General features: G+C 43.6%; 1 protein-coding gene and 1 pseudogene across 2 annotated transcripts; one reads left to right on the top strand and one right to left on the bottom strand.

Annotated features, from left to right (window-relative positions):
- Positions 1-242: 242 nt before the first annotated feature.
- LOC135536567 (protein transport protein Sec23A-like) lies at positions 243-12351 on the bottom strand (annotated as a pseudogene).
- A 329-nt stretch (positions 12352-12680) lies between these two features.
- On the top strand, positions 12681-48923 carry LOC135536577 (coiled-coil domain-containing protein 85A-like). Of its 2 annotated transcripts, XM_064962873.1 has the most exons (4): positions 12681-13410; positions 14575-15739; positions 46479-46536; positions 47593-48923. In XM_064962873.1, the coding sequence occupies exons 1-4, from the start codon at positions 13174-13176 to the stop codon at positions 47609-47611; spliced, it is 1479 nt and encodes a 492-aa protein (XP_064818945.1). In that variant the 5' UTR covers positions 12681-13173; the 3' UTR covers positions 47612-48923. The 2 variants fall into 2 exon arrangements, with proteins under 2 accessions (XP_064818945.1, XP_064818950.1); XM_064962878.1 differs by lacking the exon at positions 46479-46536.
- Positions 48924-72089: the final 23166 nt, after the last annotated feature.

Genomic DNA, 72089 nt, shown 5'->3' on the forward strand with positions numbered 1-72089 from the left:
TTATCTGTGTGAATGAGTATATTCTCACCATAGAGGGGCCATGTTATAAACCCTCGAAGTTCCAGAATGCTACTATTCTAATTCTAAAGTCATACTTTTTTTTTTTTGAATATGGTGTCCGTCTACACAGACCAGAGAAATGGAAGGATGAATGATTGTCTGGTATTGCTGATCTATTTGACACATTTATATGACAGAAACCCATACAAAAACAATAATGAGGGAAACATAAAATACATAGCTGGTGAATAAGGTTGTCTTGGCACTTTATATGCATAGCATTACGAAACAAATCAGTCAGACAAAATCAATCAATTACGTTCCCTTTTTTTACAGTAAGTACAAGTGTTAACATCAGGAAGACTAGAGTAGGCGAGTGAAAGAACAGTGATGAGGGGTTTCGGGGTAAGTAGTACAAAATGCCAGATGGTGCGAAAACGGATATGTGGAAAACGTAGTCAGTTGACTAGACTATGTAAAGGATGTGTTAGAAAATAGGTTTTGTTTAATACAATAACAACATTTTATTGAACTTCCAGTCTTTCTGTATTCAAAAGGAAAACAGTAGCACTATGAGGATAGATTAAACTGTCAATCAGAACATTATTTAAATGAATCATTATTTAGGGGAAATTTAATAGAAAAAAATAAACTATAGGACGTTATCAAGAACATAAAAATATTTAAAGCGTCTCGAGCAGCAATCATTTACCAAACTACTACAGTAGCTTCATGTCTTACCACAGACAGACAAACAAACAAGTGAACCAATTCTAAATCATTAGCCAAATTATTATTATAAAAGGTGAGATGGAATGTAAGAACTGTGATAAATATCTGAGGATGCCTGGTCCCAGATCTGTTTGTGCTGTATAAGCCAACTCCTACGGTCATTGTCAAGGCATGAAAAACTGATCTGGGACCAGGCTACAACTGAGGTGCAGTAAGGCTTTTCCAGTGTGGGGGAGAAGTTCATGTCAATCAGAATTTTAGGGAAGAAAAATTCCGGAAACTTAAAGCAGGAATGATAATAACTTAGAGGATTTGAAATCGTCATAGGTGGGGAAAGGAAAGGTTACCAGGTCCCTGTATTCATACAGGAACGTCTCTCTTTCCTTCTCATCCCTCTCTCCTTTCACGTCCTTCACTTTGGAAGCCTCGTAAACCAGACTTATCGTGAAGTGAAATAGAACGGTGGGCATATCGGTCTGGTCACGAGGCGATCACTTGGGTCCCGGGACTGGGAATTTAAGTGGCGCTCGACACGGCCAGCTTCTTCAAGTGGTCCATGAACACCTGTAGACTGACGTCGTCTGTGAGGATGGGGGCTCCGGTCTCCTATGAGAAGAGACAGAAATGTGATGAGTATGGTGAAAACACTAGAGTAAAGCTTCCGTCAGTTGGATCAGATACAAAATGGCCAGCAGAATGGAGAGAGACGGTGGTACATGAAGCTCTACCACTTGTAAGACTAGAATTCTTTTAAGAAAAATACAATTGACTATCCATGATGAAACCTATTTCCAAATCAAGTCCACAGCTGTTATTGTACATAAAAACTGGTTCTCAGTTTACGTTTTGAAGAATGAATGAACATTGTATTACCTGTCCCCAGGAGTAGAGGTTGTTGTGTGTCTGGGAGGGGTTGACCTTGGACAGGAGGAAGCGGGCCTGGGAGCCTCCGTGCTCGGTGTCGATGTACCGGGGCATGGGGAAGCGGGTCTGCAGGATCTCCTGGGCGTCATCCACAGGTGCTACCAGTAGATGCTTGAAGTTCTCGTACTCCGGCTGCTCCTGGTAACCCGCCTTACGCCACTGGGCGATGGTCTGGTGGAGAGAGAGAGATACATCAGGGTTATAGTCATGGTAGGATGTTGTGTGTTGGTGTTAGTTGTATAGGCCAGGGTTATTGTCATGGTAGGATGTTGTGTGTTTGTGTTAGTTGTGCCAGCTAATCTCTTTTTTGTCGTTTGTGAGAAATCTCTAACATGTTGAGACTAGAAAATTATAGGACATAGTGAATCTACTAATATGTATCCCATTTCTTCAAACCCATCACATCAGGCAGGTACACACACATCTTGTTTCTTGTTGTAATATTGATAGAGATTTACATTGTTGTTTATGCTCTACATGATGATGTTCAGTTTGAGATGCTAGGAAATAATAATAATTATTATTACAGCACAGTAATGGTGTTCCAGCTACTAATAACTAGCATTAGATCACAGCGTGACCTCTCACCTCTCCGTGGTAGATGACCAGCTGGAAGAAGGTGTCCATGAGGAGGATCCTGTCTGGGAGAATACTGCCACTGTCCAGGAGAACAGGCTGTAGAACAGACAGACGGGACAGGATAAGTCTCACATCCATTTTTAGTTTTATTTTACAGAGAAAGGTAGTGTGGAACTCATTGAGCATGTGAATATTTGACTAAACTAATTTGCCCTTAGGGAAATGTGACCTAATTATCTAATATATAGACTGGTTTTATAACATCAGAGTAGATTGGAAAACAAATAACTAAGAAAGTTGATTAGAATTAAATTCAATATTTGATTGGCCGCATACACATTTTGCAGATGTTACTGCAGGTGCAGCGAAATGCTTATGTTTCTTGCTCCAACAGTGCAGTAATACCTAACAATACACACGAATGCTGAAAATTAAAATTAAGAAATGTCAGTAAGAAATAACATTTTTTAAATATTTATATTTTTTAAATAATGCAAAGTTTCCTAGGAGCCGACCATGTCTTTTGGCGCCATCTAGTACACTATATAGAGAGTGTGTCCATAGTATTTGGTAGGAGTCTGACCTCTGGTGGTCCATGGAACGAGTAAGAGTACAGGATAGGCTGGATCATGATGAGAGACTGGGTCAGGTTCTGGCAGACAAAGTGGTGTCTGTAGTAGGAACACTCATCTGGGCTGTTGTTGAACACCTGCAGGAACGGCGACCGCCGCAGGTGGAACATAAACTAGAGGGAGGACAGAGACATTATTCTAACGATTATAATGAAATATGCTTAAAAAAACATTTTTTTATATATATATATATATATTTTTTTTATATTTGGGATATTGCTTCGAGCATCATCAAATGTTCCTGTACATATCCCACCGAGGTCAACTAATCTAAGTGGAAGTTATGAGTTGTGATTATCTGTGCAATGGGAATATTCAAGATGAATAAAGTTAATGTTCAGTTTAGAGTGATTAACACAATGTTTAGAATATTTATATTTTTTCCATTTCTGTAATAAACATGATTTTTCAGTGTTCTGTTTGTGACACTCAGGTTGATGGCCACTAGACACAGTGCTGTGTGTTATGGATTAAACTCCTGTCTGTTGACAATGATTGACTCCAGACTGGAGGTACAAGGACACACTATTGTGTGATTCTGTAGCAACTGACAAAGTCACTGCCTTTTGTTTCAACGTCATACAAGCCTCTGGCTGGTGTTAAGTTGTCAGACAAGGCCAATTACACCGATTTCTCTGCTTCTGTGCTGGGTGGTGTTAGGATACAGCCGTTGACTACTTGTTCATGTACATATATCCCATTTGACATAAATATTATTTTTTGCTAAAGTTAGAGGTAAGCATGTATATACTCAAAGTAATAATTCAGATCTCGACGAGCTAGTCAAATCTATTCCAGTTCTACTCTATTAGAAGGACTTGTAATTGAAGGGCTCTCATTAAATAGCTCATAGTTCCAGAGTGTACCACTAGGTGTCAGTCTTACCTGTGGGTAGAGTGAGAGGGACTCCTGAGAGCTTGAAGGAGGTGGGGTCATCTTTGTTGAACTGACCGAATTTCTGACACTGTAACCAAGGAGACAAGACAAACGTCAGTGTCTTGAACTAAGGCATCAACACATACCTTAGGACTTCAGTCAAGTGCTGTTACTTTAGTTTAGGTATACATCACAACTTCCGAAACGTCAGAGGGATTTAAACTGTCAACGAATTAGTATTCGCGTCATACTGCTTCACATTCCAGACAACTCCTTTCTACATTCTTCTACAATGAATAAGAACAAGGAGACACAAGAATACAAGGATTCTTCTATCCACAATCACCCACAATTCCTACATACATTCAGCTATGTGAAGAACAACAGGCTACTCTCTTGGAATAGCCAAGGTGGGACCAATGCCCAATGACATTACAAAGCCTGTCACACATTGGTCAGCCTAGCTGTCACTCACCAGGCGAATGAGCTGTCTGTCCAGCCAGCGCAGGACGTCCGGCCCCTCTTCCGACTCGGCCCTGAACACGCCCAGCCTGGCCATGATGACTGCCGACGCCTCCTGGTCGAAGGACGACTCGATGTGCTGGATCTGGGACTGGGCGTCGGCCCAACTGGATGGAGGGAGAGAGAGGGAGTGGACAGGTTAGGGGCAGGGCGAGACTGACGCACGTGTGCGTAAGCACAAATGTAGGCTGCACGTCCACTTCCAGTCATTTAACAGGATAGGGCGAATGTCAACATCCTCATTTGTACAGCCAATATTGACTTTGTGGTAACTCACTGCTTAAAGACAATGTGAGAAATGCGACGTGGCCAAAATGCAGTCTTGCATATATATACTGTACGGGCTGTCAGTTCAGTCACACTTCAGTCAAGAACGATGTAGCAGTTCTGCAAACCCACTTCCTGTTTCCTGTTTCAAAGCGAGAGAGAAGACTTACTTCCTGGCGACGGTGGTAACCCTGATCCTCCTCTGGGTGTTGGAGTGTTGGTACTGGGTGACAAACTGGACCGCTCCTCTACCACCCTGAGGGATTGGGGCGTTGTGCTGCACAGAGAAAAATAACTACAATAGTTAGGATAGGAGTACATTTAATATTGCTAAACATCCTGTTGTTTGAATACTAAAAAACACGTCCTAAGTAACCACTGAGGTGTTTGATCAAAGGGAAGTGTGTTCACCTGATTGACGACCTCGAAGTATAAGACCAACGTAGTGGAGGGACTGAGACTGCAGATTTTCCACTGCGTTGTTCCTCCAACACCGACCTCCTGTAACAGAGACAAAGGGCCATTGAAGTCAATGAAAAACAGCTTCCCAATTCACTTCCAGAGGGGAAAATGCTATTAGAATAAAAGGTTGAACAATTCCGCAAAACATTCCTGAAAATCTGGGAATTTTGGGACCGTTTCTGGATTTTTAAAATATTTTTTAAACCCTATTTGGATTCTGTATGGGCCTGAAAGACTCACGTTCTCTGATATACACGGTCCCTTAGCGTTGAGGGAGACACAGGGCCCGATGGCCCCCGATACCTTCAGCTCCCTGGACGTGCTGACTTCCAGCGTGCCTCCGAAGGCCATGCGGAACTCTCCGTTGTGGTCCTTACTGAACACCCTCTGGAAGGTCTGCTTGAACAGAGAGGTGTTGAAGGAGTCGCCCATCGCTATGTGACCTCTGACAGGACGGAAACCGGGAGGAAAAAAAACATGAATATTCAGCAGCATAATTCGAATACAAATACAAAACGAAAAGTCAATGAGCTAGTGAGGATGAAGTCTCTGGAAAAGTCATTCTATCGAATGTAGAGGAATTGTACAAAAGGTATTTCTTATTCAGATCAAATAAAAGCTTCAGTAGACAGTTCTCAAATCCCCAGGGACATATGAGGTATTCAGCACAACTAGGGGAATCAGGTGAAGACAGGATACAAGTCAGTTGTAGGTCGTCTGAGACTGGTACTAACCCAGTGAGGTTGGATAAACATTTCATCTCTAGAAGTCCGGTCTGATCCAAGGCACAGGCGTAGATGTCAATACTGTGGCCGTTCACTGCCGCACGGTTCGCCAAGGCGTCGTAGTACTGAATAAAACAAAACAAGGGAACCGTTTGCAACATATACAAACAGTGCTGGGAAGCACCTTGAGAACTCTTTGGAGCATCGGTGTCCATGAACATACCTCAACAGAAGAGGTATGGAGAGAGAAGAGAGCGCAAACTTGAGCGAAATATTTGACACACAGTGAGAGCTTGACATGAGTGAAAGAAAATAATTAAGCTAAACTACATTAAGACAAAAATCTCTTAAGTTGTTTCAGCCATCTTAGCTCTAAAAACTAGCGTAGTCTTAAAGATGGAATCCGCAGTGGAGGGAAACAGTGCCACTAGCCACCCCAACACCATTGTTATTAGTTTTTGCAAAATTGCACCAGTGGAGGCTGCAAAGGGGAGGACGGCTCATAATAATGTCTGGAATAGAGAGAAGGGAAGAGCATCAAACACATGGAAACCATTTGTTGATGTATCTGATACCATTCTACCTATAAAGTTCCAGCCATTACCACGAGCCTGTCCTCCCCAATTAAGGTGCCACCAACCTCCTGTGAACGTATTGTGTTCTATCGTGCGTGCAATGACATCCGAGAAAAATATGCGTTTGTTTCCAGTAACAACTGTTGTTGTTGTAATATCGCAAAAGGACGCGGCATTTCCACCAATTAAGGATTCCAGCTTTAACTCTAAAAACTAGCCCACTAAGGACAAACAGCGACAAAACAACTTTTACAAGATAACCAACCCACATACAAGCTCTCTTTTTCACAGTGTCCATATACAACATGGACAATAAAACTTCCATTCTGCGCTATCCGTTCTGCGCTATCCGTTCTGCGCTATCCGTTCTGCGCTATCCGTTCTGCGCTATCCGTTCTGCGCTATCCATTCTGCGCTATCCATTCTGCGCTATCCATTCTGCGCTATCCATTCTGCGCTTCTTGGACTGACCTTGGTGGCTTTCTTCAGATGCCGTGCGTTGTCCTTGGTGATGTCATGCCAGGAGCGGATGGGGGTCTTGAGTTCGTCTCCCACCACCATTCCAGGGCCCTGGGTGGGGGGTCCGCCCATGAACATCATCACACGGGCCCCTGTGTTGGGAAACGTACCCTGGGGGTGGAAAGACGGTGGCTATGGTCAAGATTTGATTTATTTATTTGATTAATTCAACCATAAATATGCCATTTCTGACAGACTGCCAACACAGAAGCTGCCATTAGGTTATTGGAGTCTGATTTAACTGTAGTATGATATAACTGAATGTATTGGGAATCTCCAGGTGAACAATAACGGCAGCAATGTAAATCCCATCGGTTTTATAAGATGGAACAGGGAGACACCTCCAGAACAGAAGCAGAGAAATTGTCTTTCTGTAACCCATTTCACAGCACCAATGTTCTGTAAAAACCCGCTGAGAGGCTTGGAGGAAGTCACAACCTCAGCCGCTACAGAATCACAGTGTCACAGAACACATTAACAATCAGTGTCCTGTGTCCTTGTACCTCCAGTCTGGCATCACCATCAACAGATATGACAACGATCCAGAACATTCACTATCAAGTCTATTGACCGCCAACCCGTACACAAATGACTGTCCCAAACAGAAACACTACATGAAGGGAAAACATACGCTAAGCATTGTGTTATTTACTCTTCACTAAATTATTTCCCCATTACAGTGTCATCCCAAGTGATTTGACTGTGAAATTGTATGCAAATGCACCCTCAGGCACCGTAAGGATTCACCAAACTACCTATATTCCTTCAAGAAACTCATTCCTATTAAGTAACCATACAGACCAGGACCCGGTTTCCAAACAGCACCTCAAGGGGAAGTTCATCGTTAGAACCATCAGAATGGATGAAGTTAAGACTTCAGATGTTTCTCTCTAATCATGACATTATCAGTAGACATCAGCACCAGAGGACCGGACAGCAGGGAACACAGCTGTTCTAACATGTACCTACAGCATGTTAGTTGTGTTACTGAAGAGAGTATAGTGGAGAGAGAGAGAGAAATAAGGCAAAAAGAAAGAAGCTGACCTTTGACCTCAGAAAGTACGAGTGGTACTATTGGCAGACCTAACTGAAGAGATAGTGTCAGTTTGTGTGAGAGAGAGAGAGAGAGGAAGTTTGTCAAAAGTTAGTTGAAACCTGTGATATGTCAGAGAGGGTAAGGTTCAGTTTAGTTTTGAAGGGTAGTTGTCTAGGTTGACGACATAGAATCAGGTTATTGGTACACCGCACAAAATGTGTACATAGTGTGTGTGTGTGTAAGTGTGTGTGTGTGTATGTGTGTATGCACGCTTATGTAACTGTTATTACCTCCAGCAGGCCCACGGCGATTGACAGTGCTATTCCAGTAGACCGCAGTGGTCTCTTCCCCTGTGGTACAGGCCAGGGATCTCTCTGCAACTCTCCCAACAGGTCTGTCAGGTTCATGTCTACCTTATGGACCGGCTGCAGGAACCGACAGGTGACGGCTGGATCCTGAGGGGCCACGGGACGACCCTGAGGCCCAGATGCCGATGGGTTCATCAGGCCTAGCATCTCCTGAAAGAGAGAAAGAGAGCTATGAGTTCTCATGGACTTTCAACAATGGTATTGTGGAATATTGCATGGCAGCCTAAGAGTTTATCTTGGCCTGACCAGTCTCTTGACTGTATTCTATATAGGCTTAACGCTCTGACTGTACACAATATCATATACATCACTGTATTTCAAAGTACCTCTGACAATGTTTTTGAATATTACATGACAGACTAAGGGGAATGTTCCCTGTCGGCTGTATAGGACTAACACTGTTTCTGGGTGGTAGGACCCTAGGGCTTTTAATCTGTATGAAACACTACCCCTGCAGTGGCATAGACCCATTATTAGTCATTCAGAACCATCCCAAAGAGCCAATCATATCTTCTTATTCTATCCTGTGACACCTGGCTGTCTTTGACCTGTATCCTGTCCCCATTCTACTGTTTTATTGTCATTTAATTTCCAATTGATACCTAGACATGATCATATGACAAACGACCACAACAAAGATCCTATTCTAGCAGACTTTGACCTAGATCAGAGGCCTCAAACATACGGCCCTCGGGCCAAACGCGGTCCGTGAAAGATTTAATGCGGCCCGCGGTTGTCGTCATATTACAGTAATCTTAGTACAACTAATCCAGATCTTTTCCCAAAACTAATGAATACATTTTCAAGACTTACTTGCCTTCCCGTATGTAACAGTTACTGACTGACCTGGATCTGTTTGGAGGAAAGCTCCTTGGTTCCTCTGAACACGTAGCTCTTTGCAATGCCCTCGCAGCTCAGCTCGTGGACCTGCACCATGCGTCCGAAGGTGATGAGGCCGACCAGGGCGTTGGGGGGCAGCAGGGACAGGGACATCTGCAGGGACTCCTTCAGGGCCTGCAGGTCCTCCTCCTCCAGACACGTGTCCACCACGTACAGGAAGATGAGGGGGTTCGGGGGGCCGCGCTATATTGGTGGCAGAGACGGGATTGGAGATGTTATTTCACAGAAACAAAGTGCTGGGGTCTTTAGTTGAGTTGACATGGTTTTTCTATGTTGCAGTATTTTGAGTTCTTGGGATGGTGTCACATGACGTGATACACTTTGCGGTCAGGTGACTTTTGTAACCCGATGTCACTTTGTAAATTGACAACGTCCATTACAATAAACAGCAAAGACAAAGAATGTCTAAAGAAATGATCAACTTAAAAGTGATGGTAATGTCATGTGGTGTGCACATTTTCCAGTACATTCTTTGTGGCTGGTAACTCAACTTGAGGATTAAAGAAACATTCATATTTGATGAAGCAATTCTGTGGGTTGAGACGTACAACTACAAAGCCAGGCGCGTGTACAGAACATAGCGTCTACGTGCAAAGTTCAGAGTTCAGTGATCTCCATGTAGAACTGTATGTGTTTACCTGCACTATGTACTCAATGGTTGAGAACTGTGGCATGAGCTCAGCCGGCTGGTTTACGTCCGATATGCCGGCGTATGACGGGGGGAACTGCGAAGGACAAGTGGTTAGCTTCAACTGCTAAAGGAATGTAGACAGGCCACTTTAAAGATATTCCTACTACCACCAGCTGTGTTCTTTTGTGGAATATGACTAGTATAAACACAGGAATGTATGTAGTCCGCCTACAGATATGACTACTATTATTATTATTATTATTATTATTATTATTATTGGTCTAAATGGTACATTATGCGCCTCGAATATTCTATGGTGGAATAGTGTTTGGTCCGACAGCTCAGTTTAGACCATTGTGGTGTACTCACTGGGTTTCTTTGGAAGCAGAAGTTGCACGCCCATATTTTGGCTCTGTAGTCAACTTGGCTACAAAGGGGAAGGGAAAGACATAGCTACTTGGATACAGTGTACAGCAGTCAAACAAACCTGTCACCTAGCCTGAGGCTTTCCCTGAGTGATATAGCTACACCTAAGCATTCCTAAAGATATTAAAAACTTAGTTGATGATCTCTTTCTTCTCCTACTCTTCCCTTCACCCGAGACGTAAGTTCTCAGAAGAATAAAATGCTGAAGTTGAAAACAAAGAGATGCCATGTAAGTCGTTGGACATAGTTTAGCTTTTAGCTAAGTGCTTGTAAAAACGTCAACAAGCAACAATTAAAAACACTCAGCCTAAAACAACAACATTCACCTCCACTCCTCAAATACTCACCATAGTGGGTTTAGTACAGCCTTGCAGTTGGCCCTGCTACAGAGGACTGGTTCGTACTGCACCGGTGGCAGGTCTGGCCTCTCCTTGAGTGGGGTGAAGAGGCAGGAGACAGGCACTACCAGCCGGGTAGCTTCCAGCCTGCTCGAGGGCCACAGGTTCCAGCTAAAACGCACGCCGTCCCGATCCTCATTCTGCTGGATAAACTCCTGGTATGTCGCCATGGCAACTTCAATGGGAAAGAAAGTGAAGAGATTCTTAATAAACTTGTCTGGTTAAATAAAGGTTAAATAAATAAATATGGAGAGAAGTTAGTCCGATAGCTAAACTAGCTCTTGCTAAGGGCAGGTAGTCGGTCTTAGCTTCTCCGAGAGCTGTTTGAGTCTGGAGTTCTGTGTGAACTACACTCACTTTTCAATCTTTCCATGGCTTTGTTCCAAGTTCATAGGTGGAGGCCTATGTGGAATATGGATGACGATGATGTTCGTCATCAAAACCTGCTTGGCACGTTTTGATACTTAAGAATCCCTGGGCTAATTTTGAATCCTACATAAATGTTGGTCACACCTATTTCAACTACGTAACATTTCAGTGACGAGTGAGACTTGGGCTTATATGCCTCGGTAGGTATGAACGGCAGTAACCAGATGTCTTAGATTTCTATAGCTTTGGAAGTCCTGTATATATTGTTTTATCTGATCTAGATTGTCTGATGATGGCATTGGAACGTCTGACATGAAAAGAAAAGGGGACATTTTGAGTTCAATGGAAAAGCATTAAAGCTGCAATTTGGTTAAAAAAACAGGCATGTCACATGATTGCACAAAACACAGGGTTATGGAATGTTATGGAACATTTCCTTGTAATGTAACTCCATGTAATGTTATGGAACAGACCACCACCACTTGAAGGTCTTCTAACACACTTATCAAGACAGAACTGTCTGTTCCAAACAATAGTTCACTTCAGCTATCTAATTCAGATATGAACCAAAATGAACGAGCACCTCTCCACTCTCTCATTCAGGGGAACCCTCTGCATCAAACAGCTCTACCAGGTGATTGACAGCTGGCCTAAGGGGCCCTTCACTCGAAGTAGCATCGATCCATTGATTACAGAACGGAGTGCTTACATGGACAGACTAAAAACGGTATCTTCTAGCTATGCTATATACTGGCACATCTTAGCTATTACTGGCCATTACTAGGAACCAAATGATGATCATCTTGGGAACATTTAACTCCAAGCATGTTGTAGTAGTTAAATGGTTAGACCGGTATCACAAATCACATTTTAGGATCTCGTCCCTGGTAGAGATGCCTTCCTGAAAGGAGGCGGATGCTAGTAGCAGCAAACAAGCTAGTTAGCGACAGGTTCTAGTTGACGTTAGCTAGAAAAATCGAAATCTTAGGTAACGTTAGCTAACGTCAGTTAGCATTTTAGCAAATTCCCAGAGTGTTTCTAATGTAAACTTGATATAAAACACGATCATGCAAGTTATATTAACGATACATGTTAACTAGGCTAGCCTTGCTAACGGACTAACCCAGGTTTTAGTCGGCTTTTTTTCTGGACGAACGCAAACAGAATGGCCTAGCTAGACACTTTTCATCAAATTGATGCAGGCAGATCAGACGGAGAACCATACCTTTTATACAGATCCGGTTGGAAATCCAGACGAAGGTAAATAAATATTATACTGTAATAAATCGGATCAGCATTTAGGTGATAAATACCGATGCGCAAACAGAATGAGAGAGCGAAGAACCTGAGGGGGCAACTCCCAGCCGGTGGTCCTCTACTTCAGTAGAATGACGTGTTACTATATATTCCGGCCCTCGTGTCCATGACGTGAGATACAAGCACGCACACGAGGATCATGGGAAATGATGTCTTGAATTTATGATAGGCCCATAAAAAAAGATGACGAAATGCTTGCTGTAGCCCATGGCTTTTGATCTGTAGATGGCGCTGGGTACCAAAGCATACCCATCACCCCGCATCATTTGATGGAGACACTTGGATGGAGAGAGAGAGAGAGAGAGAGAGAGAGAGAGAGAGAGAGAGAGAGAGAGAGAGAGAGAGAGAGAGAGAGAGAGAGAGAGAGAGAGAGAGAGAGAGAGAGAGAGAGAGAGAGAGAGAGAGAGAGAGAGAGAGAGAAGGTTCTGCTAGTCACTGCAGTCACGCTCTCTCCCTCTATTCACGCGCAGTGCACTTGCCTGGCGATGCTACAGCGGTTCCTCCTCCCTTATGTATTGGACTGTACAGCTACAAGAGGCGGGAGATGCGCTTCAGCAACCCGCTACCCGCCGAAGCTCCCTTCACTTCAGGACGGAAGAGACTAAATGTGGATGCATTCAGGTGCAAACTTGCATGAACTAAAAAATAGTCCATGCCGGGGTTTCGGGATGTTAGATAGCTGCACGTAGCCTTTTCTACGGCTATATTTCACTGTTGGACGAGGGAGTCGGCGGCGTCCTCAGCTGTTGCATTTTGGGGCTGAAGTGTCAGGCAACTATGCGATTTGATTTCGAACGGTAATTCCGGATCAGTTTGACTTGTGCGGCTGATGCGAGCGGAGGTTGACTGTCAGTGCCCTCTGAGTTGTATTTCAAGCCTGTTGTCGCCGGTATTCCCGACAACGGAACCGTAGTGATGGAAAAAGCTAGTCAGCCACAGCTTTCGCTGTCCATAACAAAGAGTGAAAGTCCAGCGGAGGACATCTCAAATATACAGGACGAGGACCTTCTCAAGTGGACCAAAGAGGATTTGGTGCGGCGGCTCCGGCGGTCTGAAACCGATAAAATGAGCGTGATACTGGACCACAGCAATCTGATCCGCGAGGTCAATCGCAGCCTCCAGCTACACTTGAACGAAATAAGAGGGCTGAAGGTGAGGAATGGGCGCGCATGGCATTTCTAAAAAGATGAGATCATAGTTAACCGCGGGGAGGCCGCACTGGCGCACCTGAGCGCGCACATCATAAGAGGGTGTTCGGGGTTGAGTTTGCGCGTTCTTTAAAGGGCGCCGCTGTCCACATGATGAAATGAAGGCAGGATGTATATAAGTTCATTTCATTTGACAAGATCTCTCTCCCTCTCCCTGTGCATGTATCTGTGAGCGTGCATGAGCCTACTTGTGTGTGCATCCTTCATCTTCCACCAGAAAGCATATTGAGAGGGCATCTGGGCTGAATGTCAAGCATCATCATTCTTCTCTCTTTCTCTCTCACTCACCTGTTGTCTTTAGTCTTCATCTCCTTTGCGAGAGCTTTGGTGTGTAGGCCTGTGGCACAACCTTGATGCTTGCTCTTGGAATATCATCAACAAAATTCTACTAGACTACAAGAGTAAAGCTATTTAACCCAGAATACTCATTAAACTCCCCAAATATAAGACATCTCTCTCCCAAATCATATTTGGTGCAGTGTAACTAGAAATAATAATCCTGGTATATATCTTATTATTTCTCCAAGCTACATAAACTTGATTAAACATCCTACTCCGATACTCTGGGATTCATTAAAATGAGATAGGAGCGACTGAGATGAAGCACATAGTGATGGAGGAAGGATCCTTGGCTGCTTCAGAGAGCAGGCCCAACAGGCCCAGCCCGAAGCACCATGGTACCTAATTAAACTACACGTGCTGGAGGGTCTGAGGTGCATGTTATTATGGATAATTAGGGGAGGTGGAGAACTTTAGGCAAAGATGCCATCATGTTGCAAATGAGAGAGAGAGAGGTATGTTCTGGCCTGGTGCTTTGCCCTCCCTCCCTGGCTCCCTCTCTCAGCTCACTCACGGCCTATTTGCCCTCTACCACTCTTACATCCAACATTTTCACATCCATATTTATGTGATACAGAGGTTTATGAGCAGCTGATTTTCATTTTTATTTGACTCTGTCTTTGATTGGCATGATATTAAAGTGAGGTTTCCTCAAATAAGAGATTTCTACCCCAGTAGGACCTAGATAAGAGGGAATGAATAAAATAGCACTAATGAACACTTCTTACCTCTCTTTCTCCACTCCTCTCATCCCCTCTCCTCTCCTCAGGACATCAACCAGAAACTGCAGGAGGACAACCGGGAGCTGAGGGACCTGTGTTGCTTCCTGGATGACGACCGTCAGAAGGGCAAGCGGGTGTCCAGGGAGTGGCAGCGACTGGGGCGCTATAGCGCCTCCATCATGAGGAAGGAGGTGACGTTGTACCTTCAGAAGCTCAAGGAGCTGGAGGTGCGGCAGGACGAGGTGGTCCGGGAGAACCTGGATCTCAAAGAACTCTGTTTGTTACTCGATGAGGAGAAAGGTGGAGGAGGAGGTGGTGGAGGGGTGGGGGTTGGTGGTGTAGGAGGAGGAGGGGGGGGAGGTTGTGTGGTGGGGGTGGCAGGAGGGTGTAGGAATTCTATCGATAGCCAGAGTAGTTTGTTGCTGGTCCCCGGGACAGGGTTGTTGATGAGGGACGTGGGGGATGGGAGTAGTACGTCTAGCGCGGGGAGCGCCGACAGCTCCGATCACCCCCACCACAAGCAGCTCCACCTGGTTACACACGCCGGTAGCCTCGGGGGCGGTGGAACTGGGAGCCCGGAGCATCTCCAAAAGCCCCGGGCTGGCAGTGTGAGTGGAGAACGTGAGATCCCCTCCAGCCCTGAACCTCCTCACCCCCAGGGCAGGCACCGTAGCACCAGCCTGGAGTATCCCTACGCCATGCCCCAGCTCTGCCGGCCCCGCTGCGGCTCCATCTCGGTGCCCGACCACACCCATAGCGCCCGTTCCATGCGGGGGCTCAGCCCCGAGAAGTACGGCCGCAACGTGGGACGCCGGAGCCCCGAGTCCCAGCACCCATCCACCAAGCACCACCACCTCCACGGCTCCGACCTGCTTCTCTCCCAGAAACAGCAGCACCTCCTGGGGTCGGGTCAGGGCGGCAGCGCCGGGGAGCTCTACCAGAGGCACCACAGGGGGAGCATCGGGGGCGGTAGCTGCTGTGGAAGCCCCGAGCCCAGACAGGCACATCTAGGGTTGGGGACGCCAGAGCACCAGCACCATGAGAAGGGCTGTGTGATGTCAGCCGGGGGCAGTCCAGAGACTCACAGGCACCAGTATAGTGGGAGTCCAGACCACATGAAGTTCGGCAGCCCTGGGAGAGAGGTACAGAAGAGACCGGCCACCGCTGAAGAGCTGTCACCGCATCACAGGAGCATCTATAACGGCATGAACGGTAGGTGTTATAAGACTGGTATGAGACTGGTATAAGACTGGTATAAGGCGAGTGTAAGAATACAGGGGTTAATTGAGATTTCAAAGAAGTACTAATTCACACACACAGACAGACAGACAGACAGACAGACACATACCAGGGAAGTATTGTAATCTGAAATTCAGGAAGTAAACTGAAATTCCATTTAAATAATTGAATAAAGGGCATTTATTTTCAATGACTTTTCAATAAATGAAAAACTAGAAAGATATATATTTTACAAGGTTTTACATTTCTGAATTTTAAATTGAAATCACTTCCTGAATTGACTGGTTCCAATTTAAATGGATTCAACCCTGACACATCCAGACCCTTATACGTTGACTGTACAAAACATTAAGAACACCTGCTCTTTCCATTACATACAGTAGACTGACCAGGTGAATCCAGTTGAATGCTATGATCCCTTATTGATGTCACTTGTTAAATCCACTTTAACAGTGGATTCATCAGTGTAGATGAAGGAGAGGAGACAGGTTAAATAAGGATTTTTAAACCTTGAGACAATTGAGACATGGATTGTGTACTGTATGTGTGTCATTCAGAGGATGAATGGGAAACACAAAATATTTAAATGCATTTGAACAGGGTACGGTAAAAGATGCCAGACACACCGGTTTGTGTCAAGAACTGCAACGCTGCAACGCTGCATCCTAATGGAACGCTTTCAATACCTTGTAGAGTCCATGGCCTGACAAATTGAGACTGTTCTGTTTGCAAAGGGGACCCCCTTTGCAGACACAATGTTACAAAGGTGTTCCTAATGTTTATTATACTCAGTGTACATTTCACATCACATATACCTCTGTGGACAGTCAATACCAAAGACATCTACATTTTTCATTAGCTATGTGGCACATAAAAGTAATAAAAAAAAAATGTTTGCTCAGAGAAATAGAGACAGAGAACAAGAAAGAGATTGAGAGATGTAGGGAACTGATGTAATTAAATGAGAAAAACTGACAAGAACTCCCCGTTTCCGTGATTCGAATCCATTAGATGTGTCTCGCCATATCTCTGGAGGTATTGGATGGGAACTGAAGGATGCTGGGAATAGAGGCTTGATAAGAATGAGGTTGAATGAAGCTTGGATGTTTCTAATGGAATCCAAGGTGGCTCCAAATCAGCTGCACTTAAAGTGCACACTGAGGTGCAGGGTATAGTGTAGTAAGACGTTCTCGTAATAAGTCATTCCCCGAACTTCCCCTCCCACCTCCGTTGCCGCCTCCACTTCAACCGTTCCACTAACATACTTCCTCGTTCTTCCAAATCTGCGGGGGGTTTCCACCCATCTCGTTGGGAGAGCCGCAGGTCTTAGGGTGTCAGGGAGAGAATATCAAAGTACCCCCTTGGCTGGTGTTTGGATACCCCACGGAGGCTGATGAGGATTTCTCTAGCTGAGGTAAAAGTGCTGAGTGGCTCTGCTTGGCGGAGAGAGGAAGGTAGGGATGAAGAGGACAGAGACGGGTAGCGAGAGAGAGAGAAAGGGGATAGAGAGAAGCCACAGGACATTTTCCGCAAGGTGAAATATTTGCCTTACTTTGCAATATAGAGCAAAACATATAGAACCGTAGCATACATATTATCTACATTATAGTACCACTAACCACTGTCCCCAGAATAGGCTAATAGCTAGTAGTACCATATGATAGATCTGTACAATATAGATTAGAAGAACTAACTACTGCTCAAGAATACGCAGGACTGAAGAAGAAGTGCACCCGTTTGACTAGTTTTGAACTTTCATTTGCCTTACTTTGCAAAATGGAGAAAATTGTAGTAGTAGTTGTAGCGGAAGCAGCCGCAGCAGTAGTAGTAGCAGTAGTAGTAGTAGTAGCAGTAGTAGTAGCAGCAGCAGTAGTAGTAGTAGTAGTAACAGCAGTAGTAGTAGTAGTAGTAGTAGTAGTAGTTGTAGCGGAAGCAGCAGCAGTAGTAGTAGCAGTAGCAGCAGCAGTAGTGCTAGTAGTAGTAGCAGTAGTAGTAGTTGTAGCGGAAGCAGCAGCAGTAGTAGTAGCAGTAGTAGTAGCAGCAGCAGTAGTAGTAGTAGTAACAGCAGTAGTAGTAGTAGTTGTAGCAGAAGCAGCAGCAGTAGTAGTAGCAGTAGCAGCAGCAGTAGTGCTAGTAGTAGTAGCAGTAGTAGTAGTTGTAGCGGAAGCAGCAGCAGTAGTAGTAGCAGTAGCAGCAGTAGTAGTAGTAGTAGGAGTAGCAGCAGTAGTAGCAGCAGCAGTAGTAGTAGTAGTAGTAGTAGCAGTATTGTACATCCCAGGAGGTTGGTGGCACCTTAATTGTGGAGGACAGGCTCATGGTAATTGTGGGAGCGGTATCAGTGTTATGGTATCAAATACATCAAACACATGGTTTCCATTTAATTCTCTCCGTTCCAGCCATTATGATGAGATGTCCTCCCATCAGCAGCCTCCACTGTTGTACACATCCTCCACTGGTTTTGAACTGTCATTTTGTCTTACTTTGTAATGTGGAGCAAGAACATAGAACCATACTGTCTAGATTAGATTCATATTACTTCCCCAATAGGCATTTTAGGCAGGCTAGCTAATAGTAGTGTAGAATGTTTTCTACTCATTTAGAATCCTCCATGGATTTTTAAGGATTAGGTTTAAAGCACAACTTTGAATTGGATTATGTGTTTGGATAGTATTAGCTGACTGCAGTTGGGCACTCAGTAGTACAGTATGCTCTCTGTGTGTGTCTGTGTGTTTCTGTGTGCGTGTGTGTCTGTGTGTGTGTCTGTGTCTTTGTGTGGACAGATGCGGTAGCTGTGTACAGAATATTACCACCACCAGTCTTAGTGACAGTGAGAGTCCGGTCATTTGTCACTGTCTGTCACTGACCTGAGGGCCACAGTGTACCCACTGACCTGAGGGCCACAGTATACCCACTGACCTGAGGGCCACAGTATACCCACTGACCTGAGGACCACAGTATACCCACTGACCTGAGGACCACAGTATACCCACTGACCTGAGGGCCACAGTGACTTCTATATAATAATGTTTGTTTCTGTCCATCGTTTTTTCACCTCCTGTTCTCTGTACATCATGGAGACTTTACCATAGTCATACAATCAAGAGTTTTGTGTTGCTCCTGAGAGACAGTCATTTTCTGCACGTCACCTCTTCTCTTTATAATGAACAGTAGCCTAGGCTCTATATTCCACATTCAGAAAAGGAAGTGTGTGTATATATGTATATATACACATTTTGCTGCAGTGGTATGACAATGTCACGATGGTTACGCTGAAACTCAACCCTGAGGTGGTCTATGACTAGTACCTCCTGACCATGTGATCTGGTCAGGACACACTCTGTGCCAGGTTATACGGGCCTGGGAATGAACTATAACTAAGATCTTTTGTGTTTTTACACATGATGATGTTTATCGTCATGAGTCTTGTCATGAGTATTGTCATGAGATTTCCCCTTAAATAGGCCAGCTGCAAAGTCAATATTGGCTATATTGTGAAAAGTTATGAAAACAAAAATGTGCTTTTTGGTCGTAATTTTAAGGTTTGGGTTATGCATTAGGGTTAACAGTGTGGTTAAGGTTATGGTTAGGCTTAAAATCAGATTTTATGACTTCACGGCTGTGCCAGCTAGTGACCACTGTGCAGAACTGCCTCTAGAACAATATTCATGACGAATTACGTTAAACTGCAGTTTTTACGGTGCTCTTTAAATGCCACTCACGATATTACATCTGAAAATCTATCTGTAATGGAAGGCTCTCTGAAACACCTTTGCTACAACACTACAAAGGATGGGTTTGAAAAGTCTAGATAGTAACGGCTGGCTTTAGAGATACCAGAGGATTGGGAGCAGTGTTAGAGCCTCATTATGTTCATGTACGTCAGTCTCTTCCCGCTGCCTAAAAACACAGAACAAACCTTTTTGGAGGGTGGAATTAATCGTGTGTATGTGTTAATGTGTGTGTGTTCTGTGATGACGTGGTGTCCTCCAGCCTGAGTGTGTGTGTGTGTGTGTATGTGCGGTTTTGTGACGATTGAGTGGTGTTCTCCAGCCTGCCTCGTCGTCGCCATGGGATTATCCTCTAAGCGGTTTCCACAACATTATTTCTTTTCTTTTTTTAAAAGTGTGTGTGTGTGTGTGTACCCGGCCTCCGCTGCCACAATCCACACACTCACGCATGTGCGTGGGCAAACACACACACCCATGTAGACACACACACACGTTACAACAAGCCAACCGGCCGTGCAAACAAACGGTGAAAGTCTAACTGCAATCCCATTTAAATTGTGGAATCTGGGCTGGGTGAAATCTCAAATGAAAACACAACAGGCGTTGACCTAGACAGCTCTTTTAATGCTCTCATCTGTTGTTGCTTATTTTAGGACATTGTCTAAATCACAGCCAGCCGCTGTTGTGTGTGTGTGTGTGTGTATGTGTATATATATGTGTGTGTGTGTGTGGGCATGTTTGTGTGCATGTGTGTGTGTTTACAGTGTCAAAAAAATAAATCCCCACAAAAACAAGCAGGTTCTTACTAGTGCCTATTAAAATGAGATTGATGCCCCAACCTTCCTTTATTTGTGTTGTCACAACATTGTCACATGGTAGTGTCATTATAAATAACCTTCTCACAACCAAGGGGTGAATATTATATATAGATCAAATAATTGGAATGATAATTCAATTCAGTGATATAGTAGTCAATCATCAACCTGGGTTGTATTTGCTACTCACCAACCGGGTGAAAAATGGGTGAAAAAGAGAGGGACAACCTGAATTTGTCCAATAGGAAGCTTGGTTTTGTTTTCTGTTGCAAAACCTTTTGTTACAGTGTATCCTAATGAATTACGAGCCTGATGTAGCCTACCACCAGACATCTCAGACAGAATGACTTTGCAGTATCACACCAGTATGTGGATTGACATGCAGCATAGGATAGTGCTGGCGAGTCTTCTCCATCCATTTAAGGACAGATAAGTCTGCGGCTAAATCGTGTTTTCTGCCTTGGTAATCACATGTTCTGGATATTGGCTTAAGCTGCTCAGATGATCAGGAGAGAAAGGCTGTGGGAGAAAAGGGTTACAGTGGATGCATCAAAAACAGCACCCTCTTCCCTATATACAGTGCCTTGCGAATGTATTCGGCCCCCTTGAACTTTGCGACCTTTTGCCACATTTCAGGCTTCAAACATAAAGATATAAAACTGTATTTTTTTGTGAAGAATCAACAACAAGTGGGACACAATCATGAAGTGGAACGACTTTTATTGGATATTTCAAACTTTTTTATCAAATCAAAAACTGAAAAATTGGGCGTGCAAAATTATTCAGCCCCCTTAAGTTAATACTTTGTAGCGCCACCTTTTGCTGCGATTACAGCTGTAAGTCGCTTGGGGTATGTCTCTATCAGTTTTGCACATCGAGAGACTGACATTTTTTCACATTCCTCCTTGCAAAACAGCTCGAGCTCAGTGAGGTTGGATGGAGAGCATTTGTGAACAGCAGTTTTCAGTTCTTTCCACAGATTCTCGATTAGATTCAGGTCTGGACTCTGACTTGGCCATTCTAACACCTGGATATGTTTATTTTTGAACCATTCCATTGTAGATTTTGCTTTATGTTTTGGATCATTGTCTTGTTGGAAGACAAATCTCCGTCCCAGTCTCAGGTCTTTTGCAGACTCCATCAGGTTCTTCCAGAATGGTCCTGTATTTGGCTCCATCCATCTTCCCATCAATTTTAACCATCTTCCCTGTCCCTGCTGAAGAAAAGCAGGCCCAAACCATGATGCTGCCACCACCATGTTTGACAGTGGAGATGGGCGATGAGCTGTGTTGCTTTTACGCCAAACATAACGTTTTGCATTGTTGCCAAAAAGTTCAATTTTGGTTTCATCTGACCAGAGCACCTTCTTCCACATGTTTGGTGTGTCTCCCAGGTGGCTTGTGGCAAACTTTAAATTACACTTTTTATGGATATCTTTAAGAAATGTCTTTCTTCTTGCCACTCTTCCATAAAGGCCAGATTTGTGCAATATACGACTGATTGTTGTCCTATGGACAGAGTCTCCCACCTCAGCTGTAGATCTCTGCAGTTCATCCAGAGTGATCATGGGCCTCTTGGCTGCATCTCTGATCAGTCTTCTCCCTGTATGAGCTGAAAGTTTAGAAGATTTGCAGTGGTCTGATACTCCTTCCATTTCAATATTATCGCTTGCACAGTGCTCCTTGGGATGTTTAAAGCTTGGGAAATCTTTTTTTTTATCCAAATCCGGCTTTAAACTTCTTCACAACAGTATCTCGGACCTGCCTGGTGTGTTCCTTGTTCTTCATGATGCTCTCTGCGCTTTTAACGGACCTCTGAGACTATCACAGTGCAGGTGCATTTATACAGAGACTTGATTGCACACAGGTGGATTGTATTTATCATCATTAGTCATTTAGGTCAACATTGGATCATTCAGAGATCCTCACTGAGCTTCTGGAGAGAGTTTGCTGCACTGAAAGTAAAGGGGCTGAATATTTTTGCACGCCCAATTTTTCAGTTTTTGACTTGTTAAAAAAGTTTTAAATGTCGTTCCACTTCATGATTGTGTCCCACTTGTTGTTGATTCTTCACAAAAAAATACAGTTTTATATCTTTATGTTTGAAGCCTGAAATGTGGCACAAGGTCGCAAAGTTCAAGGGGGGCGAATACTTTCGCAAGGCACTGTAGTGCTCAATTGGCCCTGAGTAGATGTAGACCTTATAGTGAAATGCTTACTTACAAGCCCTTTAACCAACAATTCAGTTTTAAGAAAGTCCCCCAAAAAGTAAGAGATAAGAATAACAAATAATTAAAGAGCAGCAGTAAATAACAATAGCGGGGCTCTATACAGGTGAACATTGACACCTATACAGGGTGTCAATGTCTGGGGGCACTGGTGTCAAGGTAATTGAGGTACTTATGTACATGCAGGTAGAGTTATTAAAGTGGCTATGCATAGATAATAACAGAGAGTAGTAGCAGTGTGTGTGTGGGGGGTGGGGGCAATGCAAGTAGTCTGGGTAGCCATTTGTTTAGCTGTTCAGGGATCTTGTGGCCTGGGGGTAGAAGCTGTTTAGAAGCCTTTAGGACCTAGACTTTGCGCTCAGGTACCGCTTGCATTGCAGAATCAGAGAGAACAATCTATGACTAGGGTGGCTGGAGGCTTTGACAATTTTTAGGGCCTTCCTCTGACACCGCCTGGTATAGATGTCCTATTTTATTTATTTATTTTATTTCACCTTTATTTAACCAGGTAGGCTAGTTGAGAACAAGTTCTCATTTGCAACTGCGACCTGGCCAAGATAAAGCGTAGCAATTTGACACATACAATAACACAGAGTTACACATGGAATAAACAAAACATACAGTCAATAATACAGTAGAACAAAAAAAAAAGTCTATATACAGTGAGTGCAAATGAGGTAAGTTAAGGAAATAAATAGGCCATGGTGGCGAAGTAATTACAATATAGCAATTAAACACTGGAATGGTAGATTGGCAGAAGATGAATGTGCAGGTAGAGATACTGGGGTGCAAAGGAGCAAAATAAATAAATAAATACAGTATAGGGATGAGGTAGGTACATAGATGGGCTGTTTACAGATGGGCTATGTACAGGTGCAGTGATCTGTAAGCTGCTCTGACAGCGGGTGCTTAAAGCTAGTGAGGGAGATGTGAGTCTCCAGCTTCAGAGACTTTTGCAATTCGTTCCAGTCATGGGCAGCAGAGAACTGGAAGGAAAGACGACCAAAGGAGGAATTGGCTTTGGGGGTGACCAGTGAGATATATCTGCTGGAGCGCGTGCTACGAGTGGGTGGCAGGAAGCTTTGCCCCGGTGATGTACTGGGCCGTACGCACTACCCTCTGTAGTGCCTTGCGATCGGAGGCCGAGCAGTTGTCACAGCAGGCTGTGATGCAACCCGTCAGGATGCTCTCGATGGTACAGCTGTAAAACATTTTTGAGGATCTGAGGACCCATGCCAAATCTTTTCAGTCTCCTGAGGGGGAATAGGTTTTGTTGTGCCCTCTTCACAACTGTCTTGTTGTGCTTGGACCATGTTAGTTTGTTGGTGATGTGGACACCAAGGAACTTGAAGCTCTCAACCTGTTCCACTGCAGCCCCATCAATGAGAATGGGGGTATGCTTGGTCCTCCTTTTCCTGTAGACCACAATCTGTAGTCCACAGTCCACAATCCTGTAGTCCACAATCCCTATAGGCTGTCTCATCGTTGTCGATGATCAGTCCTACCACTGTTGTGTCATCAGCAAACTTAATGATGGTGTTGGAGTCGTGCCTGGCCGTGCAGTCATGAGTGAACAGGGAGTATAGGAGGGGACTGAGCACACACCCCTGAGGGGCCCCCCATGTTGAGGATCAGCGTTGTGGATGTGTTATTACATACCCTTACCACCTGGTGGCGCCCCGTCAGGAAGTCCAGGATCCAGTTGCAGGGGGAGGTGTTTAGTCCCAGGGTCCTTAGCTTAGTGATGAACGCTGAGGGAAATATTGTGTTGAACACTGAGCTTTAGTCAATGAATAGCATTCTTACATGGGTGTTCTTTTTGTCCAGGTGGGAAAGGGCAGTGTGAAGTGCAATAGGCATTGCATCATCTGTGGATCTGTTGGTGCGGTATGAAAATTGGAGTGGGTCTAGGGTTTCTGGGATAATGGTGTTGATGTGAAAAATGACCAGCCTTTAAAAGCATTTCATGGCTACAGACGTGAGTGCTACGGGTCGGTAGTCATTTGGGCAGGTTACCTTAATGTCCTGGGCACAGGGACTATGGTGGTCTGCTTGAAACATGTTGGTATTACAGACTCAGACAGGGAGAGGTTGAAAATGTCAGTGAAGACACTTGCCAGTTGGTCAGTGCATGCTCAGAGTACACGTCCCGGTAATCTGTCTGGCCCAGCGGCCTTGTGAATGTTGACCTGTTTATAGGTCTTACTCACATCGGCTGCGGAGAGCGTGATCACACAGTCGTCCGGATCAGCTGATGCTCTAATGCATGTTTCAGTTTTACTTGCCTCGAAGCGAGCATAGAAGTTATTTAGCTCATTTGGTAGGCTCTTGTCACTGGGCAGCTCTCGGCTGTGCTTCCCTTTGTAGTCTGTAATAGTTTGCAAGCCCTGCCACATCTGATGAGCGTCGGAGCCGGTGTTGTACGATTCGATCTTAGTCCTGTATTGATGCTTTGCCTGTTTGATGGTTCGTCAGAGGGCATGGCGGGATTTCTTATAAGCTTCCGAGTTAGACTCCCGCTCCTTGAAAGCAGCAGCTCTATACTTTAGCTCAGTGCAAATGTTGCCTGTAATCCATGGCTTCTGGTTGGGATATGTACGTACAGTCACTGTGGGGACGACATCCTCGATGCACTTATTGATAAAGCCAGTGACTTATGTGGTGTACTCCTCAATGCCATCGGAAGAATCCTGAAACATATTCCAATCTATGCTAGCAAAACAGTCCTGTAGCTTAGCATTTGCTTCATCTGACCACTTTTTTATAGACCGAGTAACTGGTGCTACCCGCTTTAATTTTTGCTTGTAAATAGGAATCAGGAGGAAAGAGTTATGGTCAGATTTTCCAAATGGAGGGCGAGGGAGAGCTTTGTACGTGTCTCTGTGTGTGGAATAAAGGTGGTCTAGAATTCTTTTCCCTCAGGTTGCACATTTAACATACTGATAGAAATGAGGTAAAACGGATTTAAGTTTCCCTGCATTAAAGTCCCCTGCCACTAGGAGCTTCGCCTCCGGATGAGCATTTTCCTGTTTGCTTATGGCGGAATACAGCTCATTGAGTGAGGTTTTAGTGCCAGCCTCGGTCTGTGGTAGTATGTAGACAGCTATGAAAAATACAGATGAAAACACTCTAGATAGATAGTGTGGTCTACAGCTTATCATGAGATACTCTACCTCATGCGAGCAAAACCCTGAGACTTCCTTAGATATTGTGCACCACCTATTGTTAACAAATATGCATAGGCCCCTGCCCCATGTCTTACCAGAGGCTGCTGTTTTGTCCTGCCGATAGAGTGTATAACTCGCCAGCTGTATGTTCTTATTGTCATCGTTGAGCCACGACTCTGTGAAACATAAGATATTGCAGTTTGGTCGGATGGTTGGTAGGATATACGTGCTTTCAGTGTGTCCCATTTATTTTCCAGCGAATGAATGTTAGCTAGCAGAATGGATGGCAAGGGCAGATTAGCCACTCGTCTCCTGTTCCTCACAAGGCATCCTGATATCTTTCCGCGAAACCTACACTACCGTTTAAAAGTTTGGGGTTACTTAGAAATGTCCTTGTTTTAGAAAAAACAAAAACAATTTTGCTTATTAAAATAAAATAAAATAGTTCAGAAATACAGTGTAGACATTGTTAATGTTGTAAATGACTATTGTAGCTGGAAACGGCAGATTTTTATGAATATCTGTATAGGCGTACAGAGGCCCATTATCAGCCACCATCACTCCTGTGTTCCAATGGCACACTGTGTTAGCTTATCCAAGTTATTCATTTTAAAATACTAATTGATCATTAGAAAGCCCTTTTGCAATTATGTTAGCACAGCTGAAAACTGTTGTCCTGATTAAAGAAGCAATAAAACTGGCCTTCTTTAGACGAGTTGAGTATCTGGAGCATCAGCATTTGTGGGTTCGATTACAGGCTCAAAATGGCCAGAAACAAAGAACTTTCTTCTGAAACTCGTCAGTCTTTTCTTGTTTTGAGAAATAAAGGCAATTTCATGCGAGAAATTGCCAAGAAACTGAAGATCTCGTACAACACTGTGCACTACTCCCTTCACAGAACAGCGCAAACTGTCTCTAACCAGAATAGAAAGAGGAGTGGGAGGCCCCGGTGCACAACTGATCAAGAGGACAAGTACATTAGAGTGTCTAGTTTGAGAAACAGACGCCTCACAAGTCCTCAACTGGCAGCTTCATTAAATCGTTCCCGCAAAACACCAGTCTCAACATCAACAGTGAAGAGGCAACTCCGGCGACTCCGGGATGAACACAGGAGTGATGGTTGCTGATACTGGGCCTCTGTACACCTATGTAGATATTCCATAAAAAAATTGCCGTTTCCAGCTACAATAGTCATTTACAACATTAGCAATGTCTACACTGTATTTCTGATCAATTTGATGTTATTTTAATGGACAAAAAATGTGCTTTTCTTTCAAAAACAAGGACATTTCTAAGTGACCCCAAACTTTTGAACGGTAGTGTACTTTTTCTTTTCCAGCGAATCACGGGGATCTGGGCCTGGTCGGGTGTCTAGTATATCCCTCGTGTCCAACTAATTGAAGAACTCCTCGTCCAATTTGAGGTGAGTAATCCCAGTTCTGATGTCCAGAAGCTCTTTTTGGTCGTAAGAGAAGAAACATCATGTACCGAACAACTTACGAACAACGCGAAAAAACAAACAAAATAAGCATGGTTGGTTAAGAGCCGATAAGACGGCGGCCCTACCCTCCGGTGCCATCTTGCTTGTCAGTGGATGCACTACAAAGGGAACAGGGTGCCATTTGGGACACAGAGAGTGTGTGAAGCCTCAGTGGTAATGCAGACTGTCTGGAAGTAGTCACAGAGGGACAGAGTTTATTAGGTTGAGTGGAGGTTTTCTGGCAATACTCTGTAGGTGTGAAAAGCATTTTTCTCTTCCGTCTCCTCTCTCTCCCTCTCTCTTCCTTCACCCTCCCGTGCAAAGGGGAAGCCTGTGGTTCAACAGCCTCTCTCCCTCTCTCTTCCTTCACCCTCCCGTGCAAAGGGGAAGCCTGTGGTTCAACAGCCTCTCTCCCTCTCTCTTCCTTCACCCTCCCGTGCAAAGGGGAAGCCTGTGGTTCAACAGCCTCTCTCCCTCTCTCTTCCTTCACCCTCCCGTGCAAAGGGGAAGCCTGTGGTTCAACAGCCTCTCTCCCTCTCTCTTCCTTCACCCTCCCGTGCAAAGGGGAAGCCTGTGGTTCAACAGCCTCTCTCTCTCTCTCTCTCTTCATTCACCCTCCCGTGCAAAGGGGAAGCCTGTGGTTCAACAGCCTCTCTCTCTCGCTCTCTGTGTGACCTTGGGATATACTCCCCTTTGACTTGAGCTCTAAATATAGCAGCGGACCAATGCCCCTCCTGTTTACCCCGATACCTTTCCCCTGCATTCAGACACACACACATTTCATTCATTTAGCAGATGCTCTTATCCAGAGTGATTTACAGGAGAAATTAGGGTTAAGTGCCTTGCTCAAGGGAACATCAACAGATTTTTCACCTAGTCGGCTCTGGGATTCGAAACCAGTGACCTTTCGGTTCCTTGCCCAATGCTCTTAACCGCTAGGCTACCTGCCACCCTCACATACACACACAGACCTGTGTGCAAGCGTTCAAACACACACACACCTACACGCACACACATCTGCGCACACACACACGCATTCCAGAAATAAACTAATTTCAATGTCCCATCTAGATGTCAATCATTGTTGAATGCTGAATTGTCTCTCTGAAATTGAATTGATCTAAATTGAGATTTTAGTTTCTGATCAATTTTTCCCATGATATTACTTTCTCTAGAGTATCGCTTTATTTATGGATGCTCTTATTGTATTTTGGGGGTCCAAGGTGAGCTTCTACTTTATTGAAAAGATATACAGTACTGACTGACTGGCTGATGGAACCTATTTTTTTGCGCATATTGAGACAACTATTTTACAATCTGTACAATACTGTATTGGTTGTAGAGAAAGCATCCATTAGATTGAAGTCATATTGCTGCCCAAGAATGTCTATAGTGACAGAACAATTACTGTAGTCTGGCCTCTGCTCTGATGTGTGTGTGTGTGTGTGTTCCTCTCTCTCTAGTCTCCACGCTCAATCTGTCAGGGAAAAGTACCAGGATGTTTCTCCCTCTTCCTAATTGGTCGAAAGTGTTGAATCACCTGTCTGAGGAGTAGCACCATCACTAAGCCTTGTTTCAGAACACACACACACACACACACACACACACACACACACACACACACACACACACACACACACACACACACACACACACACACAGAGTGGATTAGAGAGAGAGAGTGTGTTGTCACTCTTCCTCTCTTCTCTTCTTCCTCGCAAGTCTGCCAAAAGATGTCACACTCACAAGCTATGTTCATGTGCGAACAAATTCGTAGCTGATAGTTTAAGCTACAGGGAATCCAACATTTAGTCACTGATTCTTTGTTTGGAGATATGGGAGTGTTTGGCAGACATTTGTCACATGGATTAGTATAATCAAAAAGTATTAGATGTTCTTAACATACACCTTACCTCTTGCACTTCGGAGATGTAGCTATTTAACAGAGCTGGTTTGGCACTACGCACACTCGTGTGCTGAGTAACCTTGCCTAAGACCTGAAGACTCAGAGGGCTAACATCAGAGGACCAACATAATCTCATGGTACCCAGGAGACCGGGTTTGAATTACGGTCTTTCATTTTCTATTTGTTTGTGTTCACGTCTAGGACACATAACCTTATAACAACAACCAACGTTCCTTCGGAGCACACATTATAGCAACAACCGACGTTCCTTCAGAGCACACATTATAGCAACAACCGACATTCCTTCAGAGCACACATTATAGCAACAACCGACGTTCCTTCAGAGCACACATTATAGCAACAACCGACGTTCCTTCGGAGCACACATTATAGCAACAACCGACGTTCCTTCGGAGCACACATTATAGCATAGCAACAACCGACGTTCCTTCAGAGCACACATTATAGCAACAACCGACGTTCCTTCGGAGCACACATTATAGCAACAACCGACGTTCCTTCAGAGCACACATTATAGCAACAACCGACGTTCCTTCAGAGCACACATTATAGCAACAACCGACGTTCCTTCAGAGCACACATTATAGCAACAACCGACGTTCCTTCGGAGCACACATTATAGCAACAACCGACGTTCCTTCGGAGCACACATTATAGCAACAACCGACGTTCCTTCAGAGCACACATTATAGCAACAACCGACGTTCCTTCGGAGCACACATTATAGCAACAACCGACGTTCCTTCGGAGCACACATTATAGCAACAACCGACGTTCCTTCGGAGCACACATTATAGCAACAACCGACGTTCCTTCAGAGCACACATTATAGCAACAACCGATGTTCCTTCAGAGCACACATTATAGCAACAACCGATGTTCCTTCAGAGCACACATTATAGCAAGAGTGTTATTTTGCTGATAACCTTAATGTCTGCTCTCTTTGGACAACTGTGTGTGCGCGCATGCATGCGTTCATGGCAATGTGTGTGTGTGTGTTTAACACAGAGATGTTTAGCAGATTACTATTAATGTTAAACTAAAAAAAATATATTTTAGGTGTCGTTCTCACAGGTAAAAGGTTTCCACTTTTGGAGTTGAGGCGAAACATTTTATTACGGCACTTCAGTGTGAAAATGACATGGAGAATTGAATTGTAGCTAAACTATATTGAAGAGTAAGTCCAGATATTGTGATCTTTACAGATTAAAACCAGGCATTTCTTAGTTAAAGGCCTCAACTGTCACCTTTACACCCCTGCCCTGTGGTCAGTAGTGGAGGGGACCAATTCCAAGCATTTGCTCCCAGATCTCATCGCAAGCTCCTGAGATACGTGATAACTGTTCCAGAGTCAGGCCTGGGCCGTTGACACGCAATCTCATTCCAGCAACAGAGAGAATAGACTGTCAGTGTGTTCCCCCCTGGTCTTCTCTCTCCCCCGGTGTGGCGTGCCAATGAGAGATGGACCAGTGGGCAGAGACAAATCAGATCTAAACCTAACGGCAGACATGATGGAGAGGGGGGGGGAGGGAGGTGAGAGAGGGGAGAGACGTTGAAGAGAGGAGGGAGAGAGGGGAGATAGGATGGGGAGAGTGGATGAAGAGGATGGAGAGAGGGGAGAGTGGATGAAGAGAGGGGAGAGAGGAGGGAGAGACGGAAGAGGGGGAGAGAGGAGGGAGAGACGGAAGAGGGGGAGAGAGGAGGGAGAAAGGGGAGAGAGGAGGGAGAGAGGGGGTTGAGAGAGGGGAGAGAGGGGGTTGAGAGAGGGGAGAGAGGTTTAAGAGAGGGTAGAGAGGAGGGAGAGAGGGAAGAGAGGTTGGAGAGAGGGGAGGGAGAGAGCAGGGAGAGGGGAGAGAGGTTGAAGAGAGGGTAGAGAGGAGGGAGAGAGTGGAGAGGGGAGAGAGAGGGGAGGGGGGAGAGAGGAGGGAGAGAGGATGGAGAGAGGGGTGAGGAGGGAGAGATGATGGAGATAGGGGAGAGAGGATGGAGAGAGGGGAGATACAGGCATCAATTCCAGTGGAGAAATAACCTGGAGGAATTATTTTTTATTTTTTCATAATTTGAAGACCTGGAGGTGACCTTGACTTTATGTTTTAGAGAAAGATGTTTTTGTCATTTCTGGTAGATGGATTCAGTTCAAAGCAGTTCAATTCATACGATCTTCAGCATTGCTCATCTTGGATGTTAATACCAGGTTGTGACAGTTTGTGTCATTCCTGGTGGGCAAGAAGTAGTTGAATTAATGTCAACCTGAATGTCATCCATCTTGGAAGAGACGTTCACAACGAGTATCTGAACTCACCTCGCTTTCACATTCTCTGTTGCTTGCCAACTGGCTTCCACTGCTGTTAACAATGCTATCTTGACGAGCATCAGTATGTTATCTAACAGTTTGATCAATGATCAAGGGACACCTCCCAGAGTTATATTGTCTCCAGTAACAACATCTATCTGGTCTCACCAAAGTCTGATACCATCTATCACAACAGAACAGGGACGGGAAGAGAGATAACACATAATTAAAGGTACAGTATGGGATCTGGGCATCTGTTCCTCAGTTCAATTCAGGGCTGCCGTTTTGTTTTTTTGTTTTAAATCCCAGAATGTAGCTTTAAGATAACGTAGGATGTCAAAGCTAAGCACAGACCACATTATTCAACATTTTTATCACATCCCCTCAATGTAGCTTCTAATCTTTTCAGTGCGTTCATTATCTGTTTGTTTTAATGCTTTCTATGTTTCAGACAAGATGGTATGTACAGTTGAAGTCGGAAGTTCACATCCACTTTAGCCAAATACACTTAAACTCAGTTTTTCACAATTCCTGACTTATTATCCTACTAACAATTCCCTGTCTTAGGTCAGTTAGGATCACCACTTTAAGATTGTTAAATGTCAGAATAATAGTAGAGAGAATGATTTATTTCCACTTTTATTTCTTTCATCACATTCCCAGTGGGTCAAAAGTTTGCATTCACTCAATTACAGTGCCTTGCGAAAATATTCGGCCCCCTTGAACTTTGCAACCTTTTGCCACATTTCAGGCTTCAAACATAAAGATATAAAACTGTATTTTTTTGTGAAGAATCAACAACAAGTGGGACACAATCATGAAGTGGAACGACATTTATTGGATATTTCAAACTTTTTTAACAAATCAAAAACTGAAAAATTGGCCATGCAAAATTATTCAGCCCCTTTACTTTCAGTGCAGCAAACTCTCTCCAGAAGTTCAGTGAGGATCTCTGAATGATCCAATGTTGACCTAAATGACTAATGATGATAAATACAATCCACCTGTGTGTAATCAAGTCTCCGTATAAATGCACCTGCACTGTGATAGTCTCAGAGGTCCGTTAAAAGCGCAGAGAGCATCATGAAGAACAAGGAACACACCAGGCAGGTCCGAGATACTGTTGTGAAGAAGTTTAAAGCCAGATTTGGATACAAAAAGATTTCCCAAGCTTTAAACATCCCAAGGAGCACTGTGCAAGCGATAATATTGAAATGGAAGGAGTATCAGACCACTGCAAATCTACCAAGACCTGGCTGTCCCTCTAAACTTTCAGCTCATAAAAGGTGAAGACTGATCAGAGATGCAGCCAAGAGGCCCATGATCACTCTGGAAGAACTGCAGATATCTAAAGATGAGGTGGGAGACTCTTTCCATAGGACAACAATCAGTCGTATATTGCACAAATCTGGCCTTTATGGAAGAGTGGCAAGAAGAAAGCCATTTCTTAAAGATATCCATAAAAAGGGTCATTTAAAGTTTGCCACAAGCCACCTGGGAGACACACCAAACATGTGGAAGAAGGTGCTCTGGTCAGATGAAACCAAAATTGAACTTTTTGGCAACAATGCAAAATGTTATGTTTGGCGTAAAAGCAACACAGCTCATCACCCTGAACACACCATACCCACTGTCAAACATGGTGGTGGCAGCATCATGGTGTGGGCCTGCTTTTCTTCAGCAGGGACAGGGAAGATGGTTAAAATTGATGGGAAGATGGATGGAGCCAAATACAGGACCATTCTGGAAGAAAACCTGATGGAGTCTGCAAAAGACCTGAGACTGGGACGGAGATTTGTCTTCCAACAAGACAATGATCCAAAACATAAAGCAAAATCTACAATGGAATGGTTCGAAAATAAACATATCCAGGTGTTAGAATGGCCAAGTCAAAGTCCAGACCTGAATCCAATCGAGAATCTGTGGAAAGAACTGAAAACTGCTGTTCACAAATGCTCTCCACCCAACCTCACTGAGCTCGAGCTGTTTTGCAAGGAGGAATGGGAAAAAATTTCAGTCTCTCGATGTGCAAAACTGATAGAGACATACCCCAAGCGACTTACAGCTGTAATCGCAGCAAAAGGTGGCGCTACAAAGTATTAACTTAAGGGGGCTGAATAATTTTGCACGCCCAATTTTTCAGTTTTTGATTTGTTAAAAAAGTTTGAAATATCCAATAAAAGTCGTTCGACTTCATGATTGTGTCCCACTTGTTGTTGATTCTTCTCAAAAAAATACAGTTTTATATCTTTATGTTTCAAGCCTGAAATGTGGCAAAAGGTCGCAAAGTTCAAGGGGGCCGAATACTTTCGCAAGTCACTGTAGTATTTGGTAGCATTGCCTTAAACAATTTAATCTTGGGTCAAACATTTCAGGTAGCCTTCCACAAGCTTAAGTTGGGTGAATTTTGACCCATTCCTTCTGACAGAGCTGGTGTAACTGAGTCAGGTTTGTTGGCCTCCTTGCTCGCACACGCTTTTTCAGTTCTGCCCACAAATATTCTATGGTTTGAGGTCAGGGCTTTGTGATGGCCACTCCAATACCTTGACTTTGTTATCCTTAAGCCATCTTGTCACAACTTTGGAAGTATGCTTGTATCATTGTCCAATTGTCCATTTAACTTCCTGACTGATGTCTGAAATGTTTCTTCAATATATCCACATCATTTTCCTTCCTCATGATGCCCTCTATTTTGTGAAGAGCACAAGTTCCTCCTGCAGCAAAGCATCCCCACAACATGAGGCTGCCACCGTCGTGCTTCACGGTTGGGATGGCGTTCTTTGGCTTGCAAGCCTCCCTCTTTTTCCTCCAAACATAACGATGGTCATTATGGCCAAACAGTTCTATTTTTGTTTCATCTGACCAGAGGGCATTTCTCCAAAAAGTACGATCTTTGTCCCCATGTGCAGTTGCAAACCATAGTCTGACTTTTTATGGAGGTTTGGAGCAGTGGTTTCTTCCTTGCTGAGCGGCTTTTCAGGTCATGTCGATATAGGACTCGTTTTACTGTGGATATAGATACTTTTGTACCTGTTTCCTCCAGCATCTTCACAAGGTCCTTTGCTGTTGTTCTGGGATTGATCTGCACTTTCCACACCAAAGTACATTAATCTCTAGGAGACAGAACACGTCACCTTCCTGAGCGGTATGACGGCTGTGTGGTCCCATGGTGTTTATACTTGCGTACTATTGTTTGTACAGATGAACGTGGTACCTTCAGGCATTTGGAAATTGCTCCCAAGGATGAACCAGACTTGTGGAGGTCTACATTTTTTTTCTGATTTCTTGGCTGATTACTTTTGATTTTCCCATGATGTCAAGCAAAGAGGCACTGAGTTTGAAGGTAGGCCTTGAAATACATCCACAGGTACACCTCCAATTGACTCAAATGATGTCAATTAGCCTATCAGAAGCTTCTAATGCCAAGACATAATTTTCTGGAATTTTCCAAGCTGTTTAAAGGCACAGTCAACTTAGTGTATGTAAACTTCTGACCCACTGGAATTGTGATACAGTGAATTATAAGTGAAATGATCTGTCTGTAAACAATTGTTGGAACAATTAATTGTGTCATGCACAAAGTAGATGTCCTAATCGACTTGCCAAAACTATAGTTTGTTAACAAGAAATTTGTGGAGTGGTTGAAAAACATGTTTTAATGAGTCCAATGTAAGTGTATGTAAACTTCCGACTTCAACTGTATGTGCTCATCATTTGATCGGGATGGATCTGTGATGTGTCTGAGCCAAATGCCTGTAAGCATAATAATTATGTACATTTTCACTGGAAAACCACATTTTTTTACTAAACTTGACATCGGAAGGATTTGCATCAAGGTCAAACGCCTGATTTCCTGTGTCTAGCATACTGTCTGCTTCTCTGTACTGTAGAGAGATTTCTTCCTCTTGATAGGACACCATTACGAGCAGCAGCCTGCAGATAATGGCTACTGTATCTCATTACCCCCCATTGCTAGAGTCCAACTCGCTATTTTCCTCTCCTCTGCACGGTTACAGCCAAATAACATTTGTCTTGGCTCTTAGAGGAACTTTCGCTGCAGGTGAAACATATAATTGCGAGTGTTTCTTGCTCGACTTTTAGTCAAGAAAATTGCTGGCGTGACTTCTGAGGCTCTGATTGGTCTGTCTTTCCAAGGGGAGGTCATGGATACATGACCTTGGTGCTGAGGCTGAGGGATTTGCTGCAGTGCTGTTGTTCAACTGGCGTTTGTCAAGAAGCGTGTGCGCATGTGCACATGCAAGTGTGTGTGTCTTCGTCTGTCCGTGTGTGTGTTGAACTGGCTTTCATCAAGAGTACTCCCTCGTTGAGTTGTGTAATCCCCCTCCTGCCTCTTCTCCCAGTGCTGAGATAGGAGTGTGAATCTCACCCTGGCTGCACCGTGTTAGAAGAGCCCTCGTTGATCACAGTGAGAATGAGATGCTATGGGAAAGACAGAGACGAGGTGCTATCTCAGAAAGACATAGATGTTATATGGGAAGGAGATATCTTCTGTATCTACTAACGGTATAGATGTTGCTGTTATGACATCATCACCACATCTGTCTGCATTGTGTTCATCAGAATGTCTTAGTTTTTTTTTCAATTGTGTTTTCTGTCTTTAAAGCGTTTCTTTGGTAGATTACACAAAACTGGCCCTTTAGACCCCAGCTTTAGACTATTGCTGTGATTAGAGGTCGCCTGATTAATCGGAATGGCCGATTAATTAGGGACGATTTCAAGTTTCCATAACAATCGGAAATCTGTATTTTTGGACACCCCGATTTGGCCAATTTAAAACATTTTTTTGTACACCTTCATTTAATCTTTATTTAACTAGGCAAGTCAGTTAAGAACAAATTCTTATTTTCAATGACGGCCTAGGAATGGTGGGTTAACTGCCTTGATCAGGGGCAGAACCACAGATTTTCACCTTGTCTGCTCGGGGGATCCAATCTTGCAACCGTACAGTTAACTAGTCCAACGCTATAACCAACCACCTGCCTGTCATTGCACTCCACAAGGAGACTGCCTGTTATGCGAATGCAGTAAGCCAAGGTAAGTTGCTAGCTAGCATTAAACTTATCTTATAAAAAACAATCAATCAATCATAATCACTAGTTAACTACACATGGTTGATGATATTACTCGTTTATCTAGCGTGTCCTGCGTTGCATATAATCTGACTGAGCGTACACGCATACAAGTATCTGACTGAGCGGTGGTAGGCAGAAGCAGGCTCGTAAGCATTCATTCAAACAGCACTTTCGTGCGTTTTGCCAGCAGCTCTTCGTTGTGCTTCAAGCATTGCGCTGTTTATGACTTCAAGCCTATCAACCCCCGAGATGAGGCTGGTGTAACCGATGTGAAATGGCTAACTAGTTAGTGGGGTGCGCACTAATAGCGTTTCAAACTTCACTCGCTCTGAGACTTGGAGTGGTTCTTCCCCTTGCTCTGCATGGGTAACGCTGCTTCGAGGGTGGCTGTTGTCGTTGTGTTCCTGGTTCGAGCCCCGGGAGGAGCGAGGAGAGGTACGGAAGCTATACTGTTACACTGGCAATACTAAAGTGACTATAAGAACATCCAATAGTCAAAGGTTAATGAAATACAAATGGTATAGAGAGAAATAGTCCTATAATTCCTATTGTGGCAAACCTCTTCAAGGTTAGGAGCGTTTGTCACAAACTAAGTGGTAAACTGTCACCAAATCACCTAAGAATGAGAGTTCTTTCGAACAGGACAGTACCTGTGTGTTTGTTTCTCCATCCTGGTCCACCCAGGCCGTAGGCGAGGTCAAGGATAGCAGGGTTCGGTACACGAATCGGGTTCTCGGTAGGTCCAGGTCCAAACGCCAACAGGTAAGTCCAAAACAGTCCAGCTCATACACGGTAAATCCAGCCAATCTCTATTGTCTCTTTCTCTATTGTTCATAGATCCTTCCAGCACTCTCTTCTTCTCTTCCTGGTTTTTCTTGACCCTTTATCTGTGGGTTGGCTCCACCTTCTGAGGGTTCCCCTTGCTTCTGGGACTTGTAGTTTTGGTGGTCGGCCATTTTGTGATCTGTAGTTCTGACAGGGGTGGCCATTTTAGTGATCGGGCAGAGCCCGTTTATTAGTTCTGCTCTCACATATCTGCCATTTACCACTCGACCCCCTTCTTTGCCACACTATATTAACTACAACCTAAAACCTCTTACCTGGGAATATTGAAGTCTCATGTTAAAAGGAACCACCAGCTTTTCATATGTTCTCATGTTCTGAGCAAGGAACTTAAACGTTAGCTTTCTTACATGGCACATATTGCACTTTTACTTTCTTCTCCAACACTTTGTTTTTGCATTATTTATTTGAGGCTACATTGATTTTATTGATGTATTATATTAAGTTCAAATAAGTGTTCATTCAGTATTGTTGTAATTGTCATTATTACAAACACATTTTTAAAAATCGGCCGATTAATCGGCGGCGGCATTTTTGGTCCTCCAATAATCGGTCTAGCTATGATTGCCTATTATTCCCATATGAAATAGAACAAAAGCTTTAGATTGAAGGGAAATACAGCGATGCCACAGCTACTGAAGAACTGCATGAGATAGAGAGGGCAAAATAAGAGTGTAAACAATTTACCTCCTTAGGAAGTGGATAACCAAGGTATTGAGTTGAGACTGCGTGTATCACGCCCTGACCGTAGAGGGCTTTTTATGTCTCTATTTTTGGTTTGGTCAGGGTGTGATTTGGGTGGGCATTCTATGTTCATGTTTCTATGTTTTCTATTTCTTTGTGTTCGGCCAGGTATGGTTCTCAATCAGGGACAGCTGTCTATCGTTGTCTCTAATTGGGAATCATACTTAGGTAGCTTTTTCCCCTCCTTCCTTGTGGGAACTTGTTCTTCGTTTGTGTGCAGATAGTTTGCACAAGGAAGCAGTTCGGTCGTTGTTCTCTTTATTGTTTTGTTTTGTCTAAAGTTTCACTTCAGTAATAAAGATTATGTGGAACTCAAGGAACGCAGCGCCTTGGTCTCATCCTTCTTCATACGACGACTGTTACAGCGTGTGTGTGTGTGTGTGTGTGTGTGTGTGTGTGTGTGTGTGTGTGTGTGTGTGTGTGTGTGTGTGTGTGTGTGTGTGTGTGTGTGTGTGTGTGCGCGATTTGTGGAGAGAAACTCATTAAAGTTAGACCCTGGGCACTGGAAGAAACAGTGGTAGAGTGGTGCATTGTGGGAAGCTCGGAGGCTAACGTTGGGGTAACACTGTCGTCAACAGTGGGGAGAGGTTGCCAATAACGTGGTCCCTTCCTTGTTTATAATTTATCACCAATGAGAGGTTACCGTGGGCTACTGTGTTTGTCTCCGAAACTAGGACAACAGCAGTTTATCTTACAAATGTACGCTTCAATATTTAATTTGCCTTTTGAGAGTCATTTCTGAAACATGCCTCTGTACAACTAAGAAGGAAGTGACCATTTTTGAATACAGGGTCGTATTCCTTACGGCACTTAACGAAAACGTTCTGAGACGGAAAACAAAAAAGATAATTTCTTATTGGATTCTTAACGAGCATTACTTATAAGTCCAAGCAGACCCTCCCCGTGTTAGTCTGTTTTCGTCCGTGTGGGGCCTAATGAATACAACCCAGAGTGACCATGAAGTAACCATCTTTGAATGCACAGGGTTATAGCCTATATTAAGCCACGAAATGAGGCAAACAGATGAGCACAATTAGTTGAAGGAGTACTGCTTACTGTGTGTGTTTATTTCCCCCTACTGCCCCCCCCCCCCAGCAAAGATTCAACATTCATATGATCACTGTAAAAATAGGTCCTAAACTGTAATCCACACGATATGGCGTCTGCACCATGAGTGTGTGCGTCAGTGTGTGTGCGTCTATTAATGTCTCTGTGTCTCAGTCTGTCTCTTGATTGGAGGTAGTGATAAGTAGAACTGAGATCAGAGGAGCAGCAGAACAGAAGAGCTGAATGATAGTGAATTCCACAGTTTGGTTTCTTAAGGACCTGTCGGCTGTCTGCTGCTAAGCCCAGGACTCAGTATCCGACTGTACACACACACACACACACACACACACACACACACACACACACACACACACACACACACACACACACACACACACACACACACACACACACACACACACTTCCAGGCATGGTCAACCTCATTAGCCAGCTCCACTCTGGTGAGTTCCACGCTCCAATCACCCACAGTCAAGCTTCCACAGCCCAGACTGTGTGTGTGTGTGTGTGTGTGTGTGTGTGTGTGAGTGTGAGAGTGTGTGTGTACAGTCAGATACTGAGTCCTGGGCTGAGCAGCAGACAGCCGACAGGTCCTTAAGAAACCAAACTGTGGAATTCACTATCATTCAGCTCTTCTGTCACACAATTGAACTGTGCTACGGCATAAAGATAACATCTTTACTGTATGTTGTAACACACAGTATCTTACATTACTAACATATACATTACATACAGAACAGTAGATGTCATGTTTAGCATTCTCATCCTCATCCTATGAGAACTAACCTGAAACAACACCACTGCTGGAGAGAGAGAGACAGAGAGAGAGGGGAGAGAGAGGGGAGAGAGAGAGACATAGGGGGGGGGAGAGGAGAGGCAGAGAGGAGAGAAATTGAGATACAGAGAGAGAGAGAGGGTTGGATTGCTACTCCACAACGTTATGTAAAGGAGATAATTCTAGCTTCCTGGAATCACTCTCTCATTCTCATCTGCAAATGTAACACATTTGGATGCCCTGAACAATACATACAGTACCCTACAGTACAGTACATAGATGCAGTGCAGTGAGTGCATAGTTGCAGATGCATTTCTCCTAAACAATGCCCCAAGGCATCGGTGTTCTTTTTCAGCTCGTACTCCTTTTTCCCTGGTAATGTAGCTGGACAGTTCATGTACTGTAAAGGTTACAATATAACCTATATTCAGCCTAGTGATGCTGTAGGGACATTTTAGTTATGGTAGATGTTCAGCAGCTGGTAGAGCATGACCCTTGTAGCGCCAGGGTAGTGGGTTCGATTCCCGGGAACACCCATACTTAAAATGTATCCAGGCATGACTAAATCATCTAGTAATTGGCATATATTATTATATATTATATGTAACTGTGTCTGCCTAAGGGGCAGACTGACTGACTGACAGACAGACAGACCGGCCGCTAGCTAAGCGGAAGGTCACTGATCTACAGTGCATCTCTCTGGATCATTTAACTATTTGATTTCGAATTTTCGGACCCTGTTCACTCAAAAATATCAAATAATGATTTGATAAAATATTGAATTTGGCCTTTACTACTGTAGCCCATAGAAACGCATTGATTAACACATTATCTAGAAGATGTAAGAAAGCTCGGGATTTAACCTCTTTTTTTGGGGGGGTAGGCACAAAGCTACCTCTATACTTCCAAATGGTATGGGTTACATTCAGACCAGTCCTGTGACACTGTGGGGGTCGTAGAGCAAAACGGAGAACACCGTCGGGTTCGTGAGAATCGGTTTCGGATGCTACAAACATAAGTTGGCACATCGACAGTACTGACTTCAGACGAGTCCCGTGACACGTGTGGGGGGCCGTTGAGCAGAATGGACGCTACAGATGTATTCGTGTGAAGACAGACTTTTGGGATGTCTCATGTTCTGAGAAGCACCGCTGTAGCTCGTCCACCTTCCACCGCAAATGCGGAAGGCTGCCATCGGCCGATGCGTTGGATTGAGATGCAGCCCGTGCAAAAATTATATCTCTAGTTTAAACTGAAGGATTTTGATGGAGATGTTTTGTATTATGTTACTTAGATTGACACACCGGTGAGTAGTTGGAGATGGAAGGGAGTTCCATGTGATCATGGCTCTGTATAAAATGTGCCGTGAATTCGTTTTGGATTGAGGGACTGTGAAGAGACCCCTGGTGGCATGTCTTTAAAAAATACAAAATATTTCACCTTTATTTAACCAGGTAGGCTAGTTGAGAACAAGTTCTCATTTACAACTGCAACCTGACCAAGATAAAGCAAAGCAGTGTGACAGAAACAACAACACAGAGTTACACATGGAATAAACAAGCGTACAGTCAATAACACAATAGGAGAAAAAAAATTAAGTCTATATACTGTGTGTGCAAATGGCTTGGGGAGGTATGGCAATAAATAGGCCATAGTAGCAAGTAATTACAATTTAGCAGATTAACACTGGAGTGATAGAGGAGCAGATGATGGTGTGTAAGTAGTGATACTGGTGTGCAAAAGAGCAGCAAAGTAAATAAAAACAATAGGGGAATGAGGTAGGTAGATTGGGTGGGCTATTTACAGATGGACTATGTACAGCGGCATCGATTGGTTAGCTGCTTAAATAGCTGATTTTTAAAGTTAGTGAGGGAAATGTAAGTCTTTAGCTTCAGCGATTTTTGTAATTCGTTCCAGTCATTGGCAGCAGAGAACTAGAAGGAAAGGCGGCCAAAGGAGGAGTTGGCTTTGGGGATGACCAGTGAGATATACCTGCTGGAGCATGTGCGACTTGTAGCGTACAGGTCGCAGTGGTGGGTAGTATATGGGGCTTTGGTGAAAAAACGGATGGCACTGTGATAGACTGCATCCACTTTGTTGAGTAGAGTGTTGGAGGCTATTTTGTAAATAACATCGCAGAAGTCGAGGATCGGTAGGATAGTCAGTTTTACGAGGAGTTTAACTTCCTCAACTTGACCATGATAACTGACTGTCTGGTGTTATACCTAGGAGTTTAACTTCCTCAACGTGACCATGATAACTGACTGTCTGGTGTTATACCTAGGAGTTTAACTTCCTCAACGTGACCATGAAAACTGACTGTCCAGTGTCATACCTAGGAGTTTAACTTCCTCAACGTGACCATGATAACTGACTGTCCAGTGTTATACCTAGGAGTTTAACTTCCTCAACGTGACCATGATAACTGACTGTCTGGTGTTATACCTAGGAGTTTAACTTCCTCAACTTGACCATGATAACTGACTGTCTGGTGTTATACCTAGGAGTTTAACTTCCTCAACTTGACCATGATAACTGACCGTCCAGTGTCATACCTAGGAGTTTAACTTCCTCAACGTGACCATGATAACTGACTGTCTGGTGTTATACCTAGGAGTTTAACTTCCTCAACGTGACCATGATAACTGACTGTCTGGTGTTATACCTAGGAGTTTAACTTCCTCAACGTGACCATGATAACTGACTGTCTGGTGTTATACCTAGGAGTTTAACTTCCTCAACTTGACCATGATAACTGACCGTCCAGTGTCATACCTAGGAGTTTAACTTCCTCAACGTGACCATGATAACTGACTGTCTGGTGTTATACCTAGGAGTTTAACTTCCTCAACTTGACCATGATAACTGACCGTCCAGTGTCATACCTAGGAGTTTAACTTCCTCAACGTGACCATGATAACTGACTGTCTGTTGTTATACCTAGGAGTTTAACTTCCTCAACTCGACCATGATAACTGACCGTCCAGTGTCATACCTAGGAGTTTAACTTCCTCAACGTGACCATGATAACTGACTGTCTGGTGTTATACCTAGGAGTTTAACTTCCTCAACGTGACCATGATAACTGACTGTCCAGTGTCATACCTAGGAGTTTAACTTCCTCAACTTGACCATGATAACTGACTGTCTGGTGTTATACCTAGGAGTTTAACTTCCTCAACGTGACCATGAAAACTGACTGTCCAGTGTCATACCTAGGAGTTTAACTTCCTCAACGTGACCATGATAACTGACTGTCCAGTGTTATACCTAGGAGTTTAACTTCCTCAACGTGACCATGATAACTGACCGTCCAGTGTTATACCTAGGAGTTTAACTTCCTCAACGTGACCATGATAATTGACTGTCCAGTGTCATACCTAGGAGTTTAACTTCCTCAACTTGACCATGATAACTGACTGTCTGGTGTTATACCTAGGAGTTTAACTTCCTCAACGTGACCATGAAAACTGACTGTCTGGTGTTATACCTAGGAGTTTAACTTCCTCAACGTGACCATGATAACTGACCGTCCAGTGTCATACCTAGGAGTTTAACTTCCTCAACGTGACCATGATAACTGACCGTCCAGTGTCATACCTAGGAGTTTAACTTCCTCAACTTGACCATGATAACTGACTGTCTGGTGTTATACCTAGGAGTTTAACTTCCTCAACGTGACCATGATAACTGACTGTCTGGTGTTATACCTAGGAGTTTAACTTCCTCAACGTGACCATGATAACTGACCGTCCAGTGTCATACCTAGGATTTTAACTTCCTCAACGTGACCATGATAACTGACCGTCCAGTGTTATACCTAGGAGTTTAACTTCCTCAACGTGACCATGATAACTGACCGTCCACTGTTATACCTAGGAGTTTAACTTCCTCAACTTGCTCAGTGGCCACACCCTTTATACACGACTCCAGTTGAGTTTTAGGTCTTAGAGAATGTTTTGAAATACAATGTATTTAAGACCCGTTTATTATTAATCACCCATTCAGATTCAGAGGCTTTTCCCGTTGTGTTTTATGTCATTTGGTATTGTATTTTCTTTCTTCTTTTTGTTAAGTTTAGTCCATTGACAGAATGTCAACCAATCTGCTGAGCAGCCTGACTTGTTTGCTGCCTCTTGTGCATCATTTCTGGAGCGATAGAAAGGACCAAAGGGGTTGACTGGGTTGACTGGGTCCACATGGAAGAGTTGATGTGTTTCCTGCTTTGATTTAGACATAAATTATATCTCGAATCCACATTTTGATAATACACAGGTAGTTTGCAGCCAAGGGTAGGATTGGTCAAAATCTATAAATGTGATAACTTCCTTGAGTTCCTAAACATTGAGGGACAGTTTTCTAAACACAGATTAAGCCTAAATAAATAAAAAACACTTTTAATATAGTGTATTTCAATGCTTTTGAGTCAACGACTAAAGGCTTAATCTGGGTCTGGGAAACTCTCCCTGTCCTGAGCGTCAAAGTTTTTCTTTCAAAAAAAAGGTCACATTGGCTATTGCTAATTCGGTTTTACAAAAGGGTGTTTTGCCCTTTCTCTCTTTGTACTTTAGAAGAACGATCAGTTATGTAAAGTCATAATCAGTCTTAGTCCTTAGCTGCATGGAAAGTGTTAGATCCGGGAACCGCGATGTATTAGTGGGACCAGATTTTCTGCACAGCAAATCACACAAATCTTTTTGAGGAAAAGATAAATGAAGAGCCGTTCCGCTGAGCACAGAGGTGAAACTCTGGGAAAGTTAAGCTCCACTTTATTCTTGAATAATCACATCAACTATTCTTTCTGTGACCCCAAATCCAATTCCGGTCAGCGGTATAAAACCCAACCCTCTGAATATCTAAATGTTCTGAGGAACTGTTCCTCACTTTACCGTTCCTGTCAGGTTTGAATATATCTCCAATGTCATTGTGAATATTGGGAGAGTGATTCAGTTCGTGATCAGTTGAATCCATTACATCAGTTCTAGTCAGTTCATACTGGAAGGGGTCTCAGCATGTTGTCGGTATCAGTCCAGTTGATGCCAAACGTTCTCCAAACGTTACAACGTTACATCATCACCCTATCACAAGCCCGTGATTAAAACCGTACGATCACATGACCTGTGTCGCATTTCTGAGTTTGGGATTGGCTAATTCGTTTAAGGCTAATTGTTCCCACTCTCTTCCACATTAAGCTGTCAGCTTACAAATAGAATGACCCACCTATCACAGAACACCATGTCATCAGCAGTCTGCCTACCCTCCCTCACCTTTCTAATGTCACTATTAGCGTCTGGGTCAGACTACTGTCAGCTGCTTATACACTTAAAACGGAGTGTGTTCGTGTGTGTGTGTGTGTTGTTGTGTGTGTGTGTGAGTGTCTAACCCTCTTCACTCATAACGCCCCGAGGCTCCTTAGTCGTGAAATCAATTCCATTCCACACACCCTGACCTCCAAAACTTGAAGGGAGTTTTCATACATGATCTCTATCCTCACACACACACGCACACACAGACAGACACACACAAAAACAGTTTTAGCTATTTTCTCCCTCCCGTAGATAAATTGAGGCGTGCGTGCATGCGCGCACCTTTGATGGTGATGTGTGGACTAGCGTAGTGGACGCTTACAGTGGGATTTTTTTGTAGAAGTCTACAGTCACAAGATCTTATGAATAGTTAATAGGCAATAGAAGCCAGCCCAGAGAGCTGGGGGAGAGAATGTGCTGCAAACATTATTATAGTCGCAACAGTGGAGCAGAGAGAGAGAGTAAACTAAGAGGGCTAGTTCTGTATTGTTTTGAGACATCTGTGTTTGACAGAACTACTGTGTGCTGTCAGAATCAGTGTCACATTACAATGATGGGTGCTTGTGTTAATGTTATGTATTGTAGATATCTCACATCCTGTCAAAAGGAGTACAAGAGGAAATGGACTGAACTCCACAGGGCCTTGTTTGTTTTCACACCTTAACCCATTGGTACCTCTCTCCTCTTCCCCCCATATCTCTCTCACTCTCTCATCTTCCTTACTATTTGACTGTCCTCACCTTCTCTGTGTGTTTCATACTGCTGTGTGGCTATCAGATTGTGTACGCCTTTTTTGCGTGTACATTTGTGCACACCCACACAGGGGGAATAGGGTGGAAAACTATAGCAGAACTTATCCAAATTGACAGTTACTTAGCTGAGCCTGTGAAGGCTGGCTGACGTTACAGGAGGGTGGCCTGTCTGGTGGCTGTCAACTGCAGCGCTGCAGCAGAGGGTTGAAACAGTCGAGGGGGGGGGGGGACGCCTCAAAGCCTGTGCCCACACAGTCTGGAGTGGAGTTATCACACCAAACACACGATGGAGCGATCAAATAGAACGTTGTGATGTACCATCTATCACTATTAACTCAACAGTCACGTGCGGTATTGTCCCTCCCCTCTCCTGTTTCACTCCCCGCCACAGCTGTTTCATTGTCAAATGGGACGTTGTTTCATTTAACACCCAAACTGTAGAACTAAATGATCTGGCACTGAGCTACATCTATTCTGTTTCTCTCTCTCTCTCTCAGCTTTGATGTCAGCTGGATGCTGTACCACCAACTGTAGAAATGTGAAAATATGGGACAGGTAAGAATCATTCAATAAGACACATTTTAACTTTTTTGTAATTTAGCAGACGCTTAATCCAGAGCGATTTACAGTAGTGAGTACATGCATTTTCATACTTTTGCCCCTGTACTGGTCCCCCGTGGGAATCGAACACACAACCCTGGCTTTGCGAGTGCCATGCTCTACCAACTTTGCTCCCGAGTGGCGCAAGGCACTGCATCTCAGTGCAAGAGGTGTCACTACAATCCCTTGTTCGAATCCAGGCTGTGTCGTAAGGCGGTGCACAATTGGCCCAGCATTGTCCGGGTTTCGCTGGTGTAGACCGTCATTGTTCTTAAACTTGCCTGGTTAAATGAATACAAATATTTCAAAAAATATCCCTTCCTTCAACGTAGCCCTCAGCAAAACTTTACAAAGCCTGTATAAGCAGACCTGAACCAGAGGGAATAGAAGAATTGTAACTCTAGCTGTGTCATCCTATGAGTCAGAGAGAATACACCCAGTGTGGTAGCCTGGTCCCAGATCTGTTTGTGCTCTCTGGAATGCCAATGACCAGAAGTTGACAAGACACCACAAACAGATGTGGAACCAGGCTACCAGTGTGGTAACTAAGGTGTACATCACATCAGTTGGCCAATCTGGATGTATAATAATCAAGCTCTGTGGCAGACAGGGAGACTGTAGTGGGCTTGTAGTAATGAAGAGATAGAGGTGACCTTGCCATCTTAAATCTTGGCCCAGCGGGGAGGGAGCAGATGACTCTGTGTGTGTGTGTGTGTAGGTGGCTGTTTTAATATTGAATGATTCAGCGACAGGACATCCCCTCTCTCCTGGGGGATTGCACACCACCTTACATACACACAATCACTTCTTGATGTTTCATTCTGCCCAAAGATGGGACATACTCGTTTCCTGTTCTTTACTTTCTCAGAATTCCTCTCACCCTCTTTCTCGTATTCCCCCCTTTCTCGTTCTCTTTCTCGTTCTCTCTGCCTATTTAGTCACATCATAACAGTAAGTATATCATTGATGCATTCAAAGTATGCCTTAAACATGTCTTCTTCTCCCTCATAGCTTCGATGCATCTTCTTGACAACACTGCACCCCAGCTGGGACGTTTGGGGTGAGACGTATCTCCTCAACGGGGGGGATAAGGAGGGTCCAACACTCCTGCTGCCCTGGCCCAAACAGACACTAGGACAACTGGACACCCCTCTCCAAGATCCTGATGGTCTGTCCCATCCGTCCTCATATACTACTATCTTTTCATTTCTACATATCTAGAGTTCGGGACAATTTGGGGGGAAACTTGGGAATGCTACTAGGACGAATGGATGGCATTCCCAAAGACTGCCACAGCTAAATGGATGAGAGCGAGACTGGATACCGCATATGAGCTCCCTGCCAACCACCAAGACATGGCCTTCCTCCCAGAGAGGGAAAGAAGCAGGGGAAGAAGTGAAAAGAAGGAGAGAAGAAGAGGACCACTCCTCTCAGCTCATCAGTCTGGGGTTCTCTCTCTCTCTCTCTCTCTCTCTCCTATTCCTCCCTCTGCCTCTACCCTTTCTCTCTTATTATCTCTCTCTCTCTCTCCTGTTCCTCTTTCTCCCTCAGCCTCTTCCCTCTCTCTTAATCTCTATATCTTCCCATTCATTTCTTTCTTCTTCTCTTTCCTCTCTCTCCTGCTTTCTCGCTCTCTCCCACACCCCCTTCCTCCTTCCATCCCCCCCTCTCCCCCCTCCTTCCCCCCTATCTCCAGCAGCCTCCACAGATATTCATTATCTTCTTCTGTGTACTGAGACATTCGTAATCTAATGTTCCTCCCCTCGTCTGCAGCCACAAATCTAGATGATAAGATTATCCTATCCTCGCCCAGTCATCATCTCAAACTTTTGTTGACCAATTTCATTAAACAGAGTGAAAAAGCTGAAGTTTGTGTTAAAGGGAAAGTTCAGCGAAATTGCATATTTAGATATTTGTTTCCTCACCTTGAAAAGTTTCTCAAATATCTAATTTTGCTGAACTATCCCTTTTTTAGAAGTTCCTAGGCAATTACCCTCCACCACCAACATGCTGTGTCTTATTACAAAACTACAAAATGGCCGCCAATGTTAGCTTGTTGGGTAACGTTGTAGTTCTAACCAGATACAGTGTTACGGTGTTAGCCTAGTTTTCTTTTTTGTAAAATCTTGCTCCCTTCCGAGCACCTATATTTCCAGCTAGGGAGGTGAGTATACATTCTCCATGTTGTTTTATACAAGAAAGGTAAAGTCAAAGTACATAGTAGTTTATTGGGATTAGTTTTCTATATATATATATATATATAATGATTATTATTTTTGACTGGTATTAGAACAATTCTATGAAGATATCTGTGTATACAAAATAATAAAGATTCTTCTTTATGTAAACTTTGGTTTTTGGAAAACTTATTTTTGCATGATACTACTACGACTATACATGTAATTAAGGCTGGGATTCAATCCGATCGCGGGTTGTAGGCAATGCGACAATTTCTGAATGGGCCGACATGTGCCATGTTTACTGTGAATGCAATCTCTGCGAACACTGGAACATTGCCTACAACACCCAATCGGATTGAATCCCAGCCTTACCTTATTTTATGCAAAGATACTGTATGTCCTACGTTGTATAAAGACGACTATAATATTAATGTGCATTTGTATGAATTAGTCAAAGGTTCCACTTTGATATATAGTAAGTACGCAAACAGGACTATGGTGATTTAGAAGGACATGATCTCAACAGTCTGAAAGTCTAACAATAGTAGGTTATGGTGTCGCTCATCACCATCAACTCCCCTTGTCCCATCAAATCAGACAGGGTCCATGTCCCATCAGATCAGACATGGTCATTAGTGACTAGACCTTGTCCCATCAGATCAGACATGGTCATTAGTAACTAGACCTTGTTCCATCAGATCAGACATGGTCATTAGTGACTAGACCTTGTCCCATCAGATCAGACATGGTCATTAGTGACTAGACCTTGTCCCATCAGATCAGACATGGTCATTAGTAACTAGACCTTGTCCCATCAGATCAGACATGGTCATTAGTGACTAGACCTTGTTCCATCAGATCAGACATGGTCATTAGTGACTAGACCTTGTCCCATCAGATCAGACATGGTCTTTAGTAACTAGACCTTGTCCCATCAGATCAGACATGGTCATTAGTAACTAGACCATGTCCCATCAGATCAGACATGGTCATTAGTAACTAGACCTTGTCCCATCAGATCAGACATGGTCATTAGTGACTAGACCTTGTCCCATCAGATCAGACATGGTCATTAGTGACTAGACCTTGTCCCATCAGATCAGACATGGTCATTAGTGACTAGACCTTGTCCCATCAGAACAGACTGGGTCATTAGTAACTAGACCATGTCCCATCAGATCAGACAGGGTCAACAGTAACTAAGCCTTGTCCGATCATATCAGACAGGGTCAATAGTAACTAAGCCTTGTTCCATCAGATCAGACAGGGTCAACAGTAACTAAGCCTTGTCCGATCATATCAGACAGGGTCAATAGTAACTAAGCCTTGTTCCATCAGATCAGACAGGGTCAACAGTAACTAAGCCTTGTTCCATCATATCAGACAGGGTCAATAGTAACTAAGCCTTGTCCCATCATATCAGACGGTCCGTAGTAACTTGGCCTTGTCCTATCAGATCAGACAGGGTCCGTAGTAACTAAGCCTTGTCCCATCAGATCAGACAGGGTCCGTAGTAACTAAGCCTTGTCCCATCATATCAGACAGGGTCCGTAGTAACTAAGCCCTGTCCCATGAGATCAGACAGGGTCCGTAGTAACTAAGCCTTGTCCCATCAGATCAGACAGGGTCCGTAGTAACTAAGCCCTGTCCCATCAGATCAGACAGGGTCTGTAGTAACTAAGCCTTGTCCCATCATATCAGACAGGGTCCGTAGTAACTAAGCCCTGTCCCATCATATCAGACAGGGTCCGTAGTAACTAAGCCTTGTCCCATGAGATCAGACAGGGTCCGTAGTAACTAAGCCTTGTCTCATCAGATCAGACAGGGTCCGTAGTAACTAAGCCTTGTCCCATCATATCAGACAGGCTCCGTAGTAACTAAGCCTTGTACCATCAGACCAGTCAGGGCCATTAGTGACTAGACCTTGTCCCATCAGATCAGACATGGTCATTAGTAACTAGACCTTGTCCCATCAGATCAGACTGGGTCATTAGTAACTAGACCATGTCCCATCATATCAGACAGGGTTAGTAGTAGCTAAGCCTTGTCCCATCAGATCAGCCAGGGTCCATAGTAATTAAGCCTTGTCCCATCAGATCATCCAGGGTCCATAGTAACTAAGCCTTGTCCCATGAGATCAGACACGGTCCGTCGTAACTAAGCCTTGTCCCATCATATCAGACAGGGTCCGTAGTAACTAAGCCCTGTCCCATCAGATCAGACAGGGTCTGTAGTAACGAAGCCTTGTCCCATCAGATCAGACAGGGTCTGTAGTAACGAAGCCTTGTCCCATCATATCAGACAGGGTCCGTAGTAACTAAGCCTTGTCCCATCAGATCAAACAAGGTCCGTAGTAACTAAGCCTTGTCCCATCAGATCAGACAGGGTCCGTAGTAACTAAGCCTTGTCCCATCAGATCAGACAGGGTCCGTAGTAACTAAGCCTCATCTTATCAGATCAGACAGGGTCCGTAGTAACTAAGCCTTGTCCCATCAGATCAGACAGGGTCCGTAGTAACTAAGCCTTATCTTTTCAGATCAGACAGGGTCCATAGTAACTTAGCCTTGTCCCATCAGATCAGACAGGGTCCGTAGAAACTAAGCCTTGTCCCATCAGATCAGACAGGGTCCGTAATAACTTGGCCATTGGTCAGGAAGCTGCTTCACCCCATAGGGACTCTGCCCATTGTGTAACCGTAGGACGAGGTCACTTCCTAACCCAAGCTCCATTTCCTCTTACCTCTGACCTCTTCCTTGTCAGCGTCCCAAATGGCACCCTATCCCCTACATAGTGCACTACTTTTGACCAGAGCCTTATGAGCCTTATGGGCCCTGGTAAATGGTAGTGCAGTACATAGTGAATAGGGTGCCATTTTGGACGCACATGGGGAGGATGACAGACTGTCCCAATCCCATTAAGTTACCATGACATCTGCTTCTCCGGATTTTGGATGGAAGAGGGGTTTGGTAACAGGGGTGTAGTGGATGTGCGTGTGTGTGTGTGTGTGTGTGTGTGTGTGTGTGTGTGTGTGTGTGTGTGTGTGTATGTTTATATCCCTGTGTGTGTGTGCGCTTATATGTGTGTGTTTGTGATTGAAATCAAATTCCGGCTGATCTACTTCATCTGTCTGTTTGTTTGGAGAGATTAGGGTTCACTTTATTGCCCCAAAAGAATCCCTTTAATGAGACTTACTCCCAGCTAAAGTATTTGTGTATTAGTGCCGTGGTATCTGTGGTGTCAGTGGGTGTTATCCTATGGGATCCCGGATGCTTCCTGGAGATCAGGCTGCTGATGGAATCGAGTGATCCCCTTATTAGACGGGAGAGCTCTGACTCAGAATGAGGTGAGGATAAGCGAGGAGTATGTGTGTGTGTGTGTGTGTGTGTGTGTGTGTGTGTGTGTGTGTGTGTGTGTGTGTGTGTGTGTTATCAGGGATGCTGCATGGGCTCAGAAAGATAGAGAAAACTCTGTGTTTGTGTTTATGTTCAACTTGTGTCTCTACTTAGCTTGTGGTCTTGGTTTGGAGTGTGTTGAGATGAAAGGGGCTCGGAGAAGATATATGGTTTCTGAAGAGTGAAGTCTGTGCGTTGGTGCTGAGAACAGGGTGTTTCCTTACGGAGGTCACTTGCTAGTCAAGTAAAGTCAGACAGTAGCACAAGGACCAATGTTTGTCAATGTTTTCTGAACTGAAAGTCTTGGATATGTTTTAAGTGATGTTTGTTATTACTGCACTGTATTGTGCTGTAGTAGGTAGGCTACTGTGTTGAACTGTACTGTGATATGCTGCTGTGGGACTATGCATATAGTATGTCTCTCGTGTGTAATGCCATTGTAATGCAACATTGGACTTCAATGGCATGAACACTTTGTGGTAAGAAAACTGTGATATGTTACTACAATGACATCAAAATGGATGAAAAGCATGACGTGATGGTCTAATGGTATATTATATATATATAGTATAAAACATCTGCAATTAAGTCATATTTTGTCTGAAATAGACAAATTGATCAACTTTATCAATCCAACATATATTTTTCAAAGGATAACATTTTGTATGTACGGAGAAGGTCGCAATTGTAAATGAGAACTTGTTCTCATCTTGCCTACATGGTTAAATAAAGGTTAAATAAATAAAAATAAAAAGAACAGCTAACTTACTTTGTGAAATATCTGGTTGTTTATATGGTTGATTCTGGCTTAATTTGGAGAGATAACCTCCTATCTTACCATGAAATGAATGATCGTCAATGGCATTGTTCTGACCACATAAACCATACTGTACATACATTTCTGTCCTTTTAATGTGTAGAGGGGGCATCAGCGTTACTCTTGAAGTGTTTGATTGCCCTTATTTGTAGAATTTGGAGGGGAAACAATCTCTCTAACCTGTCTCTCAATATATGAATGGGGCCCAATGTCTCAGTTTGCAACCCGTTAAGCCCAATGTTGCGTTTTTGCAACACTTATAAATCTAACTCTAGCTCTGGCTCAGAATGTTTGTTTCTCAATTTTCCATCCATCTCCATAATCATTACACCTTAGAGAAGACGGGAAAATATATTTTAAGTCATGTACTTGCATGGATGGCCTACAACATAGTATGCTTGTGTAGGGGACCAGTGTGGTGCCAGACGAGTGGACATCTTTCAAATCAAATCACATTGTATTTGTCACGTGCAGCGAATAATACAGGTACAACAGGTACAACCTTACCTTGAAATGTTTACTTACAAGACCTTAACCAACAATGCAGTTTTAAGAAAATAGAGTTAAATTAAAAATGAATATATATATTTTTTTAATGAACACAATAAAATAACAATAATGAGGCTATATAGACTGCCGTTCAAAAGTTTGGGGTCACTTAGACAAGTCCTTCTTTTTGAAAGAAAAGCACATTTTTTGTCCATTAAAATAACATCAAATTGATCAGAAATACAGTGAAGACATTGTTAATGTTGTAAATAACTATTGTAGCTGGAAAGCAACCATCACTCCTGTGTTCCAATGGCACGTTGTGTTAAGCTAATCCAAGTTTATCATTTTAAAAGGCTAATTGATCATTAGAAAACCCTTTTAAAATGATCTTAGCACAGCTGAAAACTGTTGTCCTGATTAAAGAAGCAATAAAACTGGCCTTCTTTACACGGAACCCAAACCGTCTGTGTGCGTGCGCCATCGTGCCCTATCGTGCGCTATCGTGCATACATTTATTTTTTCCCCCCACACCAAACGCGATCACGACACGCAGGTTAAAATATCAAAACAAACTCTGAACCAATGACATTCATTTGGGGACAGGTCAAAACGCATTAAACATGTATGGCAATTTAGCTAGTTAGCTTGCACTTGCTAGCTAATTTGTCCTATTTAGGTGGCTTGCTGTTGCTAGCTAATTTGTCCTGGGATATAAACATTGAGTTGTTATTTTACCTGAAATGCACAAGGTCCTCGACAATTAATTCACACATAAAACTGCCAACAGTATTGTTTCTAGTCATCTCTCCTCCCAGGCTTTTTCATCTTTGAACTTATATGGTGATCGGCATCTAAACTTTCATAGTATTACCACGGCAACTCTAGGCAGAGTTCCTCTTTCTAGTGGCTATGTTCTTTTGCCCATCTTATTCTTTTCTTTTTATTGACCAGTCTAATATATGGCTTTTTCTTCATTTTAATGGACAAAAAATGTGCTTTTCTTTCGAAAACAGGGACCTTTCTAAGTGACCCCAAACCTTTGAACGGTAGTGTACATTAAACATATATACAATGTTTCAAAAGCTACTGATGCCACGATAATCACAGCACGCACTACTAAGGGATACATCTGGGTCTAAGGAGATGAACCAGGTAGTGTTTGACATGATTTTATAGTTTAGGACCTGTACAGGATGCAGTTTAGGAAACATATATTGGCAACGTCGGGTCTCCCAGGGATATGCATAGTCATGGGTGAGAGACTGTGTGCTTTTCATTGAGACAGAGGCAGGGACACAGACGCAGGTTGATTAAGAAGCATCTCTGCCAGCTGATCCGTGAAGTGTGTGTGTGTGTTTGTGTATGTGCTAACGTCCTTGCATTCATGTGTGTTTGCGTGTATGCGTAACTGTGTGTCTGTGTGCTCCCGAGCATGTGTGCCTTGGAGGGTGTGTGGTTACGTCCCTGCATGTGTGTGTGTGTGTGTGTGTGTGTGTGTGTGTGTCCAAGTGTGTGTGTCCGTGTGTGTGTGTGTGTGAGATCACTACTCTGATCCGCTCTGCTGCATTGCAGTGCGTCCAGCCACATCCCCAGCCCCTGCCAGCCTGCCCGCCTGCCTGTGTCTGTAGAGTAGTGTATGTTGTCCAGGGCACTTCTCCAAGGTCACACAGGTCAATCTATCCCAATCTAGAACACACACATAGAGAGACAGTTGTTAGGTTAATCTATAAACACCCCAGAGATACACTGGATGTTTACAACCCATCTGACCGAGGTGACACACGCACACACGCACCCCCCCCCCCTCCCACACACACACACACACACACACAGTGTTTACTACCCATCAGAGGAGATGAACAGTGTACTTTTACGACCAGGTGATGAGGGGGATATTAGTGAGGCTGCTGGCGGCTACGCTATGTGCTAATGATGAACTCTGAGGTTTAGGGATTAACTTTCTGGGGTGATATGTAAGAATCTCTTTCCTGTAGGTTTGCCTTTAGTATATCATGATTAACTGTAGTTTTAGTATGAAGTAGGCCAGGGAGAGACTTTTTAGAAGTTATTAATTAATCTTACATTTCATTGCAATGAATCTATGGCATGTAGGCTAGAGAAACAACATTTTCAAAATGGAGCGACAGAGAAACTTGATTGATAGATTGATAATCAAGTTCTTCCGGATTCCCGTCTCACATTAAGCTCTCTGGTGCACACGCACACACACACGCTCACACACAGAGATCCCCACCTTTACCCCCTCCCCCCACACACACACCCTCAGGACGCAACACACTCATCCTCTAAATCCAGTGAGCCTGATTGTGATAAAGCACAAAGCAGCGTTCAAGGGCACGAATCAAACAAACGCTGAAATCCCAGTCCTCAGAGTTGTAAAACATCTTTCTGTGGCCGCCGAAGACGGAGAGCAGCGATTACTCAAGTGTTCAAGAGCCTTGAGAGGTCTAATACGCCGCCTCGGGAAGAAAACCACACAGGACGGCTTGTCATTGTCTTCTAAGATCAGTACTATACACAGCTCTGGAGATAACGTGAGACAAGCGTTTCTTCCTCTGGTATGAAGTGGATATATTGGTCTACGCTGGTGATTTCTATGAAGGCCAGAGGAGTTGGGGAATAAAGGTGTATTCATATTACCAGCAATAAGTAAGTTGTTTGTTTAGGGGAGATGCATTGGCATTGAGAAGTGTTTGCTGTTTAGAATGTACATACAGTGTATCTTCCCTATAGGCATAAGTCAAGACAGGAATACAATTTCTGCTTATATACCCAGCAGTCCAATTCATACTGACTCTACTCTTCAACTACGTTGTATAACAGTCATAATCGGAATTTCATACCAAATACAGACAAATACACACAGCCACCGGTCTCCGCGAGTGAAAACATATCGCTTTCCCTCTTACTCACAGCAAATCTCCTGCACTAGTGTGACAGGAAACAGGCCCAGTATACTGTGTGTGTGTGTGTGTGTGTGTGTGTGTGTGTGTGTGTGTGTGTGTGTGTGTGTGTGTGTGTGTGTGTGTGTGTGTGTGTGTGTGTGTGTGTGTGTGTGTGTGTGTGTGTGGTGTGTGAGTGAGAGGGACACAACACAGATAATATGGGCATTCATCTAACAGATGCCTCGTGTTATTCTGGGAATTGAAGTCTCTGTCGTGTCACTGAGCACACTGGGCTGCATCTGTGTGTGTGTGTGTGTGTGTGTGTGTGCGTGTGTGTGCACGTGCTCGTGTAACTGTGTATTTCTGTCTATGAGGAGTTGTGTGCTCATTGACCGTGCCAAATGTGACTTCGGGAAGCTTTTTGGTGTAAGACTGGCTCATCGAGCAGATACTCAAACCCAGTACGCTAGGGTATGTTCATTGTCGTTACATACGATTTGTTACAGGCCTGTGTCGTGTCCAGTGGGGGAATTCAAGGTTTAGCGGCTTCGTCGTGGATATCGATGGTATAGAATCAATTCAAAATTCTTACGGTATTTCTTCTACAATTTCACTTACAAGGAAAACAACTTGTCTTTCCACCCAAAGCCTTGTGGACTCTTGAATTGAGTTTAGCGACCATACGACGGCATCAAATGATGTACATTCAATTCCGCAAACTACAGTAAGCAATGTTGACGTTCAATGTTCTTCAAAGGCAGAGGAGAGATTCCAAACGCGGAAAAAGTCCACAATTTCCACCTCTCACAACAGTAACAACTGTACTTCAGTGAGCCTGCAAAGTAAATTGTTGTGTTTTTACCCCTGAGCCTCCTGTGGTGAATCTAAACCAACTGAGACAGGAAAGCACAGGCACAGTGGGACGCATAAACAGAGAGACCACCCGTCACTAAGGATATATCCTCAAAGCATCCCTCTTTTCCACCAAAGCATTCGCTTTTCCACTGTTTTGCACTCAGGGGCCCACTGCATACAGAGTAGCCAGGGTTGAACTGCAGGTTCTTTGGGGAAGTGATAGATAGAAACGACAAGTATACTGCAGAAGCAGTGGTGGAAAAAAATACTCTATTGTCAACTTGAGTAAAAGCAGACATACTTTAATAAACAATTACTGAAGTAAAAGTGAAAGTCACACTGTAAAATATTACTTGAGTAAAAAAGTAAGTGGTTTTAAATGTACTTAAGTACAGGGGTGGAAAGGTACTCAATTATAATACTTGAGTAAAAGTAAAAAGTAAATTCTATACATCAAATTCCTTGTATTAAAGCAAACCAGACGGCACAATTTTCTTGTTTTAAAAATGTACTGACAGACAGGCGTACACTCCAAAACTCAGACATAATTTACAAATGCAATATTTGTGTATAGTGAGTCCGCCAGATCAGAGGCAGAAGGGATGACAAAGCATTATATTGATAGGTGCGTGAATTGGACCATATTGCTTTCCTGCCTGAGCATTTTAAATGTAACAAGTACTTTTAGGTGTCAGGGAAAATGTATAGAGTAAAAAGTACATATTTTCTTTAGGAATGTAGTGAAGTAAAAATAAAAGTTGTCAAAAATATAAATAGTAAAGTACAGATAACCCAAAAAACGACTTAAGTAGCACTTTAAAGTATTTTTAATGAAGGAATTTACACCACTATCCAGAGGTTGTGTTATTCCATCTCAGTATCTTCTTCAACTTTCACCTATTTGAAAAATGTTTGTGTTAGGTAATCCAAACAAAAGTTGTGAATAAGAGTTGAATGAGCACATTTAAAGGTACAGTACAGTGCCTTCGGAAAGCATTCAGAAAGTATTCAGACCCCTGGACTTTAACCCATAATGACAAGGCATAAGTATTCAGACCCTTTACTCAGTACTTTGTTGAATCATCTTTGGAAGCGATTACAGCCTTGAATTTTCTTGGGTATGACGCTACAAGTGTGGCACACCTCTACTTGGGGAGTTTCTCACATTCTTCTCAGATCCTATCAAGGTTTGTCAGCTTGGATGGGGAGCATTGCTTCACAAGTTCAGGCTCTGGCTGGGTCACTCAAGGGCATTCAGAGACTTGTCGCGAAGCCGCTCCTGTGTTGTCTTGGCTGTATGCCTAGGGTTGTTGTCCTGTAGGAAGGTAAACCTTCGCCCCAGTCTGAGGTTCTGAGCGCTCTGGAGCAGGTTTTCATCAAGGATCTTTCTGTACTTTGCTCCATTCATCTTTGCCTAGATCCTGACTAGTCTCCCAGTCCCCGCTGCTGAACAACATCCCCACAGCATGATGCTGCCACCACCGTGCTTCACCGTAGGGATGGTGCCAGGTTTCCTCCAGATGCGATGCTTGGCATTCAGGCCATAGAGTTCAATCTTGCTTTCATCAGACCAGAGAATCTTGTTTCTCATGGTCTGAGAGTCTTTAGGTTCCTTTTGGCAAACTCCAAGTGGGCTGTCATGTGGCTTTTACTGAGGAGTGGCTTCCGTCTGACCACTCTACCATAAAGGCCTGATTGGTGGAGTGCTTCAGAGATGGTTGTCCATCTGGAATGTTCTCCCATCTCCACAGAGGAACTCTAGAGCTCTGTCCAAGTGACACTCGGGTTCTTGGTCACCTCTCCGACCAAGGCCCTTCTCCCCCGATTGCTCAGTTTGGCCGGACGGCCCGCTCTAGGAAGAGTCTTTGTGCTTCCAAACTTCTTCCATTTAAGAATGATGGAGGCCACTGTGTTCTTGGGAAACTTCAATGCTGCAGACATTTTTTGGTACGGTTCCCCAGATCTGTGCTCTGACACAATCCTGTCTCGGAGCTCTACGGACAAGTCCTTCGACCTCATGGCTTGGTTTTTGCTCTGACATGCACTGTCAACCGTGGGACCTTAAATAGACAGGTGTTTGTCCGTCTAAATCATGTCCAATCAATTGAATTTACCACAGGTGGACTCCAATCAAGTTGTCGAAACATCTCAAGGATGATCAATTGAACCCGCATGTACCTGAGCTGAATTTAGAGTCTCATAGCAAAGGGTCTGAATGCTTATGCTAATAAGGTATTTCTGTTTTTATCTTTGTCATCATGATGTGTTGTGTGTAGATCGCTGAGGAAATGTTTTTGCTTAATCCATTTTAGAATAAGGCTGTAATGTAACAAAATGTGGAAAAAGTCAATGGGTCTGAATACTTTCTGAAGGCAGTGTACATGGCAGCCAGGAGGTTTTCCCTGACCAGGATCAAATCTAGGCCCTGGTTATAGCCTTTGCTAGCCCCTCACATGACCACACGTACAACAACACCCCATTCTGATCTCTGTGTTATAATTCCCCAATGATGAACCAGAAAAACACCCCCCCCCCCCCACAGTACACAACCACACAACTGACTACTACCCCCTATCTATACCACACAACAGAACATAAACACCTTTTTACTAGTTGTAGGTCAAACATAGTCGGACATAAGGCACATTTTGTTAAGAATTCTCCTCGAGAACAATAGCAGCTAATTACCTCTTCTAATGACTGTTAGCGCCGCCGTGGCTAATGGCTGTAGGAGATACAGATCTCTCATTACCAAATCCTCCTCGTCGTATATATCCTCTAGCTGGAGGAGTGGCGTGTGTGTGTGTCCGGTAGCTGGAGGAGGAAAAAATATTACAACAAACTGCTGCTTCCCTGCTGGTGGGAACACTTCACACATTGATAATAGGGAGGACTGCTGGGCATAGTATCTATAGGCCATTTATATATATATATATTATATATATATATATATATATATATATATATATATATATATATATATATATATATATATATATATATTTATATTTCATACAGTATATGATTGTTGGTTAATAAGACAATGATTTCTCCACTTTGTCACTGTTGAACGCGGAACTAGGGAGAGCTCGGTTTGTTTTGGAAAGTTTGTTGTTTTCAAAGTGTATTGAAACATTTCTTAGTCGCTAGCTAACTTTTTAGCTAGCTACAAACCTTTTTTAGCTACTACTAAGGACCCCGCGACAAAGTTGGCATCAGTTGCTGGGACCTGCTTCTCTCTGTCCAGTGATCCTGCCGTCCAAGGCCGGGTCTGAGGAGATGCTAGCTAGCTGCCTATCAAGTTAGCGTTTCTTGAAGGCTTGAACGCAGCCCGTGACGTGGTTAGCCATTGTGGCTGTCTAGATCCCTGCTGTTTGTTGTGTTCAATCTTCCCTGTGACCTGCCCTGTCTGGAATTGCGAGGAGTAACAGTGTAACCTACGCTGCTAGATACCATGACAAATACCATGGTTTCTAACTGTTGAGGACAGTGGTGTCTCTCTATCACAGGTGAAGGATCTTTTAAACGAACAAAAAGAGATCTACAAGCAGTTGTTACAACAACAAGAAAAGAGCTTCAAGTGTTTTGTCCAAATACTTGTGGATTCAACTAATGAAAGAATGGACGAGCTGACCAGAGAGGTCCAGGACCTGAAGAACAGCTTGCAGTTCTCTTAAGGTCAGCTCAACGAGCTGAAACAGGAGAACGGCAAGATGACAACAATCTTAAGTCATTGAGAGAGGACATTGGTTCTGTGTGTGAATCCATGATAACAATGACGGATAAATCAGGCTTGAGGGACTATCAAGGCGGAATAACATGGTTGTGGACGGAATTGCAGAATCTCTACATGAGACCTGAGGACAAAGTGTGGGAAATGATCTCTGAGAAATTGAAGATGGACCACAGGAAGATTGAGGTGGAGCGCGCCCACAGTACTGGAAAAAACACCACGGGCCCAGATGACAGGCCCAGACTGATAGTGGTCAAGTACCTGAGGTTCGGGGTAGCAGTTCTGGAAAGAACCAAGAACTTGAGAGGAACGTATATCTTCCTCAATGAGGACTATCCTGAAGCTGTGCGCCAGAAGAGGAAAGAACTTATCCCAGCCATGAAAGCTGCCAGAGAGTGTGAGGACATTGCTTACATCTGCTATGACAGACTCATTGTCCACGCTCCCTCCCATAAACCTGGAAGGGATGAGCAAGCCAAGCCTATGTGTTCGTAGCTTCAAGCCCACACACACACACACACACACACACACACACACACACACACACACACACACACACACACACACACACACACACACACACACACACACACACACACACACACACACACACACACACACACACACACACACACACACACACACACACACACACACACACACACACACCAATTGATTCGTGGACTGCTGAATGTATATTTTTTCTCTTGCTTTGTTTGCTCTTTCCAGTATTATGTCTTTCTCTGGTAAGCTACCCAGGAAAGCACTGAAAATCGCCCATAGTAATATGCAGCCTTGGAAACAAGGTTAATGAAATCAATAACTTGCTAACATCCGATAACATTCATATATTCGCCATTTCTGAGACTTGGATAATTCATTTGATGAGACAGTAGTAGCAATACAAGGATATAACATCTATAGAAGAGACAGAAATGCTTATGGGGGAGGTGTTGCTGTATATATTCAGAGCCATATCGCTGTAATGCTTAGAGACAATCTTATGTCAAGTGTTATTGAAGTGTCGTGGTTGCAGGTTCACTTGGCACATCTAAAGCATTTTCTTTTGGGGTGTTGCTATCGGCTACCAAGTGCTAACAGTCTAAATAATATGTATGAAATGCTTGATAGTGTATGTGATGTAAACTTTCTTGGGGGCCTGAATATTAACTGCTTTTCATCAAGCTCAAGAGGAAGCTTCTCACTGTAACCAGTGCCTGTCATCTGGTTCAGGCTATTAATCAACCTACCCAATTTGTAAGTCGCTCTGGATAAGAGCGTCTGCCAAATGACTTAAATGTAATGTAAATGTCTACCAGAGTGTTTACAAGCACTACAGGAACAACATCATTCACATGTACTGATCACATTTTTACTAATACTGTAGAACTTTGTTCGAAAGCTGTATCCGTATCCCATTGGATGCAGTGATTACAATATAGTGGCTATATCCAGGAAAACCTCATTAAAATAGTGTATTGGAAATCACACAAAATATTTTGCTGTTACTTTTATGTGGATGATGTTAAAAATATTTGTTTGTCTGATGTGATTAAAAGGAGTATTCAGATGCTGCACTTGATGAATTTCTGAAATTGCTCCTTCCAATTAATGATGAACATGCACCTGTTAAGAAACTGACTGGTAGAACTGTTGAGGCTCCATGGATTGATGAGGAATTGAAAAGCTGTGTGGTTGAAAGAGACAGGGCAAAAGGAGTGGCTAATAAGTCTGGCTGCACATCTGACTGGTTGACTGTGACTGAGAAATGATGTGACTAAAACGCAACAAAAAGAAGAAGAAACTGTATTATGATGTCAAGATCAATGATTTAAACTTTGGATGGAACTTTAAATGATATTATGGGCAGAAACACAAATTCAACTCCATCTTTCATCGAATCAGATGGATTATTCATCACAAAACCAGTTGATGTTGCCAATTATTTTTGGGCAAACTTAGGCAGGAAATGCCAACAATGAACATTGAGCCATCGCATTAATGCATAAAAATACAAATCATGAAATAAAAGCATTTTAAGTTTGAATTTTGTAAAGTTAGTGTGGGAGAGGTGGAAAAATGATTGTTCTCGATCAATAATGACAAACCTCCTGGCATTGACAACTACCATCTGTCATATCTTTAATCTGAGCCTAGAGGAAAGTCTTTATTCCCTTGTCCTTGCGGGAAGCCAAAGTCATTCCTCTACCCAAGAGTGGTAAAGTGGCCTTTACTGGTTCTAACAGCAGGCATACTGTATAAGATAGCTGCCAGCTCTTAGCAAACTGTTGGAAAAAATGATGTTTGACCAAATACAATGCTATTTCTATATAAACAAATTTACAAAAGACTTTCAGCATGCTTATAGAAAGATAATAAGAAGATTGTGGGAGCTGTACTGTTAGATTTCAGTGCAGCCTTTGATATTATTGACCATAACCTGTTGTTGAAAAAACGTATGTGTTATGGCTTTTCAACCTCTGTCATATTGTGGATTCAGAGCTATCTATTTAACTTAACTCAAAGGGTTTTATTTAATGGAAGCTTCTCTAATGTCAAACATGTAAAGTGTGGTGTACTGCAGGGCAGCTCTCTAGGCCCTCTACTATTTTCTATTTTTACCAATGACCTGCCACTGGCATTAAACAAAGCATGTGTGCCCATGTATGCTGATGATGCAACCATACATGCATCAGCAACCACTGCTAATGAAGTCACTAAAACCCTTAACAAAGAGTTGCAGTCTGTTTTGGAATGCGTGGGCAGTAATAAACTGGTCCTGAACATCTCTAAAACTAAGAGCATTGTATTTGGTACAAATAATTCCCTAAATTCTAGACCTCAGCTGAATCTGGTAATGAATGGTGTGGCTGTTGAACAAGTTGAGGAGACTAAATTATTTGGTGTTATCTTAGTTTGTAAACTGTCATCGTCAAAACATATAGGTTCAATTGTTGTAAAGATTGGAAGAGGTCTGTCCGTAATAAAGAGATGCTCTGTTTTTTTGACGCCACACTCCAAAAAGCAAGTCCTCAGGCTCTAGTTTAGTATTATATTGATTATTGTTCAGTCTTGTGGTCGAGTACTGCAAGGAAAGACCTAGTTAAGCTGTAGGTGGTCCAGAACAGAGCGGCTCTTCAATGTAATCAGAGGGCTGATATAAATATGTTAGTCTCTCTTGGTTAAGAGTAAAGAGTTGAGGAGAGACTGACTGAAGTATCACTTATTTTTATAAGAAACATGTTGAAAATCCCAAATTGTATGCATAGTCAACTTACACACAGCTCTGACATACACACATACACACCAGGGGTCTTTTCACACCCCAAAACCCAGGACAAATTCAAGAAAGTGTACAGTATTATATATTGCCATTACTGCATGGAACTCCGTTCCATCTCATTTTGCTATAGTGAACAGCAAACCTGGTTTCAAAAAACAGATAAAGGAACACCTCACGGCACAACGCCTCTCCCCTATTTGACCTAGATAGTTTGTGTGTATGTATTGATATGTTGGCTACGTGTGCCTTTTGTATTTATTTATTTATGAAGTTCTGTCCTTGAGCTGTTGTCTATTAATGTTCTGTATTATGTCATGTTTCATGTTTTGTGTGGACCCCAGGAAGAGTAACTTCTGCTTTTGCAAGAGCTAATGTGGATCCTAATAACATACCAAATACCCCAAATTTGCCAGTGTATTAATGCATGAGAGGTCAGTTTGTTTTGTAACTGTGGGACTAAATAGTGTTGTTGTAAAGTTGACCTTTTTCTGACTAGTGTTGAGGACGAGCAATCAATGATACTTCCACACCGAATGTTGGATGTCAGATGCAATCTCTCATGGTAGAACCTCACAACTTCACAGTCACACCTTTCTCGATTTCTCTACCCGTTTCTCTGTCTCCTCCTCTTCTCTCTCACGCCCTTCATCCCCCCTCTCTCTCAGGTGTGGGTGGGCAGAGGAAGCCCTCACGTGGCATGGCAAGGCGACAGGAAGCTAGGTGCGGCAATGGCATACTGTTATTATCACAGGTTGACATGTTGTGACTGGCAGCTGCAGATAGAGAAGAGCAGGGGGCTGATCTGGGAGGAAGAGATCCACCATTGAGAAGGAGAGATGGGGGGAGGGAAGGAGGGATGAAGAGAACCACCACTGAAAAGGAGGGATGGAGTGAGGGAAGGAGGGAAGAAGTGACCCACCAGTGAAAAGCGGGGATGGAGGAAGGGAAGGTGGGAGGAAAAGACCTCTGTCTCTTCTAGACTTGGGAGAGTGGCCAGCCTAAAGCTCCCATGACTATGACATCATTTGCTCCCGTGTATTCTATGCCTAACCAAGGAAAATAGCCCCTATTGATATTTGTCAACTAATGAATTCGGTTTGATTTTCGCCACTGGATTGCAACAAGATAATGTCACTTGTATTGGATGAGATAGCACTTACCAGTGGAATAATGAATTGGCATTGTCTAATGATGGAAAATGCCCTTCTGGCCGATTGTCAATCCGCCAGAACAGATCTGGCCTTTAGATAGCTTCACAACAACCTCAGAAACAAAGCACACAGTGAGTGGACAAAGTGATTAGCCGAACTGACGATCCGCAATATATATTGCCTTTAATTTCCGTAAACATTCAAAGCTATCTCTCTCAAAAATCGAATGACAAGACCGGAAGCTTCCCTCCATTGGAAGCAGTGATGAGCAAAGATGAAGCTATAAGCCATCCTCTTCCCGCCCACCATCTGTTGATTAAACACTAAAACACCACTGTGCTTCGTGTTGTTGCACTGTGTCTAACCTCCTTTCCCATTCCCTTACAATGTCATTATCTAGCATTCGATTGAACTCAACAACACAACAACACGACTAGCTAGCTAACAGCTGCACTTTGTAGTTTTTCACTCCCTTTAAACGCTAATGCTAACTGATGCCGACATACACTTGCTTAGCGATAATGCTAACTCTCTCTCTCTCTCTCTCCTATTACTGGCAGATTTAACTCAATGAACAAATACACTTTTAACATGATATCTATAGGTTCAGCTTATAGACTAGTGCATTACATGGCTATAGATTTAGCTTAATAAACAAACTGACTTTGACTGGCTTGTGACATCGATAGGCCTAAATGGTTTCAGTACGAAAGGGAGGACATACCGATATGGCTAGCAATAATTAGCCATTTTCTGTACATTTTGTGTAGTATAGCTGCAAAGCTAATCCATCTGTCATGTGGTGAGGACATTCTCCCAAATACTGCAACCAAACTCCATTGGGCTTCAGGATTCAACCTGTGGTACCATTTTGCTTCTTACTCCCAAAGTGACAATTAGACACAGGGCCACAGATTCAAATAGCCCTACAGAGAAATAAACCTCAATTTCGGATCATTTCACTGTGGTACTTTAGCTGCGGGGCCCTGAAATGAAAGCCATGATGTATCCTGGGGGGATATTCAGGACAGCTCTGTATCCTACAGTTCGTGACACGTCATCGCAAGTCCATTTTCTGTGTGCCTTAAATTAGCCCCCAAAAATATCCTGGAAACAATTGTGCATTTCCCACTGCCACAGAAACAACGTATCCCCATTTACCAAAAGTGATATGCAACAGCTGCCAAAAAGTATCTATTGTATGCTGAGTACATTACACTGCAAGTTGGAGAAGAATGAGGCGACTGGGAAAAATGAACTGCAGTGCATTTCGGTAATGATTTCAGGGAATGTGACTTTCACATGGAGTAATAATGTGTTCGATGGGGCCCACAGTACCTTTCTGGTGACTCAGTCAAAAAGCTCTAAGGTATAGGAATATCCATCTCCATCAATACACCCATGATAGTTCATTATTACACATTACACCTAACGCCATCTGCTTTGGCAGGAGCAACGGCACCCAGGAGTTGCAATTCAATACACAATATTCACTGATGAGATCATTTTGAAGTTTTTTAAATGCCAGGGGACAATGGGTCAGATATTCATATTCTCAGGTGTCACACACACACACACACACACACACACACACACACACACACACACACACACACACACCATAATCTGTTCATCTGTGTGGTGTACTTCAACATGTCATTAGTGTCTGATGGAATGAGGAGGGACAGGTATCTTTCCAATGAGACAGACAGGCAGGCAGGCAAAGGCTTTGGCAGATTTGTTTGGGCTTATCTCTCGATGTTGATAGAGAGGAAGAGAGAGAGAAAAGAGAGAGAGGTAAGGGACGTTAAAGAGAAAAGGAGGGATAGAGGTAGAGAGAGATAGAGAGGGAGGGGCCCATGTAAGGCAAATGTCATAACACATATCTCCCTTCCCTTCCCCCTACAATGTCCTTATCTAGCATTTGACTGATCCAGACAGCACAACAACATGGCTAGCTCTCTCTCTTTCTGTCTCTCATTCTGTCTCCCTCCACTTCTCATTATGTTTCCCTCTACCTCTCTCATTCTGTCTCACTCTCTCAGGCCTCTCTCATGTAATATCAGCCAGCCTTCACAGGCTCAGCTAAGTAACTGTCAATCAGGCTAAGTTCTGTCTTAGTTTTCCACCATATTCCCCCTGTGTGGGCGTGCACAAATGTACATGCAAAAAAGGCATACACAAACATTAACACAAGGACACATCATTGTAATGTGGCACTGATACTGACAGCACACCGTAGTTTTTCTCTCTCTGTCAATCAGTTTCTGTCTCTCATCCCTCTCTATTTCTATCCTCAGATCTCTCTCTCTCTCTCTCTCTCCACGTGCCAAAGGTCTTTGTAAAATATCTGCATACGCACATAAACACAACCTGCATCTTTCTTTATTCACATCAAATATACTGTATCTCTCCTGAGAATCACAGAGGTCACTGCCTCCCTGGTGGAAACGATAGTGCTAGATTTTGATTTGGGTCCAACACAGTGACATTTCCCAGTTCTTTGGCAAATTTGACATTGGAGCTTTTTAGATGTCTGGTTAGTGGATATGACACACACTCTGTGACCCTGTGATTAGACAGACAGACAGACAGACAGACAGACAGACAGACAGACAGACAGACAGACAGACAGACAGACAGACAGACAGACAGACAGACACACACACACACACACACACACACACACACACACACACACACACACACACACACCCTTTAATCCCCCTATGCTCCTCTGATACCTCCTTTGATCTCACACATACACCCCTCCCCACCACAACACACAGCCTCTTCCCTGCCCCAGATTCCTTCTCTCATGTGTCCCATCTCTCTCTATGCGTCCTTGTTCCTGATGCTCCATCCATCCATCCCTCCCTCCCTCCTCCCTCTCTTTTCAGACAGGAAGCTTTATCATCAAACCAGCCGCCTGAATGTCTGAGAGTTGCCGTGTCAACAACACACCACTAAATGGCTTTTTCCAGGACCCATTTGGCTCTGCATCGATTAAACAGGCCCAGGTCGTGATGGTTATAGCTGTGTGCATGCCTGTGTGTGTGTCTCTGTGTGTGTGTGTGTTCTGTGGGATTTTGTGTGTGTTCGTGTGTGTGTGTGTGTGTGTGTGTGTGTGTGTGTGTGTGTGTGTGTGTGTGTGTGTGTGTGTGTGTGTGTGTGTGTGTGTGTGTGTGTGTGTGTGTGTGTGTGTGTGTGTGTGTGTGTGTGCGTGTCCGTGATGGGTGATAGCGGGAGGAGAGAACCAGGCCAGTTCTCCATCCCTTCAGTCTGTGTGGGATCTGTCAGCATGTCAGACCCAGTGATGAAGTGACCCGACTGGGGCAGAAATATCAACCTGGGGTGGAGGGAGTGATGGAGATAGAACGAGGCAGGGCTGCACCTTGACACCAGTAAATATTGGAGGCTGGGCTGTTTAGGGACCTGTCAAAGGCTTGGTATTGATTTTCTCCTGGCTGGGCAGCGGTAAACAAGGGAGGAAGACTATCATACAGCAGAATAACATGTGAAGGGCTGTGTTATAGATCAGTTCACATAATATAGAGGGTACAGTAGATCTCTTATAAAGCGACGTAGCTTTAATTGTTTGTTGTTGATGTGTCATACCGTCAGATCAATGGTGGCAGTAGTTACTGCTGAGCAAGTATTGCAGTGGATTTCATTTAATGAGAGATATCGATTTAATTGGAACGCAAGCAATCTAAATCTGTTGTTATATCATGACAAAGCTAGTTGACCATTATGGGGTTTAAAAAATGTGGGACAATAAACTGTCTGTGTGGCGAACCCACAGATCACCGACCCTTCCAGGTGGGAAACCTCTTCATCATGTTCTCCGAAGAGGCTAGACCCCGGTGGTCTCAAATAGCAAAACAAGCCTCTTAAAATTTAAAAAATGGCTAGTCGTGTGTCGTCAGTTGTGGTTAGTGGAGATGGGAATCAAACGAACGGCTTACAGGTTAAGGGAAGCATTGAAGGCATTGTATGCGTCCCAAATGCAATCCTAGTCCCATAGGGCTCTGGTCAAAAGTAGTGCACTATGTAGGGTATATGGTGCCATTTGGGACGCATTTTAATGTGCTAGCCTCACGGCTACACACAATGGTAGGGAAGGGTATCAGGGTGTTGTTCATTAGGCAGGAAATGTAAGAAAACAGATTGAAACAGGGAGAGACTACCTGATCTTGTCCAATAAGAAAAGCTTGTGTCCGCCGTGAAACGCTAGGCTACTGTGTGCCTGAACGAGTACGGCTCACTGCAATAAGTTCAGTCCCAGAAAGTTAAAAACATACGAAGTAGAGGGTATTATGTAAACTCTCTCTTTTGAGACAAATAGTAACAGACAGCTGGCCTTAAATGGAACACAGACATCTCTCAATACCGGTTCTGTAGGTTTGCAAATTCACAACTCAAAGTGATCGGTCTGTTTTGATTTACCCATATGCACAATTCAGTGTGTTTGACAAAAAAACTGAATTTCATGACAAGTCCCTGCGTGGTGTTTTTAGTATGGCTGATATCCCAGCAGAGCTTGGATTGCAATATGTCATATTCAGTAGAACTCATATGATACACACCCTTGTAGCTGAAGGATGTTTGTATTGTTGTGGATGGATGCCGGTCTAAGTCCCCTACCACAGTAACACTACTAATATTTCTTTGAATAGAAGTACTTGTGGACTTTTCAAAGAAGTACGCTCTTGTTGAGTGTGAGGAGGACGCGCACCCACACCCACACTTCCCCTCGCCCCCCTCCGAATACATCAGTCTGCCAAGCCCAATCAAAGGAACCACCAAGGAGCGAGGGGGGGGGGTAGCCAAATCCAATCTCGATATTGATTTGAGGAGGTGTGAGGGAAGACGGAGGGGAAGTGTGTGTGTGTGCTCCTGTGTGTGCATGTGTGTCTAACTGTGTGTGTGTGTGTGTGTAAATGCTTTGCTGTGTGTGTGTGTGTGTGTGTGTGTGTCTGTGTGTGTGTGTAAATGCTTTGCTGTGTGTGTGTCCTCTCATACACTGCATCTCTAACATGCATGCTGAAGAGGCTGTTGTCTCCACACCCCGGCGGTGTCTAAATTGAGGATAACATCTCCATCATCCATCCTGCCCAACATCTAAACATGGCCCCCTAAGGCACCGGGACGTGGCAGTGCTGTCTGGAACCATCACTGCACCCCACTGACACACACACACACACACACACACACACACACACACACACACACACACACACACACACACACACACACACACACACACACACACACACACACACACACACACACACACACACACACACACACACACACACACACACACACACACACACACACACACACACACACACCCCAATGACAGGAAAACGATGACAGCCACCAAAGGAAGTGACATCGAACATCTGACATCGGATTAATGTAACTGGACACTGGTTCTCGATTGGTAATTAATACATTGATTTAATTAATTTGGTATTTTGAATGTGACCTTTCTTACTCCCAATAAACCAGAGAATAGTGACTGTCAGTATTTGTCATGTCGCTTCCAATGCAGTCGTGAAATGAACGCCAGTTAATTAAGCTTTGTCACACTAATTTGAGAGAATATCTGAACATTTGTCAAATGCTTGCAAAAGCTTTTAACACAATAAAAGCCCACATCCTCGAACTAACCTCAATGACCTACATTAAGAAGTGGATTAACAATGTATTGTCCAGCTAAAATACCACATACAGTATATAACTCTTATATAACTAAACATTGGCTAATTCACTTGAAATCAATATCAACTATTTAAATCACTGTAAAATGCCTTATTTATAGTCAATCTGTCTTTCCTCCCACATGAAGAGGAGACATTTCCCCCGCTGTCTCACATAGCATCAGCAAACCGAGGGATAGAGGGTGTGATAGGTAGAGAGAGAGAGAGAGTCCTCTCTATGACTTTGCACTTTTTTCCTTGTTAGGGGAGCATTCTGTCTGAGGAACACATACACACACACACACAAAAACACACACACACACACCGCCTCTGAGACAGCGCCCGGCCCAACGTGCGTGTGATCGGATTCACTAATGAGGTTACCGCAGCGATAATTGACGGCCATTTCAAATGTAGGGAGTCATTATATTGGGGCTTGGATGGTTTTAATGAGCATTATGGATGCAAAACCAATGCATTTTATATGAATCAAACAAATAAACCAAAACAGGGAGATGGAAGGACAGAGGGAAAGGAGGGGCGAAACAAAGCTAATGGGGTTGGACTAAACAGGAGGAGGAGAGGACAGATGAGACACAATGTTCCGTTTTTTTAGAGATTTGTCTTTTCTAGATACTTCATATAGCAATTTCAATTAGTACTTGCTTTCCTGTTAATGTTATTTATTTATTGAATTCTTATTTCTTAGCGCCGCAGGAAATGAATAGGTTATCAACTGTTTTCTAACATGTTCACACTCTTGCCAAACATCAGCTACCGTACAGTGTGTGTGTGTGTGTGTGTGTGTGTGTGTGTGTGTGTGTGTGTGTGTGTGTGTGTGTGTGTGCGTGCGTGTGTGTGTAGGCTAAATGCACCATTGGCTCTTCTCACAGACAAACTATTGATATTTTGTGTCCACAGCAGTGCAAGAGGGGATTATTTTCAGATTTCAGATTTTCCAGACAGATGGGCTTTCACTCTCACATGCAAT

The sequence above is a fragment of the Oncorhynchus masou genome, chromosome 5 (assembly GCF_036934945.1).
Source record: "Oncorhynchus masou masou isolate Uvic2021 chromosome 5, UVic_Omas_1.1, whole genome shotgun sequence".
Lineage (NCBI taxonomy): Eukaryota > Metazoa > Chordata > Actinopteri > Salmoniformes > Salmonidae > Oncorhynchus > Oncorhynchus masou.

Excerpts from the sequence above, each read along its gene's own strand:
- LOC135536577 (XM_064962873.1), top strand. The coding sequence starts at position 13,174 with ATGGAAAAAGCTAGTCAGCCACAGCTTTCGCTGTCCATAACAAAGAGT. Across the intron at positions 13,411-14,574 it reads ACGAAATAAGAGGGCTGAAG|GACATCAACCAGAAACTGCA; the intron begins GTGAGGAATGGG and ends TCCTCTCCTCAG. Across the intron at positions 15,740-46,478 it reads CATCTATAACGGCATGAACG|CTTTGATGTCAGCTGGATGC; the intron begins GTAGGTGTTATA and ends TCTCTCTCTCAG.